At 35.5% G+C, this 72,089-nt stretch overlaps 2 protein-coding genes across 3 annotated transcripts; both read left to right on the top strand.

Annotated features, from left to right (window-relative positions):
• Positions 1-34,151: 34,151 nt before the first annotated feature.
• Positions 34,152-50,525, top strand: LOC127854077 (uncharacterized). Of its 2 annotated transcripts, none has more exons than XM_052389016.1 (2): positions 34,152-34,264; positions 45,964-50,525. In XM_052389016.1, exon 2 carries the CDS (start codon positions 45,977-45,979, stop codon positions 48,854-48,856), a length of 2,880 nt encoding a protein of 959 aa, XP_052244976.1. In that variant the 5' UTR covers positions 34,152-34,264; positions 45,964-45,976; the 3' UTR covers positions 48,857-50,525. The 2 variants fall into 2 exon arrangements, with proteins under 2 accessions (XP_052244976.1, XP_052244977.1); XM_052389017.1 differs by lacking the exon at positions 34,152-34,264 and adding an exon at positions 34,495-34,680.
• A 10,266-nt stretch (positions 50,526-60,791) lies between these two features.
• On the top strand, positions 60,792-65,137 carry LOC127852439 (uncharacterized protein K02A2.6-like). Its single transcript, XM_052386394.1, has 4 exons — positions 60,792-61,515; positions 61,611-62,220; positions 63,322-64,365; positions 64,711-65,137. The coding sequence occupies exons 1-4, from the start codon at positions 60,792-60,794 to the stop codon at positions 65,135-65,137; spliced, it is 2,805 nt and encodes a 934-aa protein (XP_052242354.1).
• The last annotated feature ends 6,952 nt before the right edge of the window (positions 65,138-72,089 follow it).

The following is a 72,089-nucleotide window of genomic DNA, read 5'->3' as shown; positions in this document are numbered from 1 at the left end:
TAGTTATAACAGAGTAAGTATAATCAATATAGATTCAATCATCTGAATTACTTCATTCAGTCAAGTTACCATTACTGGATCAGTAGCGTAATTAAGTTGTTCTGGTGAGAAGCAATAAATGTTTTGAGACTTCTTTTACACCAGTTTGATTAAATATTACCTTTGCTTACTGATTCAGCACATAGTCTTCATTTTTAAACGCAGGCAAATGTATTTGTGATACCTTTTTTACGCCACAAAATTCATGCATTATTGATCAGTTGTAGCCATAATGGATCATGTGACTAAAACCACTCAGGGGAGCATCTAAAAACCTATTTGAACTGTCGAAACATGAAATGTGTTGTTTACAATGACCAAGTTACATTGTCAGTTATAAATTATATTCATTGTTTTGTAATTAATTGTTTTCTATATGTGATCTTGTATCCACACTTTACACATGGTGTTCTTGTGTGAATCTGTTGAAAATCCTAAAAAGATCAAAATGATATGGGCATCTTATAAATCATGTAAATTGTTTGAATCATATCTAATCATCGATATTGAACATGGAACATAAATAAAACATTAAGATTGAGATCATTTATTGTAAGAATCAACAAGATTTGCATATATTTTAATATAATATATTATCAATACGCATATTATCACACTTGATCCGTTATTGCCCTAATTCTTAATTTCATTTAAGGTGTTTCAAAATCTTAATCACTACTCAAAACTGAAATTGACTTGTGCAGGCAGAAATACTACTAAATGGCCTTTTAATTAATGCTTAAACTTCTACTTTCCAACAGAGTTATAGCATGTGGCCGCGAAAAATACGGAAGTCAACAAAGTCGTTTATACATGTCAGCAATACATACCGAAATGTTTGACAAAGAGTAGCTCCGATTATGACTCAATCAATGCGTTTTAAAGAACAGGCCTTGAAGATCGTGTGCAAAATATAATCTAAAAATGTCAACTATTTATCGCGATACGCAGTCTTGAACGTCAACTGATCCGCTATGGGTAATGATCAGGTAATGGTAACTTGACTGTATCAATATTAATTTGTGGAATTTTGCACTAAATTTTACTTTGAAATCAGATGAAGTACCTATGGAAGGGAATATCTGCCAGTACATTCATGTTGCCAAATGACAATTACATAGTGCTAAATAACTATTGCATTTTGCTTTATTTTATTTGTTACAAAATAACTGCGTCTTCCTTGTGTCTTTATGCTTGTTTCTATCAGTTAGTAAAATATTGCTTGCATACCGTAATTACTAAGTTTTCGGACACTAAGTTTTCGGACACCCTCTTTTTTAGCAAAATAATTATTTTTCGTCACTATATTTTCGGACATACGGATTTTCGTTCATAATTAATTACTCCAATTTTTCGGACAGTATATTTAACTGTGCTAGTTTACTAGATTTCTGCCCTGTTTTGGCTTATCTGGGACCATTCGATCATGGAGTTTTTTACAACAGGATTAACGTAATAAAACCTGGCATGGAATGCCCTGGGGGAAATGGATCATTACAATTGCGTTATTGGGTAGATTACAATGTATACTTGTAAAAAAAATGGTTTCACCCAACAGCGTTTGAAATTTTATGGTATTCAGGAAGCAGTATGGTTGTTTTTTATGACGTTTTTTACAAACCATTTCAGGTAAGCGATTGCAAATAAGTGAAGTTGTACTTGATTTGAAGCAGGAAAAGGAGAGTACAACACAATAAAATTATTGCAAATTTATAATTGGTTTTATATCATTACAATAATTGACAAACTACCATAAAACGTATGTCTCTAAATTTTTGAATATTTTTCGTATCTAAATTTTCGGACACGAATTTTTTTAATTATTTTTAAGTGTCCGAAAACATAGAGTAATTACGGTTTTAATGTTTTCTCGATGTATGTTAATCATACATTCTTGCGAGTAAATGGCAAATGAACTATTTCTGTTAATGTGACTATCTTCTTGTTGCTGAGCTATTATCATTTCAATACTTAGTAATGCTAGAAAAGGCATATTGATTGTAAATTCTACTAAGCGAAATGCATAAGCACAAGGCAGCAGCTCACATGAAGTAAGCCGAATGCCAAATGCATTTTGACGAATGAATTAGTAATACTGAATTCATATACGACGGAAAACCAGAGTATTCTGTAGTTTTCGGTAGTTTTCGTAAAAGGTTAACATTAAGAATGGTGTTGTATTATATATCTACCAGATAAATTACTCTACCGCGTCGTTTCGAACGTATTTTCCACTGTTCTTATTCAGGTAAAGTGTACTTGTTTATTGTACTTGTTTATTAGGTAAATTGCATACGATTGTAACCCCATTTCGGACGTTTAGTTGTGATTAAGGTTTATTTGAAGTTAATGGACGCAATATTGTTTTCATTTACACATTAAAGGTACCACTGTCAGAACGTCCCATAGTTATGGTATCATTGTGACAAAGGTGAGTTACAATGATTAAAACGTCTAAATGTTGGCTTGTTTAAATTTAACTATTAATTTCATACTGTTTTCATCGAATATCTTCGTAACGCTGTCTTTATTTAATCCAATGGTTAGAAAACTCATATCTTATTCTTATTATTCATTGTTAATGTTTTTTACTAGTTTATCATCAATACAGCATAGACATTCATATATAATAAAAATGGAAAACAATGTGAGAAAATAAGTATGCACAGTTACCTCATTTACAAACAAAAATGTAATATCTGACTACGTAACAGTTGTTATCTCTCGAATCTATCATTATACTAGATAATAGTGACTTGTTTTTGTAAATAAAAAATAATGTACATGAATACATTTGCAGATATGAGCCAACAGCAAAAAGCAGCTGCTCTTTTAAGGCAGGCAGCAGATTTGTTGAATGTCAACACAAGTGACAGGAGTACACAATGCCAGCACCTGCATCAGTAACCTCTGTCAGAAGCACTTGTGCTGCAAGGAAATTTTTGCACCCGACAGTAAAAGTAAAAGAATAAGGCATGGACATGCAAATACAGGAACTGAGGCAGTGTCAGCACTGGACTATAATAACCCAGGTGTAATCAGGTAGGCATCACTAAAGGGGCCTGCTGTGCTAGATATTTCGGAACTACAGTCTATACCACACTTATTCTTTTTAAATGTTAAGATTTTTATTGTTTTATAATATTCCTGCATATACATATTATTTTACTGTGCAAACTTAAAGAAGTCATTTATTATTGAATACTTCCTAATTATTGTTTACAAGACCTTTCTGTACTTTCAATTTGTTCTGGAAACACCCTACATAATTAATGATGAGAAAAAATGCTTTAAGCAGCTAATCTTAAAAGGTTTAAGGTTTGAGTTCCATAGTTTAGGATATTTTAAACACTTTATAATTAAAAACAAAAATTTCCAAGTGTACCCGTCCTTTTTCCAATTAGGTAAAAAATTGCTGCAATACAAAAAATCAGATTCCACAACACGGCACTTATAAGTATCTAGTTGAGTCAGGTCTAAACTGCAAAGGCTATACCAGTAACTCTGCTGGTATCAGTTATATAATTAAAATGTTTTATTTGCCCTTAAATCCAATGCCAATAACTATTATAAATAATCAGGTATACAATTGCATATACGTTACGTTTCTTAATAAGGCCTAAGCTCTTTCATTAGTAAAGCTAAATATTAAATAATTTCAACCTTAACAAGACAATTGTGTTGCATTCACTTCCCTGCTGTAAATGCAGGTCCCTGGTTACAACTAATGACCACCTGTTGAAGGAGCTAGACGAGACCCGGATAAACACCAGCACAGAGGTTGATCAGATTAACTGGAGCAACAAGCAGCTCAAGAAAACCCATGAGGAGCTAGTCTATATGTTCTGTTAATGACAAAAAGAGTGTGCTATGTTTTTTATTGCTAAGGATTTTTGCTACTCTGTATCCAATATCCGAAGTGTTATTTTATTGAGATTTTGAAAAAAATAAGGCCAATCGTAATAAGAAATATTCTGCTAGTTAGAATAAATTGAACTGTTTATTCAATCATGCATCATTTTGTTGTTTGCCATTTGAGCATTTTGCATTCTAGCTCAACATAATATTAAAGAAATTGATTTATTTCACATTATTTTATTTGCGATTATTTTACAAGCATCTGGTTCACGCATATTTTCGATTGGTAAGCAGATACATGAATGTTATTGCTTGATTGCAATGGTGTAGTTTTTTAGAAAAAAATTCTTGCCTTTCTATTTTGTTGTGCTGACATTTAGATATAAGTTATGTTTTGTTTGCAGTGAACAGCCAAGGTTAAGTAGACCTGGTATTCAGTTAATTTGAGCCGTGATCTGGGGAAAATGCATGTGCGTGAAGTGTCGTTCCAGATTAGCTTATGTGGTCCACACATGCTTATCTGGGACAACACTTTCGGCCTAGACTGGATTTTCTTTTTGAAAATACTTTCTTTAAACAAATCTCATAGACCAGAAAATGTCGTCCCTGATTAGCCTGTGCAGGCCGTACAAGTTAATCTGCGACGATACTTTAGGAATATGCATGAAACCCCATTTTCCCAGAGCAAGGGTCAATTGTATGTATTTCCTTTCAATATTCACATGCCCTGTATTTTAGGACCATACTTATTCTAAATGCCTATTTGAGGTAAGCTGAATATTCAGTCATAAACAAAAAGTGTCATAAGTTCTTTGTTAAGACAGGACCCTGAATTCTAGCTTTAATGAGTTTATGTGCTTTTCCACACTTATTCTATGTCTTTTATAAGAAATAGGTGAACACGAGCAACAATATAATTTGCTACCAAAAATGTTTCTCATATATTACTTCTTTTACATGAAAGAAATTAACACGTGTAAAAAAAGTTTGATAAAGAAAATGACAGGTATTAATATCTTTGTGGTTTTATTGCATTAATTTTACACGAATTTAGCCTCGGTCTGGGAAAATGGGTCTTAATGCATGTGTGTCAAGTGTTGATAAGGGCTTATCACTGATGAACTTTCTGCTTTAATGGAATTTTTCGATAATAAAGTCTCTGACAGAAAGTGTTGGCCCTGATAAGCCTGTGCTGACGGTACAGGCTAATCTTAGACACAATTTTTATCACATGCATTAAGTCCTATTTTCCCAGATTCAGACTCTAATGATAAAGCAATGCCCTTTAAATTAAGGAATATACTAGTATATAATGCAGAGCAGCACTAGTGGGCTGCAATCTATTGAAAATCTCATAATTGTTCAAGTAAAAAAGATTTATTCATTATTTACAACAAGATGCAATTATGTTTCCAAAACAACAACTCAATTGGCATTTTATGTAAAGGCTATACACACTATATGATATATTAAACTGGTATTTATTGTAAACAATATAAACAACTAAAGAAGCACATACAGTTCTCACTATTCCATTCATAGCAATTTATATTTAATGCAACAACAACTTCCATTAACAACATTCCCATTTGCATCTTTAAAAAGGTACAAGTATTTCAAAATGCTATTTCAAAACACAACCTATCATGGAAACAACATGTTGATATTTGAATTGTAGCGGGCACTGTCACGTAAAGCTCTGTCTTAAAATGTACGTTTTTAAGTCATCAAGAAAATTACGGTACCTCTCCGACTCCTTCAAAATCAACACACACTTATAATGATGTAACAACCGGTGACACGCAGTCTGATGTCTGGCTATCTGCTGAAACACCCTTTCTATTGTACGAAAATTACATCAAAATATTATTTTATCTTCAGACATTTCTGGCTGAACAAAACCTTGTTATAACAAAAAACATATTCAACCGGATAAATATCAACAATGTAGTTAAAGTTATATCTAAGAAATTTTTATTTTTTTTACAAAATCATTACATGTACATCAAGTTAATTTTTTTGTATAATCTATATAAAAATTCATTTTCAAATCATGTTTCAAATTTCTTGAATGATTAATTTACAATAGTTTTCTAATAAACGTTCATTCATGTATTTAAATTATTTTTTGCCCCCGGTAGGGTGGCATATAGCAGTTGAACTGTCCGTCAGTCAGTATGTCGGTATGTGTGCTTGTATGTCAGTCTGTCCGTCCGTCCAAAAAACACTTTAACATTGGCCATAACTTTTGCATTATTGAAGATAGAAACTTGATATTTGGCATGCGTGTGTATCTCATGAAGCTGCACATTTTGAGTGGCGGAAGTTCAAGGTCAAGGTCATCCTTCAAGGTAAAAGGTAAAAAAAAATATAAAAAAATTCAAAGTGGCGTTCTTATTAAGCTGCACATATTGAGTGGTGGAAGTTGAAGGTCAAGGTCATCCTTCAAGTTCAAAGGTAAAAAAAATTGTTTCAAAGCGGCGTTCTCAAGAAGCTACACATTTTGAGTGGTGGAAGTTCAAGGTCAAGGTCAACCTTCAAGGTCAAACGTAAAAAAATAATATTTTTTTATTATTTCAAAGCGGCGCAATAGGGGCCATTGTGTTTCTGACGAACACATCTCTTGTTAGTGTATACATTTAGGAAATAATAATAGTACATAATGATGTTATTTATCATGTCTTCTGCTTGTTCTAATCCTGCAATAATTTAAAAGCAGATGAGAAGTATTTTCCACCAAACCCGTGAGTAGTCATGATGCTGTAAATCTGATGAGAAAGAGACCCATATGGTGTCGGTGACTTCACTGCCGTCACAGCATTTTGAGCAGGAGCCAGGTCCTACAATGTTGACAATTAATGTTTTTGAGATGTGTGGTGCGAAATGGGTCTTAGAATCTCACTTCAACAGATGCGACCAGAAAAGTGGCAGACCACAGCCTGCGCATCTGCTTACTTGTCTACCATAAAGTCACGCAAGGTTTTGTGGTCTCATAAGCAGACATTATAACTCCTTATCAGAGTGTAAGGATGTCAGAGGCATATCTGCAGCACTGCGCTGATAAGACCTAAGACCCATCTTTGCATGAGCTTCTGAAGTAAATTTCTCCTTTAGACATTTTTTGTGATCATGATTTCAAAAATAACATGCTGGTATATATTGTTTATAATTTGTTTGAATTGTGGTTAAATAAGAAGCACCTGCTCTTATAGTAGAGAAATCATTCGTAAAATGAATAAGGGCTAGTCTATAGATGCATTTAAACATTATTGTTTTCACAATAATAGCTGGATGCGGATGTTCTGCTATTGCAGTGGTATATTGAATGCTTACTTCGATGACCATCCGTACACAACGCCGCATTGTCATGATAAAACCTCATAAACTTTAAAAACAAACACACATAATTGATATGCACTCACCTTGGTAATAAAAGGTGTCCCGAATCCACAATGGTAGTGATTGCTGGATGGAGCCCCCTAAAAGACACCAGAGCATTGGTTTAACATTTCAGAAGATCAGCATCGCCCTGAACGCATGTTTAGAACCTAGGCAAGCAGCATTGGACCCAGCCCGGACCTGCAATAACACAGCAGACATATGTTTTTTTTTTATGGCATTCACACTTACGCGAGAACATGACGTATTTACTCATCTCTTCTAAGTCTTTTAGTCCTGTTAAAGGGACAATGAAACAATACTTGACTGAATTTAAACTTTAAAATTCAAATTTAAACATGTGGTATAGTTCCTGATTTTTTAGTCTATAATAACAAATGAAATGAGTATACTCCACACAATAGGAACCATAAGCTTAAAAGGTATGCTTCTTGATTTATTAATTGTGACATAAGTTTTCCAAACTTTTACTAATCAATCTCTGTTCTGCCTTCTGCATATCTAACCAGGTCCCTGGTTAGGTATCCAGGTGCAGACTGTGCTACATAGCTACCATTAATACTAGAAAAAGGGGTTGGCATTAAGCGGAAATAAAGAATGTTGTCCCGCTCATCACGGAAATTGAACCAAAAACTTTCGTATCCAGTACAGAGAGAATTTCCGTGGACCAGCGATCTACCCAAGTAATTGATCTAGTTGTATAGTGATTAGGATCTTCCTCCATCACCAATGAGAAGATCGCAATATAACTGAACTACACTTAACAGACTACTGCAATAAAACCTCTTCAACTTGAGACAAATAATCCATCGTCATTTGGTTTTCCAGGCATTGTGCTATATGCAGCAACCTATGGCGACACAGATCTTTTATTTGAATAACTTGCTCCTCGTCACTGAAAAAGAATGATAAAGATAGAATGTTACTAAAAAACATCATACAGCTACAATTCTATACGTGTATGGAGATTTTATGTTATTTTCAATATTTATTTTCAGCTTTATTGCAGCATCAGTTCATTAAGTTATGATCCCTAAATTACAAACCACTACAAGGATAGGGAAGTGTTTCTTGCCCAGGATCATTCCCTAATAATCACAATTCTATGCAATACAAAATATGGTAACTCAAAAACATACCATTTATGCAAACAAAGTGAAGTGAGAATGAATAAATTAGCCTCATTCTCGGAAAACAAAGCTTCATGCATGTGCTTAATGTATTCTCAGATTAGCCTGTGCAGTCTGCCGCTTTTATGGTGTTTTTGTTTAAAAGAAGTCTCATTCCTGATTAGCCTCATTAATCTTGTACAACACTACGCATTTGACCCTGTTTTCCCATAACAATATAAATTTGTTGACATAACAAAGAGACATGTTACTGCATGATCAAATTTTGAATATTGCATTTATAGATTTACTTTTATTCTTTTTACTATTAACTCTGGAAATAATTATAAATTAACATAAATTGGTTTGTACTCAAAAACCAAAGGATTGAAGAGAAATGATAAAGGATATCATTTATGAAATAGTATGTGTCCAACAGTTACTGTGAAATAAATTCTCCAAATGTATATTATCACTCTCTATTCTGCCACCTGGATATGTAACCAGTAGGCCTACTTGTGTCTGATGTTGATTGATGCATTGTGGTGATGTTACGCTTGACCACCAATCCAAAAGTCTAAGAATCGAATCTCCGTCAGGGCAGTGGGTTTTTCAGAGACACTTTCCATGTTTACAACCCAACTAGAGGTGAACTTGTAGGAAACCCAGAGGGTAGCCCATATATCTGTGCTTTAAACAGAGCACGATAAAGAACCATGAAAGTTCATTTTGCTCAGGTGAGCTTTTGTGACCGGTCTTTGTCCGTCGTATGACCGCCCGTCCGTCCGTTAACATTTGCTCGTAAAGACTCTAGAGGCCACATTTCTTGTCCCATCTTCATTAAACTTGGTCAGAAGCTTTGTCCCAATGAAATCTCGGCCGAGTTCGAAACTGGGTTGTGCCGGGTCAAAAACTAAGTCACTAGGTCAAAAAAATAAAACCTTGTAAACACGGTAACATTTCATGCCCAATCTTCATGTGACTTTGTCAAAATGTTTGTCTTAATGATATCTTGGATGAGTTCAAAAGTGGTTCCGATCCGTTGAAAAACATGGCCGCCAGTGGGCGGGGCAGTTTTCCTTATTTGGCTAAAGAGAAACCTTGTAAACACTCTAGAAGTCACAATTTTTGCCCAATCATCATGAAAGTTTGTCAGAACATTGGTTCACTTGATGTCTCGAACGAGTTTGAAAATGGTTGAGATCGGTGAAAAAACATGGCCGCCAGTGGGCGGGGCATTTTTCTTAATATGTATAAAGTGAAAACATTTGAACACAGAAGAAGTCACATTTTTGGCCCAATTTTCATGAAATTTGCTTAGAACATTTGTTTCCTTGATACGAGAGTTGAGTTGAAAATGGTTCCGGTCAGTTGAATAACATGGCTGCTGGGAGTCGGGCAGTTTTCTCATTATGCCCCCCCCCCCTTTTTCGAAGAAGAGGGAGTATATTGTTTTGCTCATGTCGGTCCGTCCACCAGATATATTCCGGATGATAACTCAAGAGCGCTTATGCCAAGGATCATGAAACTTCATAGGTACATTGATCCTGACTCGCAGATGACCCCTATTGATTTTCAGGTCAATAGGTCAAAGGTCAAGGTCACGATGACCCGAAATAGTAATATGGTTTCCGGATGATAACTCAAGAACGCTTATGCCTATGATCATGACACTTCATAAATACATTGATCATGACTCGCATATAACCCCTATTGATTTTTAGGTCACTAGGTCAAAGGTCAAGGTCACGATGACCCGAAATAGTAAAATGGTTTTCGGATGATAACTCAAGAACGCTTAGGCCTAGGATCATTAAACTTCATAGGTACATTGACTATAACTCGTAGATGACCCCTAATGATTTTCAGGTCACTAGGTCAAGTTCAAGGTCACGATGACCCGAAATAGTAAAATGGTTTCCGGATGATAACTCAAGAATTCTTATGCCTAGGATCATGAATCTTCATAGGTACATTGATCATGACTTGTAGTTGACCCCTATTGATTTTCAGGTCACTAGGTCAAAGGTCAAGGTCATGGTGACCCGATATATTAAAATGGTTTCCAGATGAAAACTCAAGAACGCTTATGCCTAGGATCTTGAAACTTCATAGGTACATTGATCATGACTCGAAGATGACCCCTATTGATTTTCAGGTCACTAGGTCAAAGGTCAAGGTCACGGTGACCCGAAATAGTAGAATGGTTTCTGGATGATAACTCAAAAACGCCTATGCCTAGGATAATGAAACTTCATAGATACATTGATCGTGACACGCAGATGACCCCCATTGATTATCAGGTCACTAGGTCAAAGGTCAAGGTCATGGTGGCCCAAAGCAGTTAAATGGTTTCCGGATGATAACTCAAGAACGCTTATGCCTAGGATCTTGAAACTTCATAGGTACATTGATCATGACTCGAAGATAACACCTATTGATTTTCAGGTCACTAGGTCAAAGGTCAAGGTCACGATGACCCGAAATAGTAAAATGGTTTCTGGATGATAACTCAAGATCGCTTAGGCCTAGGATCATGAAACTTCATAGGTACATTGATCATGACATGTAGATGACACCTATTGTTTTTTAGGTCACTAGGTCAAAGGTCAAGGTGTCGGTGACCTGAAATAGTAAAATGGTTTCCAGATGATAACTCAAGAATGCTTATGCCTAGGATCATTAAACTTCAATGGTACATTGATCATGACTCGAAGATGACCCATATTGATTTTCAGGTCAAAGGTCAAGGTCACTGTGACCTGAAATAGTAAAATGATTTCTGGATGATTACTCAAGAACGCTTATGCATAGGTTCATAAAACTTCATAGGAATATTGATCATGACTCGCAGATGACCCCTATTGATTATCAGGTCACTAGGTCAAAGGTCAAGGTCACAGTGCCAAAAAACGTATTTACACAATGGCTGTCACGGTCACAGTGACTCAACTTAGAAAAATGGTTTCCGGATGATAACTCAATAATGCTAACGCCTAGGATCATGAAACTTCAAAGGTACATTGATCATGACTCGCAGATGGAATAATGATGAAACTTGACCAGGATGTTTGTCTGGACAATATCTAGGTCAAGGTTGACATTAGGTAAAGATTGAATGAACCTTCACCTCTCAGATGAGCGAACTAGGGCCATCTTGGCCCTCTTGTATATTGAAATGATCTTAATATATCTCTGTGATACACACCGCCGGTCTCTAGATTTACCACCGATTTCCACCAAATGCCACCGTTTACCACACTTACACTTATGGAAAACGATGTCGCCGTTTTCCACTTATCGATGGAAATAAACAGTAGCATTCGATGTAAAACGGTGGAAATTTGATTGCAAACGGTGAAAAATAGGATTAAGTAATTTTTTTAAAGTGGAAAATGTACATTTTGAATAGGAAAAAATGGCTCTTAGAAAATTTTGCAAGAAAACCTGAGTGGCAAACGGTGGAAAAAAAACTTTTCAAACAAAATGCTCTCTTACAGACCAGAAATTGAAAAACAGTTCTTTATTCAAATTCAATGTTCATATAATAAAAAGACAGAAAGTAGATTTTTGTATGCAGAAAGCTTGAAGAAGTAGTAGTAGTAGAAGTAATAGTAGTAGTAGTAGTAGCAGTAGCAAGAGCAGCAGCAGCAATAGTAATAATCATTGTTGTAGTTGTATTAGCATTTGTAATTGTTATTGTATCAGTAGCAGTGGTGGTGGTGGTAGTAGTTGTAGAAGAAGTTGTAGTAGAAGTAGTAGAAGCAGTAGTAGCAGAAGTAGCAGTAGAAGTAGTTGTCATCGTCGTTGTAATAGAAGTAGTAGCAACAGCAGCAGCAGTAGCAGCAATAGAGGTAAAAGTAGAAGTAGAAATAGTAGTAGTAGTTGTTGTTGTTATTGTTGTAGTAGCAGTTGTAGTTGTTGTAGTATCAGTGGTGGTGGTGGTGGTAGTGTTGGTAGTAGTAGTAGAGGTAATAGTAGTTGTAGTAGTAGCAGTAGTAGTTACAAGTAGTAGCAGTAGTAGTAGAAGTAGTAGTAGCAGTAGCAGTTGAAGTCGTTGTCATAGTCGTCGTCGTAGTAGTAACAGCAGCAGCAGCAGTAGAAGTAGTAGAATCAGTAGTAGAATTAGTAGTAGCAGTAAGTGTTATTGATGTAATATTGTTGTAGTTGCATTTGTAGTTGTTGTAGTATAAGTGGTGGTGGTGGTGGAAGTGGTGGTAGTAGTAGTAGAAGTAGTAGTTGTTGTAGTAGTAGCAGAAATAGTTACAAGTAGTAGCAGAAGTAGTAATAGTAGTAGTAGTAGTAGTAGTAGTAGTAGTAGTAGTAGAAGTAGTAGTAGTAGTAGAAGTAGTAGTAGTAGTAGTAGTAGTAGTAGTAGTAGTAGCAGTAGTAGTAGTAGTAGTAGTAGTAGTATTAGTAGCAGCAGCAGCAGCAGCAGCAGTAGTAGTAGTAGAAGTAGTAACTTTCAAAGCAATTTCTACAAGTTAAAATTTCTTAACCCTGTTCAAGTTACATACACACTCTGATTTCTCTGCATGAATATCAAAGTACAGCCGAGGTTTACAAACTATCTGCGGTTTGTCTGCTGCTATTCTATTGGTTATAATAGATAATAGCCTTTTCTGATTGGTTGAATTCAAACACAGATGGTTTACCTCTTAGTTTGAAATACTGGAAGTACACAATGTCAGACAATATACAGGTTAAACTTGTTGTTAAAATGAAATTAAAGTAATTTCACAATCAGTAGAGATGAGTTATTTCATTACCAACAATTTCTTCAAATAATAGTTAATATATTGATATCATTTGGAAAGTGACATGAAGTATTGTTTAAGAGTGATGCAAACAGTGTTTCAGCAGTCTGTCTAGGAATAGAACAACAACTCAAGGTTTGTGCTTTTCATAATATTTCTTAATATTCCTTTAAATTAATGCTTCTTATGTCATCATTGTAGACCTTTTTTGGATGTGATATTTAGGGCAAATTCAAATGCTGCTGTCATACAAATTTTCACTAAGTGCAGTTTGCAGCTTGATAAAGGAAGTAATAAGACCTATTGTGTAGAAATTAATAAGGTTGAATGTAGTATGGGAAGTTTATCATGCCAGGGAACTGAGGCTTAAAGGGAGTTTTGTGCAGTGTGCATGATGAGCACTCAATGCTCATTAATGATGTGAATGTTTATAAATAAATAAATTAAATTTTTAGATTTTACTGTGCATTTTCATACCAATAGAATTACACATCATTCTAATTGTAGCAATATTACATTTGTACTAATCATATGAACAAATTAAGTTAAAATGAAAATATACTATGTGAAATATATTTTGTCATTATTTTGTTTAGTTGTAAGCTAACCTTAGCAAAAAAAGCTCATTAACTTGGCTGGTGTTCTACAGACTGAGCTTTCCCGCAGCCTAACACTTAATCTCCTAAATTGACTTATTCAACACATGACATAAGATCAAAATTACATTCATTTGAGTCACCAGTATGACTTCAATATTAAGGGTAGATGACTCCAGATTTATTGATTTCAATGGTTTGTCATACTTTTTTGACAGATTGATGGCCGAATTACAGAGCAACAGCAACAGTTTCAGCAGCAACTTCTCCAACAGCAGCAACTTCTTCAACAGCATCAATCACTTTAGCAGCAAAAACAACAACTCCAGCAGCAACCAGCCTAGCAGCTACAACAACCACCGCAGCAACAACAACCGCAGCAACAACAACTCCAGCTACAACAACCAGATCCTCAACCAGATTATCAAGACCTGCCTGCACCAAACGCTGTCAACAGGACATATGATGGGTACACAAAAGTATTTATTACAATAAGTATATAACTCAAACTACATTATGCAGTGGCAAACAGTGGCATCAGTTATTGCTAACTGATCTGAATTCAATTTTAATAGAATTTTTTCTTCACTCTGTAATTCGTAAAATTATTTTAACGTTTTATGTCACAGAAAAGTGATGGAAATAGAACTAATTTTCTTTAAGCAACATGAGCTTGTCACAGAAGTGCCAAATCCCCGCCGAAATGTGTTTGCATGTATGACAACATTTGTTTTAAAGAGTGGAATAATATTTGTAAAAACAAATAAAGGGAGATAATTCATTATGCTCCCGACAAAAATTTACTTTGAAATTAAATAAAGGGAGATAATTCAAACACTAAGAAAGATAGAGTTATGGTTCTTGGTCACTGCACTTTTCCTTATTGCCATCTGTTTATATTTAAATTTTCAAGTAAATCCCTTTAGTAGATTTAGACTTATGCTCCGGACAAAAATTAACTTAAAAATTATACAAAAGGGAAGATAATTCAAAAACTAAGGTAGATAGAGTTGTGGTTCTTGGTCACTGCACTTCTCCTTGTTGTCATCTGTTTATATTTTAGGTTTCAAGTAAATCCCAATAGTATATTTAGAGTTATGCTCCGCACAAAAATTTACTTTTAAGTTATATAAAAGGGGAGATAATTCAAAAACTAAGTTAGATAGAGTTATGGTTCTTGGTCACTGCACTTCTCCTAGTGGCCATCTGTTTTTATTCTAAGTTTAAAATAAATCCATTGAATAGATTTGGATTTTGCTCCAGATAAAGTTTCGGACGGACGGACAGACGGACAGGACCAATTACTATATCCCTTCCGAATTTTTTTTTTGCGGGGTTAAAAAAAAGAAAGGAAATCAAACTTTTTATATGAACTTACAGAATTCAATGTAAACATTTATTTCAGGCCCAGCTACTATCAGATATCACATGCATAACAGATGCCAGTAAGGCTGCAAAGAAGTTGTTCCGCCGCCTGCACAGGGAGGAGGAGTGAAATAAAGTGAAGGACTCTGAAACACTAGAATACTCGAATTATTCTGTTTTGTTAAAAACTTGTATATATCCATCGTCTACTTCAAATAATTAAATGTTATACATTATTTATTTACCTAATTTGTATTTAATTTATCCTTTTTTTCATTTAGGTGACAGTCAAACTGAGGATGAAATGTGCCATCAATATCCGTAAAACAATGACTAATTGTACATCTTTTTCCACCATTGCCATCGTCTGTGGCAAACGATGTAAAATATTACACCATTTTCACTGGATGGCAAACGGTGGCATTTTGTCCTCATACTCCGTTTGCCATCGTCTGTGGCAAACGATGTTAAATTTTACATTGATTTCCACTGGATGGCAAATGATGGCATTTTGTTTCAATACTCCACCGTTTGCCACCAAATGCCATCGATGATGTTAATTTTTCCACTGTCCTCTTTTTTTCACTGTTTTCCACCAATTTTCATAGAATTTGATGTTCCAATACTCCACCGTTTGCCACTCTTTTTATACACCCGGTAGGGTGGCATATAGCAGTTGAACTGTCCGTCATTGTGTCAGTCAGTCAGTCCGAAAAAACTTTAACATTTGCCATAACTTTTTGCACTATTGAAGATAGCAACTTGATATTTGGCATGCATGTGTATCTCATGGAGCTGCACATTTTGAGTGGTGAAAGGTCAAGGTCATCCTTCAAGGTCAAATGTCAAATTTATGGCGTCTGTCTGTCCGAAAACTTTGACATTGGCCATAACTTTTTCAATATTGAAGATAGCAACTTGATATTTGGCATGCATGTGCATCTCACGGAGCTGACCATTTTGAGTGGTGAAAAGTGAAAGTCAAGGTCATCCTTCAAGGTCAAATGTCTAATATATGGCGTATGTCCGTCCGTCCAAAAACCTTTAACATTGGCCATAACCTTTTCAATATTGAAGATAGCAACTTTATTTTTGGCATGCATGTGTATCTCATGGAGCTGAACATTTTGAGTAGTGAAAGGTCAAGGTCATCGTTCAAGGTCAAATATATGGCGTCTGTCCGTCCGAAAACTTTAACATTGGCCATAACTTTTTAAAAATTGAAGATAGCAACTTGATATTTGGCATGCATGTTTATCTAATGAAACTGCACATTTTGAGTGATGGAAGTTCAAGGTCAAGGTCATCCTTTAAGGTAAAAGGTAAAAAAAAATCAAAGCGGCGTTCTAATGAAGCTGCACATTTTGAGTGGTGGAAGTTCAAGGTCAAGGTCATCCTTCAAGGTCAAGGTCATCCTTCAAGGTAAAAGGTCAAGAAAAAAAATCAAAGCGGCGTTATTTGAGTGGTGGAAGTTTAAGGTCAAGGTCATCCTTCAAGGTCAAAGGTAAAAAAAATCAAAGCGGTGCAAAAGGGGGCATTGTGTTTCTGACGAACACATATCTTGTTTCCATGTAAAAGGATGAAAATCGGTGGCAAATCTACAGACGGGCGGTAGCTGTCTGTAATAATTGAAAAAGCTTTTTGCAGTTATTAGAAATAAATGGGCTTCCCCCGCGCTTCACGGGACTCGAACCATTAACTTTCGTATCCCAAGGCTATATCCCTGGACCACCGTCCTACCCAAGTAATTGGTTTATTTGTTCAGGCTTGTGGCCTTCCTCTATCACTAATGAGCCAGACATCGCAATATAAAATAACTACTGACTACTGTTGACGGGATGTAAACCAAATCAAATCCCATGCGATACATGCTACAACAGAGACACGTTAAGCTTTTAAGTTCCTGTTATAGCGTAAATTAAAAAAAGTAGAACTTACCTGGGCATCATTTTTACTCAAAGCGATAACAACAGGAATTGGGTTACAAGAGTGGGATTTTAAACATTCCAAGCAAAACAAAAGGCATGATATAGACGGGAAAGATTTTTTTACTGTCTCACCGCTTTTTACGGAGGATTTCAGAGATAGTTGATATATCACAATTGATACAGGAGATTTTGATTTTGATGTTTTGAGTGATCTCCCGGCAATAGAAATTTGCGCTAGAATTAACGCTAGAATAGGATTTTTTAATACTGGTTCCCCTTTTTGCAATGTAAACTATTAATAATGGCAGTGTATGCAAAAGCAAAGACTAATTCTAAATCATAGACACACTAGCAATCGCCTTAAGAATAAATATAGATCCACAAAGATATTAACAGCTAGATAAATTCAGTAGCACAATAGTCAAATGCACATAGTAAAATAAAGAACCCGGTTAGATTTAGCATTAATACAAATTCCAAAAGTTTAACGGCAGTTGTCAATAACACGCGCAAAGTAAAGATATATATGAAGTAATTATAAACTTATCAATATGTGACAATTGGGTGAAGTGCTTGCACAGCAAATGCAACTAGGCAAAATGCAATTACCATGTATAAGAAAGCATATGACAGTAGTTTAAATAAGAAAGTCTTTGTCCGTCGTATGTCCGTCCGTCCATCCGTCCGTAAACATTTGCTCGTAAAAACTCTTTAGGCCACATTTCTTGTCCCATCTTCATGAAACTTGGTCAGAAGCTTTGTCCCAAAGAATTCTTGGCCGAGTTCGAAACTGGGTCAAAAACTAGGTCACTAGGTCAAAAAAAAAGAAAAACCTTGTAAACACTGTAAAAGTCACATTTCATGCCCAATCTTCATGTAACTTTGTGAAAATGTTTGTCTTAATGATATCTTGGTTGAGTTCAAAATTTGTTCCGATCCGTTGAAAAACATGGCCACCAGTGGGCAGGGCAGTTTTCCTTATTTGGCCATAGAGAAAGCTTGTAAACATTCTAGAAGTCACAATTTTTGCCTAATCATCATAAAAGTCAAAACATTGGTTCAATTGATGTTTCGGACGAGTTCGAAAATGGTCGAGATCGGTGAAAAAACATGGCCGCCAGTGGGCGGGGCATTTTTCTCTATATGTATATAGTGGCAGTTTTCCCTATTTGTCTATAGAGAAACCTTGTAAACACTCTAGAAGTCACAATTTTTGCCCAATCATCATGAAAAGTGGTCAAAACATTGGTTTTATTGATATCTCGGACGAGTTCGAAAATGGTTGGGTTCGTTGAAAAAACATGGCCGCCAGTGGGCGGGGCATTTTTCTCTATATGTATATAGTGAAAACATGTGAACACAGTAAAAGTCACATTTTTGGCCCAATTTTCATGTTATTTGCTCAAAACATTTGGTTCTAGCCCAAAATAGTAAAATGGTTTCCTGGTGATAAATGAAGAATGCTTATGCCTAGGATCATGAAACTTCATAGATATATTGATCATGACTCGCAGATGATCCCTCTTGATTTTCGGGTCACTAGGTCAAAAGTCAAGGTCACGTTGACCCAAAGAAGTAAAATGGTTTCCGGATGATAACTCAAGAACGCTTATGCCTAGGATCATGAAAATTCATAACTACATTTATCATGACTTGCAGATAACACCTATTGATTTTAGGGTCACTAGGTCAAAGGTCAAGGTCACCATGACCCGAAATAGTAAAATTGTTTCTGGATGATAACTCAAGAACGCTTAGGCCTAGGATCATGAAACTTCGTAGGTATATTGATCATTACTTGCTGATGACCCCTATTTATTTTGAGGTCACTAGTTCAAAGGTCAAGGTCACGGTGACCCGAAATAGTAAAATGGTTTTCAGATGAAAACTCAAGAACGCTTATGCCTAGGATCATGAAACTTCATAGGTACAATGATCATGACTCGCAGATGACTTCTATTGATTTTCAGGTCATTAGGTCAAAGGTCAAGGTCACTGTGACCTGAAATATTAAAATGGTTTCTGGATGATGACTCAATAACGCTTATGCCTAGGTTCATGAAACTTCATAGGTACATTGATCATGACTCGCTAATGACCCCTATAGATTATCAGGTCACTAGGTCAAAGGTCAAGGTCACAGTGCCAAAAAACTTATTCACACAATGGCTGTCAAGGTCACGGTGACTTAAATTAGAAAAATGGTTTCCAGATGATAACTCAAGAATGCTTACGCCTAGGATCATGAAACTTCATAGGTACATTGATCATGACTCGCAGATGAAATAATGATGAAACTTGACCAGGATGTTTGTCTGGACAATATCTAGGTCAAGTTTGACATTTGGTAAAGATTGAATGAACCGACTCCTCTCAGGTGAGCGAACTAGGGCCATCTTGTTTTAAATGTCAGGTAAACATAAGTATTACATGGAATTAGATCACTTATTAATGGCATATTATTTGAAAGCTGGTATTCTGTAACATTTTCTTTTTTCTTTTTGAACTTCATGATTCATTTTCCTTATCCAATATACATGATATGTCAGTACCTGTAATTCTAATCTGTCCATTTGATCTCTCTCTAGATAATTCACAAGTGACCTTTTGCACCATGTATAGACAACCTTTTTTGTAGGAGATGCAGCCAGCTTCTGGCTAAATTAGTTATCATCCATTTACAAATCACATTTTTAATATGCATATATACATTCTGTTATGGACATATTTTCAATTATCAAATTTTTGTCGTTTCAATGTGCCTAGAAATGAAATGAACTATTTATGTTTACTTTTTAACCAGGCTTTCCGAAGGAAAAACATGGTTATTAGATTGGCGAATGTCGGCGGGCGGGCGGGCTTGCGGGCGGGCGGAACAAGCTTGTCAGGGTCATAACTTTGTCGTTCATTGTGAGATTTTAAAATCATTTGGCTCATTTGTTCACCAACATTATACGGTGTGTCGCGCGAAAACATTACATCGATATATCCAAGGTCAAGGTCACACTGTGAGTTCTAAGGTCAAACATGGCCATAAATGAGCTTGTCTGGGCCATGACTATGTTATTCATTGTGAGATTTTAAAATCATTTGGCACATTTGTTCACCATCATTGTACGGTGTGTCGCGCGAAAAAGGTACGTAAATATCTCCAAGGTCAAGTTCGCCACGACTAAAATAGATTTTAAAACAAGGGTGTAACTATAAACAATCAGTTACAATACACATTTTGAGTTGTCTCCCTTTATCAGACTTTTTTTTAAATTGAAAATCCTGTTTTGTCTGGGCCATGACTATGTTATTCATTGTGAGATTTTAAAATCATTTGGCACATTTGTTCACCATCATTGTACGGTGTGTCGCGCGAAAAAGGTACGTAAATATCTCCAAGGTCAAGTTCGCCACGACTAAAAATAGATTTTAAAACAAGGGTGTAACTATAAACAATCAGTTACAATACACATTTTGAGTTGTCTCCCTTTATCAGACTTTTTTTTAAATTGAAAATCCTGTTTTGTGACAATTTTGTCCCTTGTTGAGGCAATATTTTTTAAAGTATAAACTTTGATATTTGTAATAAATTTTATAACAGTTTAAGAATGACATTTTAAGGCCATAATAGCTTTTTTAAATGATCTTTTATTTGTTTAAGAGAATTTTTAATTATATCAGAGAGATCTGCATAAGCATGTTAAACCGTATGTTTTCTCGTTTGCGGATTGTTAGACACGATAAATATATTATGTACTGACATAATATAACTGTTTAATGTTTTGCTTTTAGCGTTTTAGCTCACTTAAGCACAGCATGCTCAAGGTGCGATTTTGTGATCGCCTTTTGTCTGTCGTCCGTCGTCAACATTAGGCTTGCGCGCATTGTAGATGCCACATTTATTGTCAAATCGTAATGGAACTTGGTCAGAAGATTGGTGCCAATCTTGGCATAGTTTGTTAATGGGTCAAGTGAGACCAAAAACTAAACCACTAGGTCAAATACAAGAAACAGCTTGTTAACACGCTAGAAGCTAAATTCATAGTCGAAGCTTCATGAAACGTCGTCAGAACACTTGTTCTTTATTTTTGTTCGGATGATTTTGAAGATTGTTTGTGGGGCATTTTTCCATATATGACTGGAATAAAACATTGTTAACACCTTCGAAATAGCATTGTAGCTTAATCTTCATGAAACTTGATCAGAACGTTTGTTGAAATGATGTCTTGACTGAGATTGAAAATGGTTCCGGTTCGTCGATAAACATGGCCGCCACAGGACGGGGCAGTTTTCCTTATATGGCAAACGTCAAACATTGTTATTTTTACTTGTTCAAACTCTAGAAGTCACATTTAAGTGCAACCTTCACGACACTTTGTCTGACAATGTGTTCAATTTGTTTAGCCGATTTTGAAAATTGATCATATGCGTCGACTTTTGTCATATCTTCATTAAACTTGGTCTGTACATTTGTTTCAATGATAGCCGAGTTCTGCAGTGGTTCTGGTCTATTAAAAAAAGTGACCACTATGGGGCAGGTTTTTCTTACATGGCTAAAGTGGAACATTATTAAATCCCCGGGTATCTCTCATAAATATGCAGTCACATTGTGTTCATATTTCTTTTTGTAGTGAAGTAAATATATAACATGCTAATAGTGTTATTTGAGTTATTTTTGTTTGGTGATATATTTCTTACAACATATACATTTCGCAAAACAGTCAGGAACATAATGACGTAAATTTTTAATGAAAGAGCTGAACTCATACGTCACGGAATTAATTTACATCATGGTTATGATGATTCTTTAGGCTTATAATAATACGCATTGCATGAAATATAGAGATATTTTCGCAGATGTTTAAAGAAAGACTAATATACATGCATTATAGACTTTGAAGCCTGTTAAAAGTACTTACGAGATAACGGCAAAAATCAATCTGAAATGGAAGATGCAAACATATGACATTGTACCAACAAAAATAATACATTGTACTTAAATGTATTGTTTTTTTAACAGATCTCAAAACAAAAGTCCATGTTAGAACGAGCAAGAGATAAACGCATTGAACATAATGCGAAAAATAGCAAATACAATAATTTTGGAATTAGGAGTTAGTGTCTCGGTATAAATGGGAACTAACGCAAAACTTTTACAATCGCATAACTTAACAAAAGTAACACCATTTACACGCTTACAAAAAAAATATAGAATTTTAGGTCATGCTCAGGGAAAGCGAACGTCTTTACGTCTTAAAAGACATGAATTCTAATAGAAGTCCTGGTTCAGACGGTTGTTCGCGGAATCAAACAAAGTATTTGGAATGTAATAAAAACGCATTATATAAATTATATTAAACATTATTTTGGCAATAAGCTAATTAAAGATTGATTATGAACTAGCGACAATATCAACTATAATTTAAAAGAAATATACCATATGTTTTAATTAAGACATTGTGAAATAATACTTTCCATTCACAACAACTCTTTTCATGTTAAGTATGCGCATATGTCTTCCAAATTTAGTGAGGACATTTATGATAATTTAATACTAACAAATAAACGAACATTAAGAAAAAGCAAACTTCTTTTGCAGACGACACATCTCTCTTACAGATCAAGACATAAGTTTAATATCTGATCACAAGCTAAACACGATATAAGTTACACCATTGCACCCATGTTAAAAAATAACATACAATCACAATATATTAAACCCGCTTTCAATAAAAATGTAATTGCATTCTTATATACATGATTTTCTGACACTCATATATTCGCAAATTCAAAGTAAATACATGAACAGAATGTCATAAACTTAAAAGACTAAAAATAGCGAACAGGGAACATCTTACACTTTTTGTACACGACACATCCATCTGACAGATAAAATACTTAATTAATACGCAGAACTGATAATTTCTAGTTAATACTTCAGGAAAATACCTGGTTAAAAGCAAAACATATCCATCTGACAGCTAGAATGCTTAATTAATACGCAGTACTGATAATTTCTAGTTAATACTTCAGGGAAATACCTGGTTAAAAGCAAGGCAGGCTATCCACTGAAATATATCTTCAACCTTTACATGTGACCTCAAATAAAACATATTTTAACTCCATGTTCAATCAGTATTTATTTGCATTCACCTATGCGGTGTTGTCTGGTACTAGAGCGCAAACCGAGTTAGATTTTTCTTGAATAAAATGAGAAATATAAGGTTAAATACATTATAGACAGTAGATAATATACGGATTGATAAAATAACGTAACAGTAAAATAAATGTAACAAAAAAGATGTATATATTTAAGACCGGTCCTCTTACTAATCGTATTTATCAATTATTTAACATAAAATAAATATCCGAATAGAACTTTGTATTAAGTTTCAGTAACAAAGCCAAAATACAATCAGCTTGTCAGACCAAACTTTCTTTCCGATTGAGGACCTGAAAAGCAGAATGCCGGAATTATTTTCGTAAATTTATGTTAAAGGGCCGAATACCAACTACAACTTAATGACCATGCGATATTTATGTAACACAAGGAAAAAATAAATAAATTGTTGTTATACATCTTTATCGCACTAAATGCTCCTTCTCAGTTACCCATCTGAGCTAATATAATTTATGTTAAAAGTTTTCTAATACTAATACTGTTCTTCAATGTCATTCCTAACTCCCTATCTCTACGCACTTTCTGTAGTAACTGATTGATCTACATCTTTCTGAATTTCTTTCATAACTGCGCTTTAATGATTCTTGTCTAGATGGTACAGTTTTATCAACCGTTCTTGCTTTGTCTAGATTTGATTTGTCTTTATGTATCTGTTTAATCTGTTATCCCAATGTCTACCCATTTGTTTTGCAATGTTTCTGTCTGATTTCTTTACATTCTCAAAAATCTTTGATTTATAACATTTAATCAACATGCATTGTGACATCGTCATCGAATCGTTGTACTAAAGGTCCACCTATAAATCATCTTAAATAAAATACACAGAAAAAATGATCTTCTAATGCACGCTCAATATCGTTTTTATAAAGCACAATAAAGGCCACATAATCACACAGCGTCTCTTGGCTGTGCAAATGTCCAGTAAATGGCCAGGTGCTGGACAAATTAATCACCCGCCATGTGACGTGTCCATCAGGTTCGTCATTAATCATGAAACCCTGAACAAAATTAGCCTATACATTTTATACATGTACTTTTTATAAATTTTGCCGACTGCATAATTTTGCTAAAATATTATCAAGGAACTAGTGAGTGCTGATATCAACATCAGTGGCTTTACTGAAACCATGCGTATTTGTTTGTAACATTTTGTGTAAGTAGATCTATAAACCGTGCGTGTTATTTAGTAAGATATTGCGTAAGTATAAACCGTGCGTATTAGTTGGTGACATATTGTGTGAGTATAAACCGTGCGTGTTTTTTTTTTGTAAGATATTGTGTAAGTATAAACCATGCGTATTAGTAGGTAATATATTGTGTAAGTATAAACTGCGTGTTTTAGTTGGTAACATATTGCGTAAGTATAAACCGTGCGTGTTATTTGGTAAGATATTGCGTAAGTATAAACAGTGCATATTAGTTGTAACACATTTCGTAAGTATATTTACGCAGGAAAAAACAACAACACAAGATATACTTAACAATGAGTTACCCGGTACCGTATTCGCCAATCAATTCTTCGACTTAAGACTTAGAATAGACTTAGAACCAACAAAAACCCGTTGAATATTCAAATATACAGGCTACCACAGATGATTTTGTCATTGATAAAATTTTCTACATAAAGAGTAATGTAGATAAAAGTGGTTAATGCCAAGGTTGACAAAAAAAGCAATTATTGAATTTTCCAATTGAAAAAAATATTTATTCTCATACTTAAATCTAAGAATGTTTGGCGAATACGGGCCCCGGTCTATGGAAAAATGGTAATGGTAGTCGAATATCAACATTTACTAGCACATTGATTCTATTTTGGCATAATTATGCTGTTGGTAAAATACACATTTATACAATGTTAATGCTAACTCTGTTAAGAGATATGTCTCTGAAGTGACATAGGTCCAACATTTTAGACATTATTGCATAATGTTGGTTCATTATTCAACGTTCATAACCCCATGATAATTTATAATTGTCAGCTCTTTTTATTATTAGAGTTGTGAAATGTGATCACAATCTTAAATAAGCATCATTGCTGACGAACGAAAAACAATAAAACGCATATTTGATTTACAGGCAGAGTGCATGACCTATATACGTAAACGTTTACAACATTGTCACTTAATAAAAGATTACTGTTTAAAATTAAAGAGTTCCGAAGGTAATCATAATTTGTCCTCGATAATGTCTCTGAACGTTCTTTGTCCAAAGTCGGCGATGGTTAAATAATGTGAGTTAATCGTGTATCGTTCATGACAACATGAACACTTAAAAATGTCAGCTCATTTTATTATAAAATATATTTCTCGGTAAAGAAATAATGGTATCGTTTAATCAACCGACAAAAATGTTGCCCGGACGGAGATATTCTTGGCAAATGACATACGATTTACATCATTAGTACAAACAATGGTGACAAATTTGATTCACCAATTATATATTTAATCAGATAATCACACGGTATGAACGTTGGAAAGGATTTTTAAAGGGCCTTCTTGTTTTTTGTACCCCATATAAGTTGGCATTTTCTTCGAAAATCTAGTACGCAAAGTACGCAGTAAGTTTAAGAGGCATATCGAACATAGTTCCCAAAATGTACACACGTTCTTAATAAATGCACATTCTCATTTTCATCACTTAAATTTATGTACGGGTGGTAATACACAGATGCATATGGTGTCTGATTTCTTCCATATCGTTATGGCGTTTTTTTATTTGAAGAAGTTTGACAAAAATGGCCCTAAAGTGATAATGTTGACATTTGTCGCCTTTGTTGTCGTTCTAATGGGCATAATTGTCGTTCTTGCGTGTTGTCGTGATGGCGACTTTCAAACCCTCCAACACGAGGGAACGTTAAATATACAGACAGGAGCGACATAACGTTTTTCGTTCTCACGTGTTCTCGTGTTGGCAACCTTCAAACCCATTTAACGCCGGACGACATGGCAATCATCAGCCAACAACTTAGAAAACACAGAAGCAATCCAAAACATGTCCTATGGGATTCTCACGCTTGCAAAAATCTTGCGACTGCAGCATCGTTATAACGATGCTGTATGTTCATTAATTTAATACGATTTAAATACTATTACTTTTTTGTGAAGTGTCCAAGTTCCAACGTTTTTTTACTAGACAATTGGTGAAACCCCACAAATCTGTGGGTTTAAATATTAACCCATTTATACCTGGCGTCTAGAAAAAAGGCCTTGGCAAACAGCGTAGACCCAGACGAGACGCCGCATGATGCGGCGTCTCATCAGTTTCTGCGCTGTTTGCTTAAAGGAATTTCTGTAAGAAATATTCTAAAAATAGAAATAACTATACTATACATACCCCATATTCTTTCATAATCAAAGTTTTTTAACCTTTAATTTGTGGATGAAATGGGTCAGCGTTGTTTGTTCCAACGGATAATATGAGGTTTTCCACAAGCTTATCAAAAGATTATATTGCTTTTGAAATTTGTTAATCGCATAAGCCGTCGCTATCATTTTGTCCCTTCTAGTAAATTGTTACCATAAAAGGTAAAAGCTATACCTTAATCTACCGGTACTGTCTGTCTGTCTGTCTGTCTGTCTGTCTGTCTGTCTGTCTGTCTGTCTGTCTGAATGTTTTCGTCATTGTAGGCATTACCCAAGAAGAGTACTTTCCCGCCATTCGCGATGGAAAGGAAATAGCGTTTGTATGCAAGCCCTGCCCAACTTCGGCACAGAATAGAACACAGATGCGTTCAGAATATATGACCGTCGCCTTTTCTTTCAGCCAGTTTTATTAAAGAATACAAGTAAAGTCTCATGTGATGCCTGTTAATGAACAGGCATTGTGCGACTTTCCATAATTTCAGTTAACATACAGCGTTCATAATGCATCGGGTCAATTTCATATTTTTGTTTACTAGTACTTTCCAGACACCTTACCATGGGGCTCTTCATTTGTTTCAGATTTCCCCTGTGTCGTCTACTTCAACTCTTGGTGATACTGATAATTGGGGTTCTACCGACAGTGACGCCAGTTATTTCTAAAGAGGAAGACATCAGCTTGCGCTACGAAACATGCAGCTGGTAACTGAGTTTCAACTTACCCGCTATCAGCGACGCACGCAAATAGCAACGCAGATTGCCAGGTTGTGGTCATTGTACTGGATGAGTGAGCACAAAATAAAAACCCATTGCTTGTGTACATATTGTAAAGCTTTGATATTTTACAATGTGTATGAAAACGTGTGTTAAAATCCATATATTGTGTAAATATTGAAATAAAAAGCAAAACCACAAACATATGTGTTAACCTTTTTAAATGTATGTCTGCTATAATTGTGCCTTTGGAATAAATCTTGAAAACCATGTTATTTTGTGGATAAAAAATTAAGTGAACTTTGTTATTTTGTGAAAATATTGAAAGAAACAGTATTTAAATAAACTCTACAAGTGTTTCTCATGTGTGTGTAAACATAAATTACCCATCTAGAACCAATAAACACATCAAAAGTTTGATTAAGGTACGTGTTGACTACCGTGCGAGTTGACCAAAAAACATGCTACTGTACGTGCGAGTTGTCTTAGGTACGAGTTGACTGTAAACTACTTACAACGGTATTTAAAAGGCCGTAAATAAGCAAACAACAACGACTACATTAATAATATGAATATTCCATTACTAAATATGAAAAAGAAACGGATTAAAGCCATTAACGATTTGGTCATTTTTTCAGATGAGATATCAACTGGTATTAAACTTGAGGTACAAGAAGATCATTACTATGGATTACCAAACCAATAAAACGACTAATGAGAAAAAGAGATAAACTTTATTTCAGACTCAAAAACAATGGAGCTCATAAGACCAGAAATATGTTCCTAAACATTAAAAACTTTATAAAACGAAATACCAAAATTGCTTATAATAAATATATCGAGTCTATTTTAGGCGTTGAAGACCCTGACGCCCAAGAAAACAGATCCAACTTTAATCCGAAGAAACTGTATAGTTTCATAAACAACTCCAAACAAGACGCTCAAGGTATTTCTACTCTTTTTGACAATGTTTCAGGAAAATCAACTTCAGTGCATCAAGAAAAGGCCAATGTGTTGAACCAACAGTTCCAATCCGTTTTCACACCTATGTCCCCCCTTACCCTTTCTCAATCATGCCTCTCCTTTTTCAGAAATCTTAATGAAATTTCATCTTCATCTTTCAGAAAATTTCCAACAATGCCAAAGATCACAGTCAGTGTCAATGGGGTGCAGAAGTTGCTATCAAATCTTAAACCAGACAAGGCAGCAGGTCCAGACAACATCAAACCTCTTGTTCTAAAAGAATTAAGTTAACAAATTTCTCCAATAATAACACTCCTTTTTCAGAAATCCATGGACTCCGGAATTCTCCCAAAAGTATGGACATCTGCAAATGTAATACCGCTTTTCAAGAAAGGGAACACAGAAGACCCAGCAAATTACAGACCTATCTCTCTCACAATATTTTATGTTAATCCTTAGAACATATAGTTGCTTCTAATTTTTCCGCTAATTTCAATAAATATAACATACTTTATGACTTACAGCATGGTTTCAGAGAAAAGCGTTCCCGCGAAACACAACTTCTACAACTCATTGATGACCTGGCACGAACTATGACATCTGGAAAACAAACTGATCTAATATTGCTTGATTTCAGCAAAGCGTTCGAAAAAGTAAACCATCTCAAACTGCTTTTCAAATTACAGGAACATGGTGTGGATAAAGATACTTTCTCATGGATTAAATCATACCTTATAGGTCGCACTCAACGGGTTGCTCTAAATGGAGAACTATCATCAGAGGTACCAGTGACATCCGGGGTACCACAAGGGCCTGTGCTTGGTCCGTTACTTTTTCTTCTCTATATAAATGACTTACCTAAATCTATTACCTCTCAAGTTCGCTTATTTACAGATGACACTGCCGTATACCTTACAATCAACAATATGCATGACTGCCCCACTCTACAAGAAGATCTAGATAAACTAATGAAATGGGAACATCTTTGGGACATGGCGTTCAATCCAAGTAAATGTCAAGTTTTAAACATAACCAGAAATAAATCAAATTCTCTTTTAATTACAGGCTCCATGGACAAATTTTAGAAACTGTTGACAATGCAAAATATTTAGGTGTGGACATTTTTCAAAAGACCTTTCCTGGAACACCCATATAAATAGAATTAAAAATAACGCTAATAAATCTCTTGGTTTTCTCCGCAGGAACATACAGACGAGAAATTCCAACATTCGCCAGCTCGCATACAAGACCATGGTTAGACCACAGGTTGAATATGCTTCTTCCGTATGGAGCCCTCACACTTTACAAAATATACAAAAAATTGAAAATGTACAGCTTCGAGCAGTCCGCTGGGTTAAACATAACTATTCCCCGTATGACAGTGTCCCCTACATGCAACAGGAACTTGGTTGGCAGACCCTACAAGACAGACGAAATATCACTACATTAATAATGTTTTTCAAAATTGTTCAAGGTTTAGTGGCTGTGCCCCTACCATCATATATCGAGCGACCCACCAGATTCACCCGCCACATGCATCCTAGTCTCATTTATAAGACGCGCAAAGAATTTAGAGATACTTTTTATATGCTCCAAATATTACCTATATAAAAAGTAGCTTAATATTTGAGAGCTTCAACAAGTTGGACTACATGCATCCCCTCTCCTACAGACAGATCCATACTACTGCAAATTATTATAAGTTTTCATTTTTTCCAAGTGCTATTGTGATGTGGAACAACCTCCCTGCCACTACAGTTTTACATCCTGATCTTGAAGGGTTTAAGCAGTCCCTGCTTTCCCCTTCTGCCCCCTTGAACTCTGTGAGACATGTTCTTATCAGCTTTTAACCTTAATCACTTTTAATAAATCTAACATACTTTTAACATTCTCACTTTTTCACTTTTAACACTTTTACCTGCACTGAGTGCGCACCTGTCGATAATATCCGAAAGGAGTGTAAGACAGTATATATAGATAGATAGATAGATGTGTAACATAACGCACACAAAAACGCACATTTGGGGCATTGTTGGATTTATATAATGATCGAAATTTGTACCACAGTTCATACAATCTTAAATAGGCAGCCATCTGGATCAACGAATCATTAGCCTCGGGTTATAATTACCGGACACGAATATTGCTTACCGTATGTGTCAATCTTCGGTCATTTCCGTATGTATTCGTTAGGTGTCCGTTGCATACGTATATTTAGGTTGCAGACACGTGACTTAACAAACGGCCAATCAGAATTGTACATGTAGACACGTGACGTTACACAGCCAATCAGAATTGTACACATAACAATTATCAAAGCTTTCGTTGTTTATATCTATATTTATAGACAGTCTTACTTGAACGGCCGAATATACAAGTCGCATTATTGCTGGCTTTCGCGGGATGGGCCCGTTGCGGGCTTCGCATGTCTCTTGTATTGGACAAACATTTTGGAAACGTTGTGTTGTGTTAATAAGCAGAAATAAAACGCAAAGAAATCAGAAATGAACTTTGTTGGTTACTGTGTCTTTTCCACGAACGATACGTAATTACGTGACACAGTACATTTAATGGAGCCGTGTACCATGGATACGACCGAAGTACGATCACAAGTGCGATCACGTGCCGAAAAAATGAAAACATCACAACCACAACGCGACATGAATTCAGGTCAGTTGTTAAAAAAAATTATGGCAAACTTGGAGAGGGAATTTCAAAATTTATAAAGTAGAAAATTAAAGTAAAAGGCGTCATGACAACGAAATTTTTAAGAATTGTTTTAAAGAATTTAATGTAGTTAGATGATAAAAATCATAGTGTTGATAATAAATTATGTACGAACAAATTTTACAAATATCAAAATCATGCCAATTTTGCATTTATCGGCACATTTATATAAATATCGGTGAATTGAGAATAAAAAGAGATATTTGAGTTTTACATTATTTTTATGAGTTATGGAAATCATTAAATTAAAGGCGTACACACAGAGAGTATTTAAAGAATTTTTATATATTTTTGGTATTGTTAGAATATAGGATTATGTACGGACTTATGTTTTTTTTTTGCTTACCAATACATTTTAAATTGTTGGAATGTTTGTAAATTTTCATTAAATTAAAATGTGCGAGGAAAAATAAGAGTATTTAAAACGGTTTTGTTTATTATTTTAATAAAGAAAATGTGTGGATGATTTTATTTATTAATATAATAGAAAAACTCGAACAAGGAACAAATATAAAAAATATTCAAAGAATTTACCTAGTATTTTACATGGGCATAATTAAGAATTTAGGAATTTAGATTATTTAAGACAGTTTTGTTTATTATTTTAATAAAGAACATAAGGCGGGTTTTGTTTATTAGAACGATAAAGAAAATTAAAGAGGACGAATAGATAAAATTATTGGAAAATTTAAAAATAGTTTTCCGAATTGTAAAAGAAAGAAAATAGGAAATAAGAAAAATAATGTTGATTGCGAATATGAATAGGGCAGACACACAAAAAAAAAATATTATGTAAATATGGATATACGTCATTGTGTTGATGCAAATATATGTAGGATATCGGTAATATTGAAGGTCTTGAGTAATTTTAAGTAAGAATTTAATGCGATCTGACGCGTATAGCGCAGTTAAAATATAACGATATGTACGCATTAAATTTCTAATATAATTGTTTAAGGGTTACAATTATATTTTATGAGCACGGCTGACTGATCAGCGTTCGGACATACCGAGCCCGAGGTTCTGATAACCTTAGCGTCCTCATGAGTAAGAGAATCTATCCCTGTGCCATCGAAGCAAATTACGCTATGGACAGAAGATGCGATGTCGCATAAGAATTATTTGAGTAGTTCGATTAGGAGCAAAGACCTGAATTTTGAAGTATACCGATACGTGTTCTTATATTATGAATGCATATATATAAAAGTCTGCCTTGTCATATTTGCGCATTTTTACAAGTGCACAGGTCAAACATGTCAATAAATCTATGCCCAACGGCAAAACTATAGTGATAAAGATGAGGTTTATGAAACCATGATATGAACAGGTACGTCTATCATAACCCATTACTCTAGGTCAGTAAAGTGGCGCGCGCCTGTCAAAAATTTACTGGCTGCACGTGTGTAAAATGATTATGCCTAAGGCGGTACACAAGTCATATTAAGTAAATGGCTTGTCAGATGTCAAACTGTCATGTACTTATCCGAAGTATGTTTCGAGGAATTGACTAATATTTTTTCGTTGTAAAGAATTTTTTTTTTTAATAAGATATCACAGTAAGTTGTCATGACGATATTTAACAATAACTAAGGGGATATTTATAAATGTTTGCCATGATTTTGAACAACTGATACTTGTATCACCACGACGCAGATAAAAATATCGAAATTTGAAGACAACGCCGAAGAAGAGCGACTTCGCGAGACAACGCCTTCCACAACCAATAGAAGAAACAAACAACATAATTAGAATGGAACATCACGGCGTTTACTCTCAAAGTGAATACCTGGTTCTATCGCTAAAAGAAGACCAACGCCAGAAGATTTCGAAGGACAACAAGTGACGCAACACTGGACACAATACTTGTGACGTTAAACACTATAGAGTAGATGCAGCCGTTCAACTGTTTGACGTGCGTAGATAACGCATTTGGAATGATACTTCCGAGGCCTAAGACATCAAGGAGAACACTGCTATAGTTAATACCTCGTGAGCATTATGGCCAATAGAAGATCTTAATGTCCCGAGAGAAATGAAGACGCTGGGGCCATCAACAAAAGTACAAACGACAACGAAAACATCAACAACGATGAATACAACGGAAACGACAATCGACGACGCAAGTTAAACATCGGAAAGCAGAGCTGAATCAACAAACGCATTCCAATCGCCACGGACGAACCTACAATCGACTTATCTTCATGACGGCGGCAATGACTTCAATGAAACATCGTATTCGCCGCGAGCTACAACTTCAAGACAACATGGACGACACCAGATGTACAGATGGCCAACGATCAACAGATGATGTTCTACACAACATTTTGATTGACATTTAAATTGTATAACAATTACTAATGTTATTTATTTCAGCAGAGATGCTTGTCAAGGAAATCATATTGTTATCCGCATATTTTCCATCATTTGAGTGTGTTTATATGAATGTAGTTTTTTTTTTATTTAATTAGTAATTCAATAGTAAAATTTTAAAAGATTTTTTTAAATCATAAAATATAAAAAAATCAAATTAAGGGGGAAAGTTGTGTAACATAACGCACACAAAAACGCACATTTGGGGCATTGTTGGATTTATATAATGATCGAAATTTGTACCACAGTTCATACAATCTTAAATAGGCAGCCATCTGGATCAACGAATCATTAGCCTCGGGTTATAATTACCGGACACGAATATTGCTTACCGTATGTGTCAATCTTCGGTCATTTCCGTATGTATTCGTTAGGTGTCCGTTGCATACGTATATTTAGGTTGCAGACACGTGACTTAACAAACGGCCAATCAGAATTGTACATGTAGACACGTGACGTTACACAGCCAATCAGAATTGTACACATAACAATTATCAAAGCTTTCGTTGTTTATATCTATATTTATAGATAGTCTTACTTGAACGGCCGAATATACAAGTCGCATTATTGCTGGCTTTCGCGGGATGGGCCCGTTGCGGGCTTCGCATGTCTCTTGTATTGGACAAACATTTTGGAAACGTTGTGTTGTGTTAATAAGCAGAAATAAAACGCAAAGAAATCAGAAATGAACTTTGTTGGTTACTGTGTCTTTTCCACGAACGATACGTAATTACGTGACAGATGTTTCTTTAAGATTCTTTGTTTATCTGTGTGAGTCGTTTTACGCCTTAGGACGTTTAGTACGAAGATGTTCATAGTATTGTGTAACCTCATAATAAAAAATTCCTACTTCCGATTTTAAAATCGAAAGTGAGCGATGAAATCAATGAATAAATTTTGAAAACTAGGTAAGATCTAAGTGTTCGCTATGTGTTTGTTATCAAGAAATATGTATGTAAAGTTTATCCATCTGATCAAAATCATTTTGTCCTCTAAATCGTCAAAAAATGTGTCCAAAAGATTTCGCCACTTCTGACCATTTCAAATTCAGGAAGTGATTAGTCCAAATAATTAGACGTAAGCTACCCCGCTTAAATCAACCTCATATTTATAGGAGTAGGAAGTGATATGTCCTTAACAAAGAATGTGGGCAATAAATTATTTCTTCAACAATTCTCTGTGAATACATTCAGGCTTCAATGACAGATTAAGCAAGTAATAGTTAACCAGACTTTGTATGTGTCCCATTTGTGTTCTGGATGGCTATGTGATAGCAATACAAAAGCAACAAAGCCAAATTGAATATTGCCTGTTTTATAACAGTGTAAGTACAGTCAAGTTACCAATACCGGAACAGTAGCGTAATAAAGTTGTTCTGGTGAAAAGCAATAAATGTTTTGAGACTTCTTTTACACCAGATTGATAAAATATTACCTTTACTTACTGTTTCAGCGCATAGTCTTAATTTTAAAGGGATCTTTTCACGCTTTGGTAAATTGACAAAATTGAAAAAAGTTGTTTCAGAATCGCAAATTTTCGTTTTAGTTATGATATTTGTGAGGAAACAGTAATACTGAACATTTACCATGGTCTAATATAGCCATTATATGCATCTTTTGACGATTTTAAAACCTAAAAATTATAAAGCGTTGCAATGCGAAACGATTGAATAATTTGGAGAGTTCTGTTTTTGTCGTTAAATTTTGTGAAACTACGAAGATTGCTTATATAAGGTATAAAATACTTCAAGTATATATACTCGGCGGAATAGCTCAGTAGGCTAAGGCGTTTTTACTTCAGGACTCTGGCAGGACTCCAGTGGTCACTGGTTCGAAACCTGGTCCGGGCAATGTTCTTTTCCTTTTTTTAATTTTATTCTTGATTTTTTACTGGAGCTTTTACGATCCAATGTTTACATTTATCGATATAAAGAATTTAATGAATAAGTTAAAAAATGCCAAAATCTGTGAAAAGGCCCCTTTAAACGCAGGAAAATGTATTTGTGATACCTTTATTTTGCCTCATAATTCTTGCATTAACGTATCAGTTGTAGCCATAACGGATCACGTGATCAAAACCACTAAGGAGGGAATCTAACACGCTATTTGAACTGTCGAAACATGAACTGAGTTGTTACCAATGAACAAGTTACATTGCCAGTTATAAATTATATATATATATATATATATATATTATTAATTGTTTTCTATATGTGATATTGTATCTAAACTTTACGCATGTTGTTCTTGTGTGAATTATCTGTTGTAAATCCTAAATAGATCGAAAAGATATGGGCATCTTATAAACCATGTAAATTGTTTGATTCATTTCTAATCATCGATATTGAACATGGAACATAAATAAAACATTACGATTGAGATCATTTATTGAAAGAATCAACAAGATTTGCATATATTTAAATATAATATATTATCAATACGCATGTTATCATGCTTGATCCGTTATTGCCCTAATTCTTCATTTCATTCAAGGTGTTGCAAAATCTTAAACATGAATCAAAAGTGAAATAGACTTTTGCAGGCAGAAATACTACTAAATTGCCTTTAAATTAATGCGTAAACTTCTTACTTTCAACAGAGTTATATCATGTGGCCCCAAATAATGTTCAACCTCGATTTGGAAACGAGACAGAAGTCAACAAAGTCGTATATACATGTCAGCAAAACATGTCGAAATGTTTGACAAAGAGTAGCCCTGATTAAGACTCAATCAATGTGTTTTAAAAGAACAGGCCTTGAAGATGCTGTGTGCAAAATATCATCTAAAAATGTCAACTATTTATCGCGATACGCAGTCTTAAACTTCAAAGTGATCCGCTATGGGTAATGATCCGGTAATGGTAACTTGACTGTATAATCAAATATAGATTCAATCAACTGAATGAGTTCATAGACAGAGCTCCAGATAAGGTTTTGTGAAATTCTTAACGTTACTACCAGATTTTAAAAAATAATTTTTAACTCTGAAATTTTATTCTTAACGTTACTACTAAGTTTTGGATAATAATTCTTAACCTTTCTAAATGACCTAAAATAAATAATAATGGGTGTCATCTTATAAGATCTTTTCTATAATGTCTTTCTTAACATTCAATTTCGGCTCTCTTTACGTACACTATATGTTAAAGGCGTGTTTTTTTGCACGCTTTGCAGTTTTTAAGGACGTCCTGGGCGAAGCCATATTTTTTTTCGACGGATAGACTGTACACGCTGCTTTTATTGGAAAAATGCGCTTCGTTAAACAAACCCGATAAGCATTCTATATAATTAGCACCGAAAAGATCTTTAATAGTCGAAAAGAACTCAATAAAAATCTATACGAACCGATGTAAACATAATATTCGTTACTTGATTTTGTAATTCTTAATGGTACGACCAGATTTTAAAATAAATACGTAACGGAGTTGAAAATAATTCTTAATTACGAAAATATGACCCTTATCTGGAGCTCTGCATAGGCATAGCAATATTTATTTGTGGAATTTTGCACCCATAGGCGCTCAATGGCAATGTTTTTTAAAAAAAAAAAAAAATTTTTATTTATTTTTTTTTTATTTATTTTTTTTAGTTACCTGTTGTTTATTATAATGCATACTCATACTAAATCAATAAAAATCTTCCGACAAAACGTCTTCTTTAAAAAAAGATAGTTTTACTATATATATAGATATTGACAAGGTAGGGCACTTGTATTTTCTAAAGCGACAGAAGTGCGTCATTACCCAAACTTAAATTGCTGTCACCCAGCTCGTTTATTGACATGCGTGCGCAGGCCTGGAACCTCGCTCTTTCTCCTAGTCTTTGTTTACAATTTGATAATGTTAATAAAAAGTATTCTGGTGTAGTTTAAACGGAAAATCTACATGCATAATTGTAAATATACATAATACTGTACTTGGAATGGGTTTTTTTAAGTGAGTGAAACAATAGTTACAGGGATTTATCACATCGTCTGTGAATTGTTACTTTCTTATTTTAACTCATTGTGACAATTGTGATAAAATATCATCCTGGACCATCTTATTAAATTGATCATTCAATTACTTAAAAAAACAAAACAAGTTCATAGTACAGTATTATGTATCTTAACAATTATGCATGTTCCTTTTAAACTACACCAGAATACTTTGTGATAGTATTGTTCGATTGGTCATTGTCTGCTCAGGTACAACTTATGTAGCCGGGTTGTGTATTAATAACACAAGTGGGTTGGTTGTACATATTATTTATTATAGATATGTCGATAATGATGAAAATGATGGCCAGCGACCAGAAGACTAAGTCTTAGAATAAATAGTCACTGGCAAATGGAAAATGTCAATTTGAAATCACATCTATCTCTTACGAGACTTTATTAACAAATGACAATATACTAGTGTATAAAACCAGTGAAACTCTATAGCTTTAAACATCCCACATAAAAACATGCAGTGTTCGTAACTTCATTCACTCACCAATTAGCACCCACACTGACATTCTCTCACTGTCTTGATTGGGTTAGTATTATTAAAGCATTAGTGAGTGACTACCCTGTTACACTTAAATACATGCAACCCTGGTACTCTAAAGTATACTTACATGTACCCCAGGAACGGTAAATATACTTAAATGTTCTCGGGAATTTTAACGCTAAATCAGTCATTGAGGGCTTTTTTTTTTAAGTTAATGATGTTCACATTTATGTCAAATTTTCTGTTAAACAGCCTCTACATGTATATTATCAAAACTCGTACTCAAAAAGCATGTTAATGCAGTTTTTAAAAAGAGAAGTTTGTTTAAGATAAAAAAATATAATTTTACGTTAATCGGTAGCGCGCTTTAAGACATCGGATTTGGGGCGGGAATTCAACTCAGGTTCAGTCTACTCTTATATCGACCAGGTAGGTTTAAGTATAATTACCGTACCCGGGGTACATGTAAGTATACTTAACCGGGGGTACATGTAAGTAGTACCCGAGCTGACAATGGCCAATTGAGCCTAATGCTCAAATTTAGTGTAAGAATTCCTGGGTACATTTTAGTATATTTACCATACCCGGTGTTCATTTAAATATACTTAAGAGTAACCAGGGTACATTTAAGTTGTACCAGAGCCGACAATGACCATTCGAGCAATAGTATTCAAATATTTATAAATAATGGGTAATTATTATTACATTTTATTTATCCCACTTTTACAGCGAATTCGGTTGATTAAAGCCCCGTTGATTAAATACCATCTATAATCAACGGCAGGAAATGACGTCAATATTTCGACGAAATGACGTCATAAATCCAGTGAAATTATCCAGTCAAACTAATTTTGTTTCAACAAAAAGGTTAACAAATCAAAGTGGGATAAATAGAATAATAGATTAGTGTTGATTATAGATCAGGTTTATCATGCTCGGCACGAAAACGAAAAAGCACTCGCCAAGGGTCGTGCTTTTTGTTTTCTAAGCCTCGCATGATAAACCTGATCTATAATCAACACTAACCTATTATTCTCTATATAATTTGGAGTTCAATTGCCAACAAATTACACGTACATTAAGTGTACATCACTAGATTTAAATATATTATCTACAATTTAATTGGATATTGTCAGGTTATTGTTAAATATTTTCAGTAAGTACATGTCTTCAAAAATATACTAATTCATTAGAGTAATGAATCTGCTTTGGAGTCAGCCTCTGCAGAATAAAGTGATGGTGTTTTAAGTCCATTCAAATACAGGGCAGTATTTCTACAGGTCTCTGTTTGAAGGAAATTAAAGAATAAAGATATATGTTATACTAAACAAGTCTTTTAAAATATTCCAACAAGTTATTAAAATAGTGTTTGGTAAATTGTTTTGGAAATTTTGTTATCTTTGATATTTAATTTCACTTGTTATCTCATCTATTTTTTGAAAAAAAATTATGAGCTATTGTCATCACCTTGGTGTCTGCGTCGGCGTCGGCGTCCGGTTAAGTTTTGCGTTTAGGTCCACTTTTCCCAGAAAGTATCAATGCTATTGCATTCAAACTTGGTACACTTACTAACTATCATGAGGGGACTAGGCAAGCAAAGTTAGATAACTCTGGCGTGCATTTTGACTGAATTATGTGCCCTTTTTATACTTAGAAAAGTGAAAATTTTGGTTAAGTTTTGCGTTTAGGTCCACTTTTTTCAGAAAGTATCAATGCTATTGCATTCAAACTTGGTTCACTTACTAACTATCATGAGGGGACTGGGCAGGCAAAGTTAGATAACTCTGGCGTGCATTTTGACAGAATTATGTGCCCTTTTTATACTTAGACAATTGAAAATTTTGGTTAAATTTTGTGTTTAGGTCCACTTTTCTCAGAAAGTATCAATGCTATTGCATTCAAACTTGGAACACTTACTTACTATCATGAGGGGACTGGGCAGGCAAAGTTAGATAACTCTGGCGTGCATTTTGACAGAATTATGTGCCCTTTTTATACTTAGAAAATTGAAAATTTTGGTTAAGTTTTGTGTTTAGGTCCATTTTATTCCTTAAGTATCAAAGCTATTGCTTTTATACTTGCAACACTTACTAACTATCATAAGGGAACTGTGCAGGCAAAGTAATGTAACTCTGACTGGCATTTTGACAGAATTATGTGCCCTTTTTATACTTAGAAAATTGAAAATTTTGTTAAGTTTTGTGTTTAGGTCCCATTTATTCCTAAGGTATCAAAGCTATCAGGGGTGTGATTTTTCCGCGGATTCGCGGATTTCCGCGGATCGGGTTGTCCCGGAGGTCACTTATGAGATTCGCGTAAATTCGTTTTAAAAAATGTGGGGGAGAGGGGCTACCACCGATTCCGCGGACGTATTTCATAATCGGCCCGAAATATCCGCGGCCTGTGAAATCTCTCTGCATTTTACACTAGTAGATTCTGCCTAAGCATTTTTAAAACGAGCGATATAATTGGCTGTCGTTTCCGAATCTTCCAATTAAAATCGTTTTCGTAAAATGCGCTCAGCTGATTTGTTTGCAAATGGCGCTGTTGTGAAGAGAAAATTAAGATTATTGAAATGACAAATAGCAATCGAATAAACGACTGACATCACCTAGTCTGATAGGAATAATGAAATGTGTTTGTCAAAAAAAAGACTACCTTTTAGATACAAACAACACATATTTTGTTAGAAAATGTGCCCACTGAATTTGTGTTACGGAAACCAGTGTTTGCAAATTGGAGTTTAGTCTACTCGCAAATTAAAACAATTAAGAAGAGTATCGTTCGAACATCGAAATAGACAAACATGATTTGATTTATATGTCTGTGGGTCTGTGTATAATCAAATTCATATGCATATTCTGCTTTATTATGTTTGTCACGCTGTTCAGTTAACTGAAATAGCGTTGAACTGAGTGAAGATGTGAAATGCAAGATATTGAAAGGTAAACAAATTAAATATATTAATTTAACTCAGTTAAAACACCATTACACAAGAAGAACACTCAAGTGTGTTTGTTTATATTTAGTCCATTAACTTTAATTCAATACATTGAAAACTGCTGCTATAGATCACAATAAATTCTTACTTAACTGTTTACTTTGCATCCTCAGTATGTTAAATGTGAAGTTTAACAGGTTTTTATAAAGAAATATTGTTATGAAGTTCAAGAAGTTATTTATTTTAATGTCTGTTTTCAGGTTTGTCATTGCGTTATGCGCGCCATTCGCATAGTCAAAATCAGTCGACAGAATTTTCCTCTCCTCTGACTTTGCCTCAATCACACCCCTGGCTATTGCTTTCATACTTGCAACACTTATTAACTATCATAAGGGGACTGTGCAGGCAAAGTTATGTAACTCTGACTGGCATTTGGACAGAATTATGGGCCCTTTATACATAGAAAATTTGGTTAGGTTTTGTTTTTTGGTCCACTTTACCCCTAAAGTATCATAGATATTGCTTTCATACTTGGAATACTCGCAAACTATCATAAGGGTACAGTAAAAGGACAAGTTGCATAACTCTGGTTGTCAATTTTACGGAATTATGGCCCTTTTTTGACTTAGTAACTTTGAATATATGGTTAAATTTTGTGTTTCGATCCACTTTACTTATGAAGTATCAAGGCTATTGCTTTCAAACTTCAAATACTTTCATGCTATCATAAGGTTACTGTACCTGGTAAGTTGAATTTTACCTTGACCTTTGAATGACCTTGACTCTCAAGGTCAAATTATTAAATTTTGCTAAAATTGCCATAACTTCTTTATTTATGATTAGATTTGATTGATACTTTGACAAAACTACTCTTATCTGACATACCACAATAGACTCCACCCAAACCATCGCCCGTGCCCTCCCCCCTCCCCCGAATCCCCCCCCCTATTTTTTTTTTAAGATCATCTCACAAATGACCACCACACCCTCACACTATACCCCCCCCACCCCACCCATTTTTTTTGAAACAGTTAAAAAACACAAATATAATTATTTATTATTATTTTATGTTTGAAATACCATCCAACCATCGCACCCAAGAAACCCCCCACAACCCCTCCCCCCACCCGAATCCCCCCCCTAATTTTTTTTTTAAGATCATCTCACAAATTACCACCACACCCTCACACTAAACCCCCCCCCACCCCACCCCCAATTTTTTTTTTGTTGAAACGGTTAAAAAACACAAATATTTATTTTTATTATTTTATGTTTGAAATACCGTCCAACCATCGCACCCAAGAATCCCCCACCCCCTACCTCCCCCGCGATTTTTTTTTTGCGCATTTTTGGAAGATACTGTAATAAATCGTCCACACCCCCACACTATACACCCCTCTTCACTCCACCCCTTCCTCCTTTGTGATTGAAAATGAGAGTCCCTTCACCTTTAAAAAGAAAATAGATGAGCGGTCTGCACCCGCAAGGCGGTGCTCTTGTTAATGTTAACATGACGTTAACAAATGCTTTCAATATACAGTCATCATGTATATTTCCCGACAAAAGCGCGCGAAAATTATGCTGCAATGTACAAGGTATACTCCTGCAAAGCGTGCGTTTATTGATTTTTTTTATACAAACTTTATAGCGCAGAGAACATGGATCTATCTGTTCATACTTGAGTTAAACTCAAAGTAGTCTGTTTAATAAACTAACAGGATGCTAAGTTGTAAGTAATCCATTGTTGGGGCCCTGAGTGTAACAAGTGTGTTGAAGCTGAAGCTTTACAATGGCATGGGAGTTGAACATCTTATTTAGTAGACCAAGTCCATAGGAGCAGCATAGGGGAGCTATTTTGCTTTTGACCTTCCCTTTCTTACTGTTTGGAATAAGCTAATTATCTTTTGACCTAATTTCACCCAAATTATATGTGACCATCTATTTTTAGCTCGACTATTATTTATGAAATATATATAGTGGAGCTATCCTATGCACCCCGGCATCGGCGTTAGCGTTCCCGTTAGCGTGCAAATGTTAAAGTTTGCGTACCACCCCAAATATTTTCAATGTCCCTTGACATATTGCTTTCATATTTTGCAAACTTCTTTACCAACATGACCCCAACCTATAAACAAGAGCAGACAACTCTATCAAGCAATTTGTAATAATTATGGCCCTTTTTCCACTTAGAATATGCATATAATTGATAAATCTTTGTTAAAGTTTGCGTACCACCCCATTTATTTTCAATGTCCCTTGACATATTGCTTTCATATTTTGCATACTTCTTTACCAGCATGACCCCAACCTATAAACAATAGCAGACAACTGTATCAAGCATTTTGTAAGAATTATGGCCCTTTTTTCACTTAGAATATGCATATTATTGATAAATCTATGTTAAAGTTTGCATTCCACCTCAAATATTTTCAATGTCCCTTGACATATTGCTTTCATATTTTGCAAACTTCTTTACCAACATGACCATAATCTATAAACAAGAGCACACAACTGTATCAAGCATTTTGTAAGAATTGTAGCACTTTTTTGTCTTAGTAACTCAATATTTTGTTAAATTTTGTGTTTAGATCCACTTGACTTCTAAATATAAAAGCTATTGCTTTCAAACTTCAAATATTTTCTTACTATCATGAGGGTACTGTACCTGCCAAGTTCAATTTGACCTTGACCTTTGAATGACCTTCACTTTGAAGGTCAAGAGTAAATTTTAGTTAAATTGCCATAACATGTTTATTTATGATCAGATTTTATAAATATTTTGACAAAACAATACTTACCTGAATACCACAATGGATTCCAATACCCCACGCCTCAACCCAGAATCCCTGCCCCCCCCCCCAAAAAAAATAATTTGTTGTTTCTTTTTTATTTTTGAAAGATCATCTCATAAATGACCACACCCCACATTATACCCCCCTCTCAACCCCCCACCCCCTCCAAATTTTTTTTCCCTTTTTTTATGCTCCCCCATAATAGGGAGCATATAGTTGCCGCTTCGTCTGTCCATGCGTCCGTCCGTCCATGCACAATTTTTGTCCGGGCTATTTCTCAGCAATTAATGACCGGAATTCAATTAAACTTTATGGGAAGCTTCACTACCAAGAGGACATGTGCTTTTTTTCAACGGGTTCTAGTCAGATGATTTTTCACAGAGTTATGACCCTTTGAAAATTTCTATTAACTATACATATTGTGCAATTCTTGTCTGGGCTATTTCTCAGCAACAAATGACCGGAATTCAATTAAACTTTATGGGAAGCTTCACTACCAAGAGGAGATGTGCATATCATCAGCCGGTTCTGGTCAGATGATTTGTCACAGAGTTATGGCCCTTTGAAATTTTCCATTAACTGTACATATAGTGCAATTCTTATCCGGGCTATTTCTCAGCAACGGAATTCAATGAAACTTTATGGGAAGCTTCACTACCAAGAGGACATGTGCTTTTTTTCAACTGGTTCTAGTCAGATGATTTTTCACAGAGTTATGACCCTTTGAAAATTTCTATTAACTATACATATTGTGCAATTCTTGTCTGGGCTATTTCTCAGCAACAAATGACCGGAATTCAATGAAATTTTATGGGAAGCTTTACTACCAAAAGGAGATGTGCATATTATCAACCGGTTATGGTCGGATGATTTTTCACAGAGTTATGGCACATATATGAAATTTTCTATAAACTGTACATATAATGCAATTCTAGTCCGCGCTATTTTTCCCCAACTACTGACTGGAATTCAATGAAGCTTTATATGAAGCTTAACTACCTTGAGGAGATGTGCTTGTTATTTGTGGGTTCTGGTTAGATGATTTATTTAGAGAGTTACGGCCCTTTGAAATTTTCAAGTTGCTAAACCATACATCGTATTATTTTGTCCAAAGTTATGCCCCTCAAGACGTTTCCTTTTATCTGAATATATATTGCAATATTGTGACAAAAAACACTTTGGGGAGCATCACCGGTCTCCGACAGTTTCTTGTTTTATTTTTGAAAGATCGTCTAATAAATGACCACACCCCACATTAAACCCCCCCCCCTCTCACCCCCACCCAACCCACAAAGAGTATTTTTTTATCTTTGAAACATGGTTAAAAAACAACAAATATTTATTTACTTTATTTTTGAAGGACCGTCCAAACCTCCAACCCAAGCTATTGCTATCAAATTTTAAATAAAATCTTATTAATTTGTTTTATGTCTTTGCAAATGTTCAATAGATTGTGGAAAATATACCTGAACTATTACCTTGACCGTATTGAATAATTTGAACAATTACCCCATGATGGCTTACGTTATACTGTCAAGCACTCAAATAGGCGAGCGCGCTGTACTCTGACAGCTCTTGTTGTGTCATTTAATCAGTTTGCCAAACTGAATCCTGTGATATCTTGTTAAGAGCTTTAGACACTTTGCTGAAACTTGGTACACTTGTCAATCGGACTTTGGGGATAATGCATAAACTTGTATTATTCATCACATTCCAAACGTTAGGTAGATACTACTTTTCATAATAGACATGAGTAACATGTATTTAAAATATAAAGTCTTAATTTTGTATAAAGATATGCTGTTTGTCTATCTGTCTATAGTCTTATTTGGCACATACATAATATGAATTATAAAAATAATACTTGAAATTAGTGTATTTCTTTCAGCCACTAAGGTTTGTTCTGTGAGATTTATATATTTTATCTATGATCAAATCATAACCTATGATTAAGAGTAAACATAGGATTATGCATTACTTATGTTTATAATTATATAGTACAATGTTGAGGTAATAAACATAATAATAAACTATATGTAAATGAAAGGTTGTAAACTTTAATCAAGAATTATTCATAATAGGTCACACAGGTACATTAGGACCCCCCTCATCTTTGTCAGAACTGAGGTTAGATCTTTGGTGCCATCATGACCTTTTTATTTATATTCTTTAAAAGAATGTACGAAAACAGAGTTATTAAATGGAAATGGATAATTAAGTATGGCATAGCATTTCAAATCTGGTAGGCTGGAACACTTTTTTTTTAAACTTCATGATTTGATTTCTTTGGAATCGGCTTTCATTCAGATTCCTTGAGTGAACATTCTTTAAACCTAAATTTTAATACCTCATTAGTATGATAATTTATCTCTAACTGCGTTATATCTTAATCCTTTTTTTCAGGGTAAACTACATCATGGCAGAAGGGAGCAAAACAACTGATGATCCCCCTGTTGTGGGCAATGATGAGGGAATTGATCCTCAAACACTGGAGATTGCTCGCATTTTACGGTCACTGGCTGACGAGATTACAGAGGAAAAAAGTATGCCATTGCTAAAAGAAATAATCACAAAAATTGCCCATGAGTCAGTCCATGATAGAAATTACAATGTTTTGACAGATTATATGAGGCGCTTTGTCAATGTTCTTGGCTTTAGTGTACAGTTTTCAGTTAGTAAGACCAAAGAGATCATTAAAATTCTGCTTGTTATCTGGAATCAACAAAATGTCGCTAGGTATGTGATGAAGGAAGTTTACAATGAGGATATTGGTGCTGCTGAAAAACCAATTGACCCAGATATACTGGATAAGATCCCAAATGATGTTAAACAGTTGGATGACAAAGGCATTAAGATTTTTTTTAAAGCATTACAAGATGGAGAGGAAGAAGTTAAGAATATACGCCTGATGGTTGTTGGCATGTTTGGTGTGGGGAAGACTTCACTTGTGAACAATCTGATTAAAGACTTTAGAGATAAAAACATCACACCGTTAAGCACCGATGGTATCGATCTCCACAGGTGCCAAGTGATGGAAGATGGTGATTGGTGTTTGGATAAGGAACACAGGTCACAGAAATATATAAAAAGGTTGGAAAGTGTTTTCGACAAAATGCCAGTGAACACTTATGCAGCAACTGCTTCTATTGATGACACTGATAGCCTAGATGGTTCACATGTAGAAGACAAAGTAGATGCTTTACCAACTGAAAATCAAATACATACTGAACCAGTGCAAAGGAGGAACAATGTTGAACAACATGAACAAGATTTTGTACAAATGTGCTCACCTTTGGTAGAAAAGATGCAGAATGACACCAACCATAAACCATCAAAGGACATCAAAGTTTCTTTAGAAAAAACCGAAAAAGAGATCACTGTGTCTGTTTGGGATTTTGCAGGCCAGACACTGTACTATTCAACTCATCAGTTCTTCTTGAATAAAAGGTCAATCTACTTAGTGCTGATGGACATGACAAAACCTTTGGATGAAGATGTAAAAGAGTTGGGTGGTAGCGGAATTTGGTGTGGTTTGGTTAGTGACTGTACGTATTTGGATGTATTTAAGTTTTGGTTGAATGCAATCCACATGTACAGTGGTTATAAGTCAACAACAGGGGAAATAAAACGAACTGTCATCTTAGTTGGAACTCGGAAAGACAAAATGGTGGGGAATGATAAAGAAAAAGAAAACATAAAGGAGGAATATTTTAATAAAGCACTAATGTCTTTTGAAAGCGATTCACCAATATTTGAACATATTTATGAGAAGAAATTCTTGGTCAATAATCTGTCTCCAACTGATCCGGAATTTGGTGAATTGAGAAAAGAAATCAAATTTTTGGCGGAGAAGCAAGAATACTGGGGTACAGATAAGTATCCAGTTCGATGGATTCATTTAGAACATTCTCTCGACAAAATGAGAGACGAAGGCCAACAATTAGTACACATTGAACAATTGGTACACATGGAGAAGATTGAAGAAATAAATCTTTCCAAAAAACAACCATTTGTTCATTCTAAGGAAGAATTATCAGTGTTTCTAGAATTACAACACCGGCAAGGCAATATCCTTTTTTTCAACACTGATGAACTGAAACATTTGGTTGTTCTTGCTCCCCAATGGATCATTGAAGCATTCAAGTGTTTTGTAACACATATAATTAAAATCAAACCCCAAGTCCTAAAAGATTGGGAATTCTATGAGAAGCTTGCAATTCTAAAACCACAAGTTATAGATGAAATTATGAATAATAGTCCTCCTCACGTAAAGGAATACAAAGACGATGTCATTAAGTATATGGAACATCTTAATGTTATGGCAAAGCCAAAAGCAACAGAACCAGACAAAGGTCGGCAAGATAAAACTGATTCAATTGAAGAAGTCAATGTCAAATTGCTTGATTTCCACATTGTTCCTTGTCGACTGAAAAATGCACCGCCTCCCATACACAAATTCACTTCACCTGACTGCAAACGATTCAAACGAACCCCAGTTTTAGCGTTTGTTTTTTGCGAAAAGTTTATGCCTCCATCCTTCTTCCATAGGCTTGTTGCTGTATGCATCCGCGCTTGGCCGATCAAAAAAGAAGAGGACAAAGATCGCCTGTACAACGGATTGGCCATTTTTGCCATTCGCTCAACATACACTTTAACAATCTGGTATAAGGACTACATCATTTATGCAAGGATAGCGTGTTGTTCAGAGAAGATTGCCTCTGATATTGACACCAATCTTTGTCAAGAAGTTCGACACAAACTTCGTCAGAGTTTGCAAGAATTTGTTGGCCATTGTGTAGAGACACCACGAACTGGTACAGCTTTTGATATGTATATTCAATGTCCACGCATGGAAATATATTCCCACAATAAAGGAATGCTGAGAGTGGCACAGTATAATTACGAGAGTGAATTAGACTGCGGTGCATGCAGTGAAAGCCATTCAGTTGAAAGAAAAGAGGCTTTGCAATATTGGTTCAAAAACGAACTGGATTTAGCAGACAAATATGAAAGCGATGATTTAAATAAACTAGCTGAAGATACACATCTATCAACAGTGGCCAGTGTCATTGGTTCAGAATACTGGATGCTTGGTATTGAACTTGGGTTACGCTATGTGGAGTTGAACCAGATGTATGCTGACCCTGATTGTAAGGGCAATAAGTATCGATTTGTTTTCAAGTACTTGGTTAAATGGAGGAACAGAGAGGCAAAGAATGCAACGCTGCTAAATCTTTATAGAGCTATCAACGCAGCACGATTGAATTCTAATGTTGAATCAACGCCGGTCTTCTAGAGAGTGCTAACGTACTTGATTCTTTGAGAATTGAGCTTCTTTTAGTATGAAATGCTCATTTTTAATCAACAATTATGATTGAAAGTCTAAGTCAAAGTTAAAACATTAAGTATGCGAACAGGTTAACCCAGATATGTACTATACAAGATGGTATATTTCGTTCGATGAATCACTGAATCAATAAAAAAAGGAAATGACATATCCATTCAGTCAATCTGTACGAGTGCCCGGATGTCCGTTCAACAATACCTGTCTCACACACATTTGCTATCTAGTTACTGATTTTAAAATAACAGGAAAGACCTGTAAACTTTCCTTAGACGATTTGTCAAGTGTAAAAACCCGTATACCGACCTTAAAGTTCGAGGCATAATTTAGTGTCAGCTCATATTTTGCCATTAAACAGCTTGCTTATTCCTGTATAAGCCATAATGTTGCCATATATTGAAAGATTTACTTGGTTAATTACCTAAGTAATTACATTACTTGATGAATTGAAAATCGTCATAAAACAATGTTTCCATGATTATCACCCTGTACCCAGCCTCGCAGCCTCAAAGGTCGAGGTCACACATCGACACTTAGAATTCAGACGTCAAATTTAGGCATTTAACAGCTCATGGTTGCTTTAAATGGAGGAGAGTGAAATAAGAGGACAAGCGCGTTTAAGGGACAAATGTCAGTGTGTTTTTTTTACATTTTAAGTTGTTTGTTTTGGATGGCTATAATGTAATTCAAATATATGTGTAGTGAAGAGTGAGTTTTGTACAAAAATATTTTCAAAATTGTCCTTATGGAAAGATATATAGGTGGGACAATTTCGAATTATTTGCTTACATCGTGTTTGATTGTTTTAGAGATTTGTAAACAGCATTATTGTTTTTATATATTTGTTCTTAAGTCGCATAATTTTTTGGAGTATTGTGTTTCACAATGTTTATATGTAAACATATGATAACTGGTTCTATTGTAGATTTAAAGACTACCACTATTTTTACGAATTGGGGCTCCGAAATTGCTTTTGTGTAAGCCCTTTAATAAGAAACCTGTCTCCGGTCTGTTCAAATGTTTTTCTTTTATTTAGTTTCTTTTATACATTTAAGATATAATTTGGAAACTTGAGGAATAAATGTAATTGGAAGGGCAATGCAAAAAACAACAACAATAGTCTGCATATCATAATTATAAAATTTTTGCTCTTTGTTATTTTTTCTTTGTGTTATTGTGTGATGAATAATTCATAGATTAAAAGCGGTATTCTTTTGAAATATTGAATTTTGAAGTGGACAGACCTCATTAAAAGCCATTAAATCATAGATGCTGTTTGATGCATTCTTAATTCCTCAGTCATTGTGCTTTGTTAATTGTCCGCTTTAGGAAAAGGGCAACAATTGTTTGTTATCATTTGGCAATAACTTTTGGTCAATAACTTCTGGTTTTGGCTTTCGAAAACTCGAGAGCGAATTTAAATAAACCCATTTTCCGGTTATTAACTTATGAATGAATTAAGCTAAGGTAATGAACTGATTACACTGAGATTGCTTACCCGGTTGGGGCTCGTTAATGCAATCTCCAGTAAGTGAGAGGAAACAACAAGTTTACCAAGCTTACCAGATCAATCTAACAGACATGTCTATGCAACTCTCACCACCATTTGCTTGTATTCCGGATACGTTGCATCTCCTTAGTCCTGTTAACATATCTAATATCAAATACCGTATGTTGTATTTTGTATTTTGATTTGTTTGTATCTATATCTATAGCGTATTATTTATATTGTATTTATTAACACATAATCTAGAGGGCTGTGTAATTGTGGAATGTGAAGCCAACTTGAAAACTGAGAGGCTTGACAAGTATGTAACATATAGGTAGTTCTTTTGGTCTTATTTTTAGCTCGACTATTATATAATGAAATATATATAGTGGAGCTATCCTACTCACCCCGGCGTCGGCGTGCGCGTGAGCGCTGGAATGTTAAAGTTTGCGTACCACCTCAAATATTTTCAATGTCCCTTGACAAATTGCTTTAATATTTTGCATACTTCTTTACCAACATGACCCCTACCAATAAACAAGAGCAGATAGCTGTATCAAGCATTTTGCAAGAATAATGGCCCTTTTTTCTCGTAGACTATGCATATTATTGATAAATCCATGTTAAAGTTTTCGCACCACCTCAAATATTTTCTATGTCTCTTGCTTGACATATTGCTTTCATATTTTGCATACTTCTTTACCAACATGACCCCCAATCTATAAACAAGAGCAGACAACCGTAACAAGCATTTTGATACAATTATGGCCCTTTTTCCACTTAGAATATGCATATTTTTGATAAATCTATGTTAAAGTTTGCTTACCACCTCAACTATTGTCTATGTACCTTGTCATCATATTGCTTTTATATTTTGCATACTTCTTTACCAACATGACCCCAATTTATAAACAAGTGCAGACAACTGTATCAAGCATTTTGTAATAATAATGTTCCCTTTTTATACTTAGAAAATAAAAAATTTGGTTAAGTTTTGTGTTTAGGTTCACTTTATTAGAGGACAAACGTGTTTAAGGGACAAATGTCAGTGTTTTTTTTACATTTTAAGTTGTTTGTTTTGGATGGCTGTAAAGTAATTCAAATATATGTGTAGTGAAGAGTGAGTTTTGTACAAAAATATTTTCAAAATTGTCCTTATGGAAAATATATAGGTGGGACAATTTCGAATTATTTGCTTACATCGTGTTTGATTGTTTTAGAGATTTGTAAACAGCATTATTGTTTTTATATATTTGTTCTTAAGTCGCATAATTTTTTGAAGTATTGTGTTTCACAATGTTTATATGTAAACATATGATAACTGGTTCTATTGTAGATTTAAAGACTTCCACTATTTTTACGAATTGGGGCTCCGAAATTGCTTTTGTGTAAGCCCTTTAATAAGAAACCTGTCTCCGGTCTGTTCAAATGTTTTTCTTTTATTTAGTTTCTTTTATACATTAAAGATATAATTTGGAAACTTGAGGAATAAATGTAATCGGAAGGGCAATGCAAAAAACAACAACAATAGTCTGCATATCATAATTATAAAATTTTTGCTCTTTGTTATTTGTTCTTTGTGTTATTGTGTGATGAATAATTCATAGATTAAAAGCGGTATTCTTTTGAAATATTGAATTTTGAAGTGGACAGACCTCATTAAAAGCCATTAAATCATAGATGCTGTTTGATGCATTCTTAATTCCTCAGTCATTGTGCTTTGTTAATTGTCCGCTTTAGGAAAAGGGCAACAATTGTTTGTTATCATTTGGCAATAACTTTTGGTCAATAACTTCTGGTTTTGGCTTTCGAAAACTCGAGAGCGAATTTAAATAAACCCATTTTATGGTTATTAACTTATGAATGAATTAAGCTAAGGTAATGAACTGATTACACTGAGATTGCTTACCCGGTTGGGGCTCGTTAATGCAATCTCCAGTAAGTGAGAGGAAACAACAAGTTTACCAAGCTTACCAGATCAATCTAACAGACATGTCTATGCAACTCTCACCACCATTTGCTTGTATTCAGGACACGTTGCATCTCCTCAGTCCTGTTAACATATCTAATATCAAATACCGTATGTTGTATTTTGTATTTTGATTTGTTTGTATCTATATCTCTAGCGTATTATTTATATTGTATTTATTTACACATAATCTAGAGGGCTGTGTAATTGTGGAATGTGAAGCCAACTTGAAAACTGAGAGGCTTGACAAGTATGTAACATATAGGTAGTTCTTTTGGTCTTATTTTTAGCTCGACTATTATATAATGAAATATATATAGTGGAGCTATCCTACTCACCCCGGCGTCGGCGTGCGCGTTAGCGCTGGAATGTTAAAGTTTGCGTACCACCTCAAATATTTTAAATGTCCCTTGACAAATTGCTTTAATATTTTGCATACTTCTTTACCAACATGACCCCTACCAATAAACAAGAGCAGACAACTGTATCAAGCATTTTGCAAGAATTATGGCCCTTTTTTCTCGTAGACTGCATATTATTGATAAATCCATGTTAAAGTTTTCGTACCACCTCAAATATTTTCTATGTCCCTTGACATATTGCTTTCATATTTTGCATACTTCTTTACCAACATGACCCCCCAATCTATTAACAAGAGCAGACAACCGTAACAAGCATTTTGATACAATTATGGCCCTTTTTCCACTAAGAATATGCATATTTTTGATAAATCTATGTTAAAGTTTGCTTACCACCTCAACTATTGTCTATGTACCTTGTCATCATTGCTTTTATATTTTGCATACTTCTTCACCAACTTGACCCCAATTTATAAACAAGAGCAGACAACTGTATCAAGCATTTTGTAATTATAATGTTCCCTTTTTATACTTAGAAAATTGAAAATTTGGTTAAGTTTTGTGTTTAGGTTCAGTTTATTCGTAAAGTATCAAAGCTATTGCTTTAATACTTGCAACACTTACTAACTATCATAAGGGTACTGTGAAGGCAAAGTTATGTAACTCTGACTGGCATTTTGACAGAATTATGGCCCCTTTTATACTTAGATAATTTAACATTTGGTTATGTTTTGTGTTTAGATCCACTTTACTTCTAAAGTATCAAGGCTATTGCTTTCAAACCTCAAATACTTTCTTACTATCATGAGGGTACTGTACCTGGCAAGGTGAATTTGATCTTGACCTTTGAATGACCTTGACTCTCAATGTCAAATTAATAAATTTTAAATAAATTGCCATAACTTCTTTATTAAAGATCAGATTTGATTCATACTTTGACAAAACAACACTTACCTGACATGCCACAATGGACTCCACCCAAACCATTCCCACGCCCAACCCCAGAATCAGCCCCCAAACATTTTTATTTATCCATTTTTTATTTTTGAAAGATCATCTAATAAATGACCACACACCCATATTATACCCCCTCTCCACCCACACCCCACCCCTCCACCCAGAAAGATTTTTTCTTTGAAACATGGTAAAAAAAATACTTCTTTATTTTATTTTTTAAGGACCGTCCAACCATCCACCCAAGCTATTGCTATCAAACTTGAAATAAAATCTTATAAGTTTGTTTTATGTCTTTACACGTGTTCAATAGATTGTGGAAGATATACATGAAATCAGAATCGTCTATAAGTACAGCTTCTTTAAAACATAAGCGACCAATATGTTTCAATAATGGTCCTCTTCCACTTAGAATATGACTATATTACCATGACCTTATTGAAAAGAACAATTTCCCCACGGTGGCTTACGTTATACTGTCAAGCACTCGAATAGTCGAGCGCGCTGTCCTCTGACAGCTCTTGTTTTGTATTCCCTGTTAGATTTTGAAGCTTGATTTTTGCATAATCAATTTGTTTAAACTGTCTTGGTATGTTAACCCGTGCATGTAATAATATACTTTTTATGATCCATATAAAACAAACGTAGTGTTGCTATTATTGTTATGTTCACTGTGAATGTATCCTTCTATTATAGTTAAACTTCTGTGACATAAGCACTAGTGTACCCTTTGTGAGTGTTTTATGTTGTAGATTGTTCTTTTCTAATGTACATTACAACTTAAATATCCATGCTTAAAATGCATTTTGTTAAAGCTATGATAATATTTGTGCCTACAAGATGTTTAAAGGAGAGCTTAATTTTTTTTTATTAAATGCATATATATGTTTAAAGTTGTATACAAGTGTGGAAATCGACGTATGATGCATAATTGTGCTTCACCTGAATATGTAGTGTTATATTTTTATATTGAAAATCTAGACCAAGTTTGAATGTTGGTCTGGTAGGGTAAACACTAGGTCAACATGTCAATTAAAAAAAGTTTGTATTCCAGAAGTCACACTTATAATTCAATCTTGCTGATACTTGTTCAGAATGTTTGTATTTGCGATATCAAGCTCAAGTACAATTCTTGGTCAAGTGTGGTTAACACAACTACATTATGATGTAACATCTGTATGAAAAACACATAAATGGTCTAAATTTTTATGGATCAAGGTCAGATTATGCCAATGTTTATATTGGCACTATCGGGAAAAGGTTCGACTATGGGTCAGGTGGGGTATACCAGTAGGTCTCAGGGTCAAATATATGAACAATCTTGATACTCTTGTAGTTCAGACATGTTTATATTGGTTAATGTACTCCATTTTGTCTGTAGGAATATTTCTCAAATTAGTGATCCTCATTCTTCTAATAATTGACACACAACACATATTGGAATTTTTTAAATTGCATATATTGAATAAGCAGATGTACGTCAGTTGTACAGAGACGCTTCAAGTTGTATCTTTGTTTCTTTCACTGAAAAGAATTTCCAAATGCACCCCTGATATTTTGTAAAACATGCAAACTGTTTAAAGTGTTACCATTCTATATTAATTTACAAATTTAAAAGAGCGTTACGCGTATGTCTTATAAATATAGAAATTTAACGAGTCAAGCTGAACCACTGATTTTATGACGGCCACCATTGAACGAAAACACCAAAATAAATTAACGAACTGATAAGATGTCACGCATTTTACTTGTTTGATAGACTAGACTCTGTTCACAGCACCCAAAACATGCCATTGACATTTTATATGCTAATTTTTATGAGAGGGATCTAATTAATTGAACAATGTTAAGATCTAACAATTATATCAATTATGTTTGTATGTATATATGTATTCCTTATAATATTGTAATTGTTTTTCTACACAGTTACTTTTTTAGCTTAACTTTGCAGAAAAGGCATGCTATTATAAGCATGCGGTAAGCACGTGATAGTCAAGATGGCGACGTCTATGTCGAGACAAGTATTTTTCGTCGTTTTATACCCTTATTACTTGTATTATTTTTTTAATCCGCTCACTCTCCAGCCATATCAGCAAGAAAATTACTAGTGTTTGTTTTATATAAATATCCGCTTAATATCTCGACTTAACTCCCTGCGGAATTTCTAAGCGGGATGACCTAATAACAGCTCCACTTAGAACATTTGTGGCTAGTAAAGTCGAACTATAAAGCGAATTGTTTATGCAATTTAAACGCTAATCACCTTCATTACTAATATGGCTGGAAATTAAGCGTCATGAAAAAAACGCAAACAAAAGTATTAAAGGGTAAACAACGACGAAATGTATCTGTCTCAACATGGGCGTCGCCATCTTGACTATCACGTGATGACCTCCTCTGTCTTTTCGCATGTGAGAAATTATTTTTTACATATTAAATGAAACCCAAAGGTCAAGTTTGGTTACTCTATTTTTTTTAATTAAGGGCCTTTATTTATTTCAACATTTGTGTGTAAAGAAAAAAGGCAAGTTAAAGTTATTCAGGAAGCTAGTTTCTTGTGAATATGTTCAGGCATATCGTTTTAACCTATAACATTTTATTAGCCATATAGTTTTAAAACTGTTTGGTGACACTTGTTTGAGTTTTTTTAATAAAGGGTCTTTTTACACGAGAATCTTTTAGCTCACCTGAGCACAATGTGCTCGTGGTGAGCTTTTGGGAATCACCTTTTGTCCGTCGTCCGTCGTGCGTCGTTCGTCGTCAACATCTTTGTGCCAATGATATCTTGGTTGAGTTCGAAACTGGGTCATGCTGGGTCAAAAACAAGGTCACTAGGTAAAAAAAACGAAAAACCTTGTGAACACTGTAGAAGTCACATTTAATTCCCAATCTTCATTTAACTTTGTCAATATGTTTGTCTAAATGATATGTTGGTTGAGTTCAAAAACGGTTCCGGTCATTTGAAAATAATGGCTGCCAGGGGGCGAGACATCTTGTGAACACAGTACACTCTAGAAGTCACGTTTTTTGTCCAATCATCATGAAACTTAGTCAAAACATTGGTTTCATTGATATCTCGGACGAGTTCGAAAATGGTCCTGATCGGTAAAAAAACATGGCCGCCAGGTGGCGGGGCAGTTTTCTCTATATGTATATTGTGAAAACATGTGAACACTCTAGACGACACATTTTCGGTCTAATCTTCATGACATTTGGTCAGATCATTTGTTTCTTGGATACAACGGTTGAGTTCGAAAATTGTTCGGATCGGTAAAAAAAAACATGGTCGCCGGGGGGGGGGGGGGGGTCATTTTCATTATATTTATATAGTAAAAAAAGATTGTGAACACTCAAGAAGTCACATTTGTTGCCTAATCATCATGCAATTTGGTCAAAACATTGGTTTTGTGGATATCTCGGAAGAGTTCGAAAATGGTCGTGATCATTTCAAAAAAATATGGCCGCCGGGGGGTGGGGCAGTTTTCTCCATATGTATATAGTGAAAACATGTGAACAGTCTAAAAGACACATTTTTCTTCATGAAATTTGGTCAGAACATTTGTTTCCTGGATACGACAGTTGAGTTCAAAAATGGTTCGGATCGGTAAAAAAGCATGGCCGCCGGGAGAAAGGTTCTTTTCCTTCTATTTATACAGTAAAAACAGCTTGTGAATTCTCTAGACGTCACATTTTTTGTCCAATCATCATGAAACTTGGTCAAAACATTGGTTTTATGGATATCTTGTCATGATATCTAGGCCGAGGTTCTTTACGGTTGCGGTCTGTTGAGACATGGCTTTAAATGGCTTTATAGTGTAACCTTGTTAACACTCTACTAAGAAATTACCAACGTACACGTTTAATGAAATTTATGCATATTATGATATTCATGATCCCCATGCAGTCATCTGAATATTTATTCTGCCCATAAGATATACAGTTAAATTGCCATTTTTGTATGTTTATTCCTTTCTGAAGAGGATTATTATGATTATGATTGGTTGGGATGAAGTGCAAAACATTATTATGCTAGCTGAAAACCCTTTATGAAATATTCTCGAAATTATCATTACTACTATTTATTTCACAGAAGATTACTTAGGGGAAAAACAACTGTATATAACTTGAATTGTGTTTGACCTCCAATCATGAATGCATGGCTTGTCATGAATGCACTCTTATTTTTCCAATGATCCCATTCATCCACCTGTTTATCAGCAACTTATTAATTCTCTATTGACTGCGCTGAATTGTTCTGGTACAGTAGTACTCATTGATGCCTTTTAAAATGGTAATGTGATGTAACAGGCTTGCGGCTTAATTTGCCCTTAGTCCCTAGAAATAGGCCCCAGCTTGGAACTCGCATCAAAGACCTTCAGACTGATAAGAGTGGAACACAAATTGATATGGTACACGGTTTATTGATGAGGTCGGTAGTTTTGGTGTGATTATCAAGGATTTGTGTTTTAAATAGGGTTTATTGTTGTTTTAAGTTTGTTAAAAAGCAAGGCCATTAAGTGGGCGGCAGATTTCTTTTTAGCTCACCTGAGCATAATGTGCTCATGGTGAGCTCTTGTGATCGCTTTTGTCCGTCGTCCGTTGTGCGTCGTCAACATTTGCCTTGTTAACACTCTAAAGGCCTCATTTATTGTTATATCTTCATGAAATTTGGTCAGAAGAGTGGTCTCAAAGATATCTTGGATGAGTTCGAAAATGGTTACGCTTGCTTGAAAAACATAAATTTTCCGATCATCATGAAACTTGGTCAGAAGATTGGTACCTATGATATCTTGGACAAGTTCGAAAATGGTTCCGGTTGCTTAAAAACATGGCCACCAGGGGGTGCGGCATTTTCCTTATATGGCTAAATATGGCTTTAGTAAAACCTTGTTAACACTCTGGAGGCCACATTTATTGTCCGATCTTGATGAAACTTGGTTAGAAGATTCATCCTAATTATATCTTGGACGAGTTTGAAAATGGTTTGGGTTGGTTGAAAAACATGTACTCCAGGGGGCGGGAAATTTTTCCTTATATTGCTATAGTAAAATGTTGTTTACACTCTAGATGCCGTATTTATTGTCCGACCATCATGAAACTTGGTCAGAAGATTTGTCCCATTGATATCTTAGATGAGTTGAACAATAGTTACGGTTGGTTGAAAAACATATGCACTTGTCGGCGTTTTATTTCCTTATATGCTTAAATGGCAAAAGTAAAACACTCTAGAGGCCACATTTATTGTCTGAACTTCATGAAACTTGGTCACAAGAATTGTTCCAATGATATTTTGGACGAGTTAAAAAATTGTTCCGGTTGGTTAAGAAACATCGCCACCAGAGGCGGGGCATTTTGCCTTATATTGATATTGTAAAACTTGTTAACACTCTTTAAGTCACATTTTTTGTCCAATCTTCATGAAACTTGGTCAGAATATTTGTTTTAATGATATTTTGGATGTGTACGAAAATGTATCCAGTATGTTGAAAATCGTTGCCGCCAGGGTGTTCACTTTTCATGAAAGTTCAAGTTAGAACATTTGTTCTAATGACATCCTGAGCTGCACAGAACAGGTCAGTTCCCTTGAATCTCTGTTGAGCGACTTTGAGCCTTTCAGGCCCTCTTGTTATTGCTATAGTGAAACATTGTGAACTCTCTATAAGTCACATTTTAGTTCAATCTTAATGAAACATTGATTTACTTTGTAAATGGCTCCGGTGCTCTGAAGAGCATGGTTTCCACGGGCGAGCGTTTTTCTTCTTGTGTACATTATGATGATATCTATGTTTCATGAAGTACTTGTATTATTTTGAACTACACGTTCCCATAATAGTTTAGTTCATTCGGCCCTCAGGTTAGCGCCTTAGTGCCCCTGGCCCTCTTGTTTACATATACGCTTTATAGACAGAAATGTATTCCAATCAACATCTCTATGACTAATTAATGTATTGTTCTGAAAATGTATACAGTTTATCCAAACCTATTTTTGAATTTCATATAGGCAATTTTGCAAGTGTAATCAATTAGAAACAAAGATTTCTTATATCCAGGGATTGATGTGATCAAGGTAAAATGTCACTGTTCAAGAATGTATACATTAATTTGGCCTAATATCTAGAGAATGAATTTAGCTATTGTAATGTCCAGCCGTCAGTCATAATTATGCTAACCTTCGGTTAACCCCGCCCTACACCAATCAGCATCCAGCGTTGCAGACGCAGCGTGTGTGGCGCGTGGCCGGGGTTCGCTCGTAAAGATTCTCAAATATAACGCTGGACTGTATGTACATGAATTTCTGTGTGTGTGTGTGTGTGTGTGTGTGTGTGTGTGTGTGTGTGTGTGTGTGTGTGTGTGTGTGTGTGTGTGTGTGTGTGTGTGTGTGTGTGTGTGTGTGTGTGTGTGTGTGTGTGTGTGTGTGTGTGTGTGTGTGTGTGTGTGTGTGTGTGTGTGTGTGTGTGTGTGTGTGTGTGTGTGTGTGTGTGTGTGTGTGTGTGTGTGTGTGTGTGTGTGTGTGTGTGTGTGTGCGCGCGTGTTAATAAATATATAAACAAACTCCGTCTTTATCTTAACCATCCCTATACGGGTCTGAAACATTACATTGGCGACGAGGATTAATGTGTTAACATGGCTCTTCCGAGTTTTGATAGATTTTCAGTGTCTAGTGACAGCCATTCCGTTAGAATACGATGGGATAAATATGTTAACAAATTAGAAAACTTGTTCGTTGGATTGAGCATCGATTCAAAAAAAGCGAAGGAAGGCGTTGTTACTACATTATGCAGGTGACGAGGTGTATGACATTTACGAGACTTTGGATTGAGAAGGCAACGATTCAAATTACGATGAGACGAAAGCGGCGCTAAAACGACATTTTTCGTCAAATATAAACACGGAATTCGAGAAATTCGAATTTCGAAACCTGAAGCAGCAGCAAGGTGAATTGTTAGATCAATTCACGACACGTCTCCGTAAAAAAGCAGCGAATTGTGGCTTCGCTAACAACGATGATGAAATAAAAAGCCAATTTATCCAAGGTGTATTGTCACAGAAACTGAGAACAAATGTCTCGAGTCTTCCCACAAGCCTCTGTCCGTTCTGTTGAAAATTGCAAGAACGATGGATTTAGCCAAAGCCCAAGCAGAAAGTATGTCTCGCGACCAGCATAGATCACATCATGGATCACATGAGCATGTAGATAAAATTCACAGACGACCAACGACGACGTCAAAGCCGAATCCGTCTGAGCGAAATACACATACAACCACACATCGCCAAGAAAACTCAAGTCAGATACGTAGGGCATCTTCTTGCAGAAATTGTGGTGGACCGTATCCACACCAGAACGGTCGCTGCCCGGCAATCGGATCTAAGTGTAACTACTGTCACAAGGATAACCACTTCATTGCAGTGTGCAGAAAAAGGCTACAATCAGGCCAACGACAAGTGCGGGAGATTAACGCAGAGCTGGATTCCGAGTCCCTGGGCCGAGACTCGAACTCGGAAGAGGAGTACCTATACGGATTATCTGTAAACGCTATCGGCAATAAAAAGGTACCACTCATAAAACTTACAATACAAGGTGTTAAAACAAATGTACTGGTAGATACCGGAAGTAGCATCAATGTGGTGTCCGAGTCAATTCTGTCAAAAATGACACCGCGTCCGAAACCCCGAAAAGCTCAAATAAAAGCATACGCATTCGGTCAAAATATATCTCTGCCGGTTCAGAACACATACACACTCACCATCGAGTCAGACAAGAAATTCGCGACAGCAGTGTTCCATACCATAAAAGACACATCAGAAACTTTAATAAGCTATGAAACAGCCGTCGAACTCGGTATAGTTCGATCATAAATTCGGTAAAATATTGTGACTACGCGGAACTCGGCGACAAGTACAAATCCGAATTCACAAGTCTCGGAAAATTGAAAGACAAACAAATAAAATTCCATATCGACGAAAATGTTGTGCCGTCAAGCCAGCCGGCTAGACGGATCCCGTTTCACGTTCGTGAGCAAGTCGAACAAGAGCTCAATCGGTTAGAGGAGCTGGACGTCATCGAGAAAGTCAACGGACCAACGCCGTGGGTGTCAAACCTAGTGGTAGCTCCAAAGCCGAATGCACCCAAGGAAATTCGTCTATGTGTCGACATGCGCAAAGCCAATCTTGCACTTAAACGAGAACGTCATGTGACGCCATTTTTCGACGACATAGTATCAGAATTAAACGGCTCAACGGTGTTCTCTAAGGTGGATCTGTACAAGGGATTCCACCAGCTGGATCTCTCCGAAGAATCAAGAAATATGACAGTGTTTGCTAGCCATGTAGGCCTACGGCACTACAAACGTCTCAGCTTTGGAGTAAGCATTGCGCCAGAAATATTTCAAAACGAAATCCGACAGGCTCTACAAGGTTTGAAGAAAACGTTAAATATCAGTGACTACATAATCGTGCACGGCAAAACACGACAAGAACACGACACAAATCTGGAAGCGCTTCTGCAAAGATTGCAGGAGAAGGGTCTCACCCTCAATAGACGAAAGTGTGAATTCGGACAATCAAAACTCAAATTTTACGGATACATATTTTCCGACTCTGGAATCTCTTCAGATCTAGAAAAAGTCGCGGCAATCCAGAACATTTACAGGCCGAATAATCAAGCAGAAATCAGGTCGTTTCTCGGCATGACAAAATTATGTTTCGCGATTTACTGTAAACGTATAGAAATTCGTCAGTATGAAATTTCGTGGTTTAATAAAAATCAACAAATTCGTTGACACGTAATTTCGTGAATTTCAATTTTTTTGGGAATACTGACCGTCATAATAATTAAACTTTTATTAAAACAACCAGAGTAATAACGAAGCATAATCTGCTAATCTGTGTTGACAGCAAGACTTGGGGTTAATGTGCACTGAAGCATGAAAGTGTTGCCGAATGCCAATAATAGTCGAAAAGATCAATAAAGCGGCGCACATGTAGGTCCCTGCTCGCTAATTGCCATCAATGTTGTTTTGACACGATGTGCAATTCTCAGCGCAATCGGTCTCTTAGTAGTAAAAATTAAGTAATAAGGTCCCCAAAATACACGTGTGAAAACCGTTATATCTCTTTTAAATTTAATTGGCACTAATTAATATATGTGATAATCTGAAAACTGTTAATTTGACGACGTCACGTAACAAAGTATTATTACCCAGACACTTATCAAGAAAACAACATATTGTATTAACTAGCATATCTCAATCAAACAATGTCTCTTTCAAAATGGTTGAAAACGGAAACAGTTCAGACACGTTCCCCTACTATAGCAGGATTGCCCGACCTTGCAAAGGCTCAGTCTATGACTGAAGCATTATTGACACACGTCGCTAACGATTCAGTGGAAGAAAACATTTTTATTCGGAAATATTTTAATTTATCAAGAAATTGTGTAATGTGACCTACTGAAGTGAAGTAATTATTACAAAAAACGAATCTCTCGGATAACCGAAAACAAAAGAAAATGTCTGAAATGACATTCGGAAATGACCGATTTCTGCTAAAAGAATGTATAAATCATCGTTGGTACTTGAATTCGTGGTTCAGTGGACCAACGAAATCCACGAAAATTCGTACCACACGAAATTTAATGGTTTTACAGTATCCGCGATTACTCAACAATATCCGAACCGTTAAGACGCCTCACTCAAGATAAGGTCGCGTTTGAGTGGACAAATAAGCAAGAGACCGCGTTTAGACAGCTCCAAAACGCACTATCAAGTGATCAAGTCATAACATACTTCGATCCTTCTAACGACACAGAATTATGGGTATACGCCAGTCCTGTCGGTGTTTCTGGAATACTAATTCAGGACAGTAAGATAATTGCATACGGAAGTAGGTCACTCACCCCAGTCGAACAGCGCTACAGTCAAACAGAACGAGAAGCTCTCGCCTGTGTTTGGGGATGCCAACATTTTCATTTATACTTGTTTGGCAAAGCATTTACCTTGATCAGCGATCATCGGTGTCTGGAGTCCATTTTTAACAACACAAAGCAGATCCAGTCAGCCCGTCTTGAACGATGGCGTTTAAGATTGACCACATACAATTTCAAAGTGAAGTACCGTGCTGGAAACCAAGTGATCGCCGACTACTGCTCCAGACATCCGATTCAAAAATTCAAAGCAGACAACGTAGCAGAAGAATACGTTAATTTCCTCGCGAGCAATTCAGTGCCAAAATCGTTAACCCTCTCAGAGGTCGCGCGTGCCACCCAGACAGACTGTGTGATTCAGTGTGTAATTCAAGCTGTTAAATACAACACTTGGGACAAACAAAATTGCTCGCAGCCAGACAGTTATTGCCGTTATCTAAACGTTCGCGAAGAACTGACCGTGGTATCACTCTCAGATGGACATATTTTATTGCGTGGCACCCGATTGTGTATCCCAGAATCATTGCAGCATAAGGCCATTAACCTGGCACACGAGGGTCACCAGGGTCGAATCCGTTGTAAATCATTGCTGCGTGAAACCTGTTGGTTCCCATTCATGGACAAACTCATAGACGACAAATGCAAACAGTGTATACCCTGCATGTCCGCATCAGACGAAACAGTACAAGAACCAGTTAAGCCAAGCCCGTTGCCTAAGCGTCAGTGGGATGAAATTTCGGTTGATTTCTGTGGCCCAATGCCTTCTGGGTAACACGTTATGGTAGTTATTTGTGACTACTGTAGATATCCAGTGGTCGAAAAACTCAACAGCGTAGCTGCACAAGCCGTCATCCCATAGCTAGAGAGAATCTTTGGACTGTTTTCCATACCAAACGTCGTCAAAACCGACAACGGATCGCCGTTCAACAGCCATACATTCTCAGAATTTGCCGCTCAGCTCGGGTTCAAACACAGAAAAATAACACCCCTTCACCCAAAAGCCAACGGTACAGCAGAGGCTTTTATGAAACCTCTAGTTAAATGTATGAAAACAGCACTGGCGTCCGGACAAAACTACAAATCAGAACTTACCAATTTTCTTATGAATTACAGAAGCACCCCGCACCCAAGCACAGGAGTTTCACCATTTGAACTAATGTTCAACCGCAAAATGAAAACAAAACATCCGAAAGTCAAGCAGAAAAACAAATACTACGCCGATAAACGGAATAAATCAAAAGCACCTGCTTTACGGCCAGGAGACAAAGTTCTGGTCAAACAGCAGGTGCGAAACAAACTCGATACACCGTTTTCGCCAGTTCCCGGAAGTGTCGTGTCGCGCAAGAATTCTATTATTACGGTTCGACATAAGGATCGAATCCTTACACGCGACGCCTCTCACCTCAAGCCTGTGCTGGCTTTACCGCCATCTCACGATGACATCGTACGCCAGGAAATAGCCGTCCATCAACCCGTACAACAACCGCTCAGACGTTCGAGTCGTGAAAGAAAGCCGCCGCGAAAATACGACAATGACTAACAAACAGCGAAATGTGCCGCATGGTACTACAGTTTGTGTGAGAAAAACGTGCGCGCTAGTGTATTGTTCATGAATGGATTAATTAATAATGCTCATTTAAATACAGACCGGACTATAAATACACGTTTAATAACTGCATGCATATGATCAAATCAGCGCCTTATATACATATGTGTGTAATTAAAGTGATACAGGTAATAATAAACCCTGTAAATCATAATATTATTGTGAAACAAATGTGCCAACAACGATCTGCTGCAACTATATTTTATAATTGGTTGAAAAATGCCTAAGATTTGCTATAACCCATTAAGTCTGTTCTCATACCTTGCCAGACAAAATCAACAAAATTTATTGCAGAAAGCCTGTTCGCACATTTGTTAGTAATTAGCGCTTAATCGCATTTTCACATCGGATAATGGTTTTATCAGCGCCGTTCCCGTAAATTCAAGACAATCTGACCGAAAGCTGACATATGTCATCAAGGAAATTAACTTTCTATCTCGGATCAGCCGCCAGCTCGTGGATGAATGACTGTTTTCCCAACAAGACTATCAACGTGTTAAATTAGTTCCATTATACTCTTGTTTTGATAAACAATTTGATAGCATGAGATATGCAGTTCGAAAATATTTTGTTTTTCACAGGAAGGAAAGGACACTCTCCAGACACTCTACTTTTTAATCTAAATTTACTTTATGTAATAATTTGAAATATGCATTTTGTTATTTTGAAGATAGAAGGGATGTAATGTCCAGCCGTCAGTCATAATTATGCTAACCTTCGGTTAACCCCGCCCTACACCAATCAGCATCCAGCGTTGCAGACGCAGCGTGTGTGGCGCGTGGCCGGGGTTCGCTCGTAAAGATTCTCAAATATAACGCTGGACTGTATGTACATGTATTTCTCTGTGTGTGTGTGTGTGTGTGCGCGTGTTAACAAATATATAAACAAACTCCGTCTTTATCTTAACCATCCCTATACGGGTCTGAAACATTACAGCTATTGTGATGTAAGTAATATAGATAGTACAATCATTTCATTTTTGTTTGCATATTGGAAACATGGGGTCATTGTCTATGGTCACTTTTAGTAAATATCGAGAAATCGATTTTTACACTTACAATTTTAGTATGTCTCGTGGGATATTTTGCAACTTGGAAAAATCCTGAATTACTTGCTAGCTTAAATAACTTATATACTAAACAAACAGTTTGATTTTGAAAAAAAGCGGCAGAAACTCTGACAAGAACCTGAAAGTTCGAGCACGCTGTCCTTTTTATAGCTCTTGTGGTAAAGATTAGTTTGATGTAATAATGTCAAAACTATAAAATACCACCTCCTGAAGATATAGAGAATAATAGGTTAGTGTTGTTTATAGATCTGGTTTATCATGCGATGCTTAGAAAACAAAAAGCACGAGCCTTGGCGAGTGCTTTTTCGTTTTCGTTCCGAGCATAATAAACCTGATCTATAATCAACACTTAGGCAATCATTTTTATATATTCTGTTTTACGGGACCGCCGACCCTAATTTTTGCCAAATTGAAACAAAAATAAAATTCAATAACCTTTATTTTATTTTCATTTTTCCCGCCGACCGTGCAATTTCATAACGTTGAAACATAAAATTTGTCAACGATTTTTACCTATTCCCTGAAATACCCGGATAAAAAATGGACTTAACCCGACGCTTGCTTAGTATCGGTTTTTGCATTGGTCGTTTTTATTGAAAACAATTGCCATTAGCCAAGAACGAGGGCCGATCGAGCTTTTCGAGTCATCGCCGAACGACAAATGACTTACGTATTGTTCGCGGATGTAGGCGAATACGATTTTACGTTGCTATTCACACATCTCTCTCTATATTGCGGAGGATACCGACGATAGTCGATTTATCCCGATTTAGATGGCATGTTTTTTTACACACGTCCAAGATGGCGGCAAGCAGAGGGGAAATTTGCGATAAGCGGCGGAAATGATAAATAACTTTGAAATTGACAACGAATATCATATGGTTATTGGGGAATAATGTAATGCGTGTGCCATTTAACGCAAAATACTATGTTTGAGATAAAAAAACAAATATTTATTATGAATATGCAAAGTGAATGTGCGTCAGGGAAACCAGTGTTCGAAAATTGGAGTTCAGTCTACTCACAAAGTTAAAGCATTAAAAATGAGTATCGTTCAAAAATGGAAAGACAAACATGATTTGATTTATATGTTAGTGGATCTGTGTATAATCAGATTCATATGCATATTCTGCTTTATTATGTTTGTCACGCTGTACAATTTACAGAAATAGCATTGAAATGAGGATGTCAAGTGCAAGATATTGAAAGGTAAACAAATTAAATATATTATTTTAACTCCATTTAATACATCATTAACACACCAAGAACACTAAAACGTGTTTTTTATATTTGTTAATGTTTACACCATATGATATTTTATTTAAAACAAAATGCTGAATTAATTAATACTCTAAGAGGTTGTCATTAAATGGTGTATTTAAGAATCTAAAGATTATTGCAAGTTTATTATGCATGTGGAAGGATATTAACTATACGTTGTCTTCATTCTAAGAAGACATTAAAGCAGCACATTATAATATGAAAATGCTGTCAAACATGCACTTAACAATTTTAATTATGTTCTTATAATCATATTTATAATTTTTATCGCGCTATTGTTCCCAGTTTAATGGTCTATCGCGCTAATTTTCCCAATCCAAATGGCACAGGCTTTAACAAAAAAAAGCAAAATAAATCACTGAATTTTGTTGAGTGTATATATCAAACAACACTGGATAGAAAGCCCTCACACTTATTGCTAATCCTTAACATAATGCTTGTTTGATTGCTATCACACTGATTGATAGTTAAAACTGCATATTAACATTTTATTTTTAAACAATGAACATCATACAAAGTAAATAAATTAACTTATAACAGATGAGATGTATTTCACAGCAAACCAGCATTTTTAAAGATTGCATTGCAGGCTTTGGACTTTCAAGGTGCCATGTAGGAAAGCTAGTGTTAGAAGTACAACAACATCACCACTACTACACTATACATGTACTACACTACACACCTGGCGTATTTAGTCTCTATTAAAGTAATATACATGCAAAAGGTCCTTTACCTATAAATATATATAAAAGTTTGTCAACTAGTATTATAAAAAGCTTCTACAACAGTGTAATGAGATATATAAACCACTTAAAGGTATACATAAGGTTAAATTGGCTGAGATTTAACATTTTCAAAAATAAAAAAATATCGGTTTAGACTGTTTTATTTATTTATTTTTTTTGGTCGACTGCTCACTTTAATAATAATTTCTTGGTCCAGAAGTGCCGAACATCTTGGGAGACACTTATGTCAGCGATGTTCTCTCCTGTGCGTGTTTTCGTTTGGCGATCGTTTAACTCGAGATACTACACACCATTCGAGTCTACACGGAGGCGAACGTCTCCCCACCTAACAAGATACAAGAATCTGTTTTAATGTCAGATATGAACAACAATTAAAGACAGCATTTAAGTTGAAGCGGATGTACTTTGTGAAATGGGGTGAAAAATAATGAGAACAATTGGTACATATTTTGTGTGTTTGTGTTTTAAAAAGGTTTCTTACCGCAAATTGTATTGCTCCGTGGTTCCTCGCACACCAAAATGACGGCAGTTGTTCAACCAGATTGTATTTAGCAAGGCCTTCGGAGACTCGAGGCCAAGGAACCCCTTCTCCCAGAGCAGATCGATGTCGGTATCAATCCGCGGATGGGCCTCCCTAGGACGTTTCCCTGACCCTAAATTGATGATTGATATTCCTTATACTGTTTCATTTAACTTTTCACCTATATTTTTTATTTCAATTTTTTTTTTAGTATTCTATCTTTCGTAGGCTTACAGTATTACTGTTTAATGTGACTTTTCGACTTTTATTTATAAATTGTAACTTTATGTCGCCAGCGTAATAGTTTCTTACAGACTACACTTGTGATTTGTTCCCAATTTTGTCATAAATGATACGTTTTCTGTTTCAATATGTTATTTTGACAATTTCGTTTAGTTATAACCGTTCATTCTTAATTTTACCTGTTTCTTAAGACTTTTTTTCTTTTCATTGTAGGTGTCCCTTGTGAGTGCAAATTGGGCTCCAGTCCCCGTCATGACTGAACATCCATAGCGATGTCGTTTCAGGTACCTGTCAACACTAGCGATGATGCCACGGAGGGAGCTTGGTTCAAAATCTGTGCCATTTGACTTTTTAAGGAACAACATGAAAGTGGCCAAATACTCATCAAGAAGAGTTGGTTCTATGTGGTGGATTTATTTTGATATAGCTTTTGACATTAGAAACCTTTTAAATTTGTTTATGTCAGACAAGGTCTTCGCTACAGTCTTTCATTTTGGACAATGAAATCACCAACATCAGTGAGGTTAACATCTAAAAACTCTTTATTGTCAGGCAGGTCTGGAATATGATTTAAAGTTGGGGGATGTCATTGCTACTGGATGGTGCATCAGAACCAAAGTTACTACTGGGGCTGGTTTCATTCTCAGTTGTCAATTCAATCTCATTTGTAAACAAAATACATGGATCAAACCCATATTGTTCCTGGAACTGACTTAGTGTTAATTCCATTGTTTCAGTTGCTTGTTGCTCATTTTCATTATTTAATTCATCCCAAATTAGTGAGAAATTGGCTTTGTTAAATTCGTCAGACATTTTGAGGTGTTACAATTTCGCAGACAATTGTGTTCTATTATCAAAGGGGAGCAACTCGAACTGACTCCGTCAAAGGGGAGCAACAACAACAGAACCTATTTGCAACATAGTGTTAAAGTTACCTTAGCTAATACTTGAAGTTAATGACAATAAATGACAACAAACACGTTTTTTTACTACTTTTATTAGTTTTAAGTCATTAAATTGACAAACATTTGATATTGTTTTATTAATGATGCACTTGGCAAATACAGGTGACGAGGTGCGTGGGAAAAAAGTAGTCCCGGTTTGGCAGTTGATGACGTCATTTCGTGCCGTTGATTATAGCCGTGCCATTGATTATAGCCGAAATTTTATAAACACGACTTTCATCAACCGAATTTAAAAGTGGGATTAAAGTTTTTCCCAGTTTCTCAAATATATATATGTGTATATGTTTGTGTTCGCCTTTTGGTTAAGACTGACACTAAGTAAACACAAAAGGCCTTATCGATACAAGTGTTAATGGCTATATCAGGTATTCATTGATTCGTCAATGAATCAGAACATTGATCAGAAAATAAGCATATTTTGTATTTTTAGCTCACCTGAGAACAACGTGCTCATGGTGAACTTTTGTGATCGCCTTTTGTCCGTCGTCCGTCGTGCGGCGTCAACAATTGCCTTGTTAACACTGTAAAGGCCACATGTATTGTCCAATCTTCATGAAATTTCTTCATGAAATTAAGTCAGAAGATTGGTCTCAATGATATATCGGATGGGTTTAAAAATGGTTACGTTTGCTTGAAAAACATGGCTGCCAAGGGGCAGGGCATTTTTCCTTATATGTTTATTTATTACTAAAGTAAAATCTTGTTAACACTTTAGAGGCCACATTTATTTCCGATCTTCATGAAAATTGGTCAGAAAATTAATTCCAATAATATCTTCGACGAGTTTAAAAATGATGCCGGTTGTTGGAAAACATGGCCGCCAGGGGGCAGGGCATTTTTCCTTATTTAACAATAGTAAAACCTTGTTAAAACTCTAGAGGCCACATTTATTTTCCGATCTTCATGAAACTTGGTCAGAAGAATTTTCCCAATGATATCTTGGATGAGTTCGAAAATGGTTTTAGTTGATTTATAAACAATCCAAGGGGTCGTGACATTTTTCCGTATATAGCTATAGTAAAACCATGCTAACACTCTAGAAGCCACATATATTGTCCGATCATCATGAAACTTTGTCAGAAGATTTGTCCCAATGATATCTCTGACAAGTTCGAAAATGGTCCCAGTTGCTTGAAAAACATGGCCACCAGGGTGCGGGGCATTTGTCCTTATAAGGCTTCTTGAATCTCCACGAAACTTTGTCAAAATATTTGTTTGAATGATATCTTGGATGTGTATGAAAATGGTTCTGGTCTGTTGAAAAACGTGGCTGCCAGGGTTTTCACTAATCATGAAAGTTGGTTAGAACATTTGTTATAATGACATCTTGGGCTGCACAGAACAGATCAGTTTCTTTGAATATCAGGTAAGCGACTTTGGGCCTTTAAGGTCCTCTTGTTGTTATTGCATATGCTTAATAAACTTGACTGTTAGTGTGACTGACGTTGGTTCTGTATTATATTTTGTAAAAAGATCAATTATGTCTTGAATATATTTTACATGTTTGTTTTCATGGAGCTATACTTTTTTAGATTTTTAAACATAGTATTAAATTAGTTCTGAAAATACGAGTTTTGCCTTCCAAATTAAGGCGATTATCACATCGCTAATGTGAAACAATGCAATTTAGACTTGTGTTCTTTCGGTGAAACTGTCAGTCGACGTTTTTCGCCAAGCAGTGTTTAATAGATTTTAAGATCATATTCTTATATGAACCAATGACCACTTTAGAACCAACATGCATTTAGTTGTGTTATCATTTAAAGAATAAATGTAGCGATTACATATTCAACGTGGTGCCATTATTGCAAGAAGCCATGGGTCTCTGTTTTTTTGGCACTACATGAAATGTGGTTACCATTATAAAAAAACAACATTTAGCATATTTTAATGTAAGTACACGTTTATTTTTGATAACACATGTTGACTATTGCTCTAAAATAAAACATTTGGCTATAGATTGTATGTGTGTGTGTACGATAGATCTCTGGTGAGTTCATAAAAGCGATCCGATACACAGAATGGCAATAAAAACGTGTGCTTTGGGGAAGGGTTTGCGGTA

This window comes from Dreissena polymorpha, chromosome 12 (assembly GCF_020536995.1).
Source record: "Dreissena polymorpha isolate Duluth1 chromosome 12, UMN_Dpol_1.0, whole genome shotgun sequence".
Taxonomy (NCBI): Eukaryota; Metazoa; Mollusca; class Bivalvia; order Myida; family Dreissenidae; genus Dreissena; species Dreissena polymorpha.
The sequence above is the reverse complement of the archived record's forward strand: the minus strand, read 5'-3'. Positions and strand labels throughout refer to the sequence as shown.

Excerpts from the sequence above, each read along its gene's own strand:
- LOC127854077 (XM_052389016.1), top strand. The coding sequence starts at position 45,977 with ATGGCAGAAGGGAGCAAAACAACTGATGATCCCCCTGTTGTGGGCAAT.
- LOC127852439 (XM_052386394.1), top strand. The coding sequence starts at position 60,792 with ATGGATTTAGCCAAAGCCCAAGCAGAAAGTATGTCTCGCGACCAGCAT. Across the intron at positions 61,516-61,610 it reads TGAAACAGCCGTCGAACTCG|ACAAACAAATAAAATTCCAT; the intron begins GTATAGTTCGAT and ends GAAAATTGAAAG. Across the intron at positions 64,366-64,710 it reads TGTGGCCCAATGCCTTCTGG|AAGCACCCCGCACCCAAGCA; the intron begins GTAACACGTTAT and ends TATGAATTACAG.